The following is a 71,167-nucleotide window of genomic DNA, read 5'->3' as shown; positions in this document are numbered from 1 at the left end:
TAGTCAAAAATGCAAAACTTTGCTTTTCCATATTTAATGCATTCTAGTTTTGTTTTTCCAATTTTCGTATTCGGAATATTATTTTGTTGAACCCCTTCATTCATACTCCCTGTCGGCATGTGTCTACACTATTCCCATTTATATTCCCATTCTCATTCTGCACATTATTGGAGTGTTTATTGGTGTTGAAGTGCCCCATTTGGCTCTTAAGCAATATGAATATAGACGGCACTATAAATTGCGTTAGTTGGACAAGTTATGATACCCTTTCGGCACACTTTGCTAGAGTATTAAATACAGCAGCTTGATAGCCTTAAAGTGCAGTTGGGAAGTCACTCAGAGATATATATAACATGTGCTTCACTTTACTTCAATTCCCTCTCTCTCTCTCTCTCTCTCTCTCTCTCTCTCCCTCCGTCGTTCTCTCTCACTCTCTCTCAGTCTTATGGAGTATGAGGAAAATCTTTGTCAATGAGCTTTTAGATCGTTAGCAGTTGGAGTGTGTGTGTGTGTGTGTGGGAACGCTTAAAGTCAAGTTTTATTATAATTACAACTATAACATTTATTAACGCTTGATAGTGGGAAGCAGCTGTTGCTGTCGTTGTTGTTTTTCTTGTTTTTGTTGTTGACATTTTGCCAGGTGACGCCAAAAGTCAACAAAGGCGAAAAGCGCAACGGAGACAGCAAATAAGTAAGTAAGTAAGAGAGAGAGAGAATAGAGACATTCGCATAATATATTGTTGCATATTAGCAGGCAACAACAACAACAACAACAACAGCTGCCACGCCCACAAATCCAACGCTTATAGCCCTGTTATGTTGCATGTTATGAAGCCATTAGGGCCAACAAAGTTTTTTCTTTAAGAGCGCCCTAATTTCAGGCATATAAGCAAGATAGCAACAGAGAAAGAGACAGAGAGCGAGAGCGAGAGAGAGGATGAGTGAGAGATAAATTTGAATTGCAGCTTCTTTTTGGTACTTAGTTGTCGTCTGGCATAACATAAAATAAGATTAAATAAGATAATGTCTTCGCTGTGACGTAATGTTGCAGCATCGAATTATGGAACCAGTTCATGACTCTCAACAGCTGCCGAATCGGAAAAATTTAAAGGTATTTCATATTAAATTCACTCTTTAATCATTTGAAGTTGAACGCTTTTAATTTCCCTTAAAGTTTATAGAAAACATACACTTCTTTACATATACTGCGAAAATTTGAAAACTACAACTCTTCTGTCAGTATTCGGATATTTTATTTATGTTTTTACCATTGTTTTTAGAATTATAAATAATTTAACTCTTATATTTAAAATAACTCAGTCTGAATTTCACGATTGATCGAATCGAATGTTTAAAGCTTATGGTCGGAATAAATCAACGATAAAATGGTTATAAATATTTTAGATTTGCTTTTTGATATTTCAATACGCACACGAAACTTTGAAAGAGTACATCCAAAACTATTGGATGCATTTTCCTATTGCCATGTATGGGTATATGAAGATTAAGGTATACGTAAAAGTATGTTAAATTAATTACTAACACATTATAGTTTTATGTTAAATACTTCGAATATTTATTTGGATAGATTTAATGTTGCAGATATTATAAATTTTAAATTTTGTTTAGCTTTTGCAAAACTATGTATATTTACTGCTATCTGTTGTGCGGAATACTACATTGATCAAAGTCTGAGCCTTAGCTTATACAATAATTTTCAATTGGTTTGCTCAGCACGACGAATACTTACAGAATACACAAGTAACCCTCATAAAGTGTTTCAAATAATACTGATGTGACCTCTCTTTAAGTTAATTTGAATTTAAAGAATCTTGGCTTAAAGCTAACTATAATAGAAGTGGAAAAAGAGACAGGGAAATCGCTAGTTTTTGACACTTTCGTTGGGTTTTCCGCAATTTTCCTGTGTAAATTGAATTTGTCGAATTGCAGCTTTTGGTAATTTTGTTTTATTTTGGTTTCAATTTTTAGCTGTTTTACTGTTGGCCAACGGTCATTTAAACAGATTAAGCCAAATTGAAAGCGAGCAAAGCTACAGAGCTGTTACAAATTTGATTCGACCCTCTGCTTTTGGCCACATTCGCACACTTCAACTCCCCTTCATCCCTCCATTCCTTCCTTTATTCCTGCCTCTTCCCTTTATGTTTGTGGGACGGCATAATTTTGTCATTTTTACAGCAATTGATCTCGGATTGAATGACATCGCGATGGCAGAAAGAGGATGAGGAAAGAAGAGAAATTTGTCATGTTTTTTGTTTTTCTTGTTGTTTCTGTTTTTGTTGTTGTTTCTGTTTTAGTTGCACTTTCCGCTTAAACTGTCCATAAAAGCGAAATGAAAAATGCAAATTGAATGAGCCAAAAGTTGATGGAGAACTGAGGCAAACTGCTTCAACATTGTTCATTGGAAGTTGAATGCCAAATTTAATGTTGCCATGGAATCAACACAGGAAAGAAGAAGACTCTAAAGCGACGCTTATTTGCAGAACTACATGGAACAATCCCCATAATAAATATAAAACTTTATTTTCATGTTTATTTTTAGCCAGCAGTCTACCAACTTTTCACACACACACACACACACACACTATCACACGCAATCATCCCTCTATATCTTCCCCTCCCCTAATTTTATCATAAATTACAGCACAATGAAATCATTGAAATTCCCGTTGTCTGTGCATAATTGTTAGCCATTTAGCAGTTGCAGAAAAACCTCATGAGGGATTTGCTGACTTTGCCGAGTGCCTTAAAATAAGGACTGAACTTTGCCTTTGCATAATATAACAACGATAGATCGAGGCAATTGCCTATCACTAGCTGATTAAACCTCATTAAAAGCTTTAAGCTTTCAAGCATACTAATTAAATTTAGCATCTGCAGGTGTACACTTTAAGAAAGTTACTGCTCAACTTTATTCTGTAATGCATTTATAAACAGAGTTGTACAATTTTTCAGTTGATTTCAAGTGTTTAAATGTTAGTTGCAATTTATAATAAAATTTTAAATTGACTAAAAGAAATTAAATTCACTTTTTAACGGTATAGCCGCAAAAAAACTTTATTTACTTTATAATATTAATAAATTTATTATTTTCTTAAAATTTTAAGCAAAATTAAATTAACGGGGTTATTGTGACTCTAAAAACATTTTCGATAAATTGAAGTTTGAGGAACAGTAAAATTTTCTTGGATTGCTTTCGAAAACAATTGTCTTAAAAAATACGTGATATTCATTTAATGTTAAAGTTTTTGTATTTGTATTTACATTTATTTACTTATTCAGCTATTTATTTTGTGTTGCGTTTTTTGTTACTAAACTTTGATTTGTGTGTCACTTTCAGCAAGTGTCATTATCTTTTAGTTTTATTAATATTCAGCAATGCTTCATTTGTAAAGATTGCTTTAATTTAGCTTTAAAAAATTATGTATACCTTGTAAGCTGTCTCATTTTAAGCAGACTTTCAAAAACCCACTAATTTTTTCCAATTGATATAATTCTTCGATTTTTGTGACACTTTTCGACTGTTGTAATTCAACTTCTGGCCTATTTAAATTGTACTTTTGTTGTTTACGCTTTTCTGTTGCCAATTGGAGGGCCACTTATTTTAATGCTCGTCAGTCAAATATCTTATTATTAACCCAAATTTATTGAGGGTGACCACGCCCACCGCCCTCCCTGGCTGTCTGGTCTAAGCGGTTGCAGTCATTAAGTGAACCATTTATGCGGCTGCTCGAATTCATTGTGTATGCAGGGCTTAAACTGGGCCAAAACAATTACAGCATAATAAATCAATTTTGAGTTCTATGAATTTGCAAAGCAATCCTTGTACCCCTCCTCTCTCTCTCTCTCTGCCTTTCTACCTCCCTCTAGCTTCGATTGTCCCTCCTGCTCTTAACAAGCTGCCTTCAATCACTCGGCAGCATTTGATAGAGTTACTGTGTGTGTGTGTGTGTGTGTGAGTGGGTGAATAGCAATTTTCAGCTTAAATATGCAAATTACTGACAGTTGGTAGCCTCAATTTGATTCGCAGCCGCAGTAACGACAGAAATAAAACACAAATAGAAATATGTCCTAAAAAAAGGAAAAGAAATTGAAATTGGCACAGCAAAATATGAGTGTACATTTTAAATATTTAATTGCGAAACATTCGCCATTAAAACAATTTGCCGACCACTTACAAATTGCACACATTGAGAATTGTATTTGTAGTGCTTGAAATAAATTGGGTTAAAACAGCACAAGCAATTGGGCAGGACACAGTGACAGCTTAGCTGATTGATTTAAGGATTATTTAATCAAATATCGAAGCGATGGCAGAAACTTTCAATTTCCAGTAAAGCAATTTGCAAGTTTAATTTAATAATTTACATTTAATAAGTTGAGTTGCAATTTAATTTAGTTTGGAAAATCTTTTCAATATAAATAAAACTTAGCTAAAATAAATTAATTTAAGTTATTAATTTAAGTGTTTTTAGTTTAATATAGAATAGTATAGAATAGCAAATTTAAATTTATATGAGCTTTTAAGTAATCCAACCACAATTTGCAGCTGGTTAATTTATACATTATGGAGCTATTATAAAAGCAAGTAAGAAAACTGAAGCTTTGGATTGCACTCACAAACATAAATGTACTAAATGTACTGCATATGAACATAAGAAAAACATACACACTAGAAATAAGAGAGAAAGAAAGCGAGAGGAAAACATAGTGAGAAAGAGTAGCAAAAAAAGAGTGCAAGAAAAAGAATGAGATGAAAGCAGAACGTCAATTAACTTTATTTAAATTTAATTTGCATATTCGAATAACACATCTCACAAGGCATTTAATTTTGATGTTGAAACAGCTTTTTATATCACTTTCTTTGGGCGTATCATCATTACGGCTTTCTTGAGTGAGTAATCGTAACCATGAAAATTGCTCCAATTGATGCCTTTGCCAACTGTGTTGTCCTTATATCTGCCGGTCAACTTGCTGTAAGAATTCAAGTTAATAATCAAATCTTTAATAAAAAATTGAAATTTATTCATACCATGCGTGACAACCTTTAGGATACCACCAGGCACCATTGTATTTTTCGGCGCAGTGTGTCGATGGATGGGGATCATTATCCCGGTCAAATGTTGAAAATTTCGAACCTTTATGTTCTGAAAAGGAATCACCAGCAGTTCCATTGGCTATGCCCAGAGTGTGTAAGACATATTGTTGATCCTCGTCACCGATTTCAAATTCATCGTATGTCTCAAATCTCTCATCTCCTTCAAAGTCCTCAAGAAGTATTAGTAATTCCTGTCTCCGCTCTGCCGTGATTGCATGGATTTTGTCCAGTCCCAAGAAGAACTCTCCACTCAGCTCTCCAAATCCATTTTTGTATTCAGTCCAGCTACGATGAAATTCGACACTGCCGTCCATCCGCCTCAAGATGATGGTCCATCCCCCTCCCCGAGTTCCCGCGTCACAGGCAACTTTAAATGGTTGACTACTAAAGTTGGGAAGAACTATGTTATATATCCCACTTGTCTTGGCCTCGGTACAATTGTGTGGGTTAAACCCCTTTTCTTGATTATTCGATTTAATAATAAGTTCTTCTATCAACTTTCCCTGTCGTTCCACCTCTGCTCTGAGTAGTTGATTAGTCGATTCCAGATCCACTCTGAGTGATTGTATTTCCGACTCGTTATCATCTGCTTCTTTCTTCAGTCGATCCTGCCCCTTTTTAAGAACTTCAATGTCTGTCAACTTAACAAGTCCATCAATTAACTTTTCTTGGCGATCCTTAGCAAGTTCATCTATCAACTTTCCCTGTCGTTCCACCTCCGCTTTAAGAAGATGATTAATCGTTTCCTTATCAGCGTCACATTTCCTCTGTCCTTCCAACTCCAATCCGAGAGATTTTATAGCCAACTCCTTATCAACTCCATCTTTCATAAGTTTTTCCACCTCCGTTCTAAGAAATATATGAATATATATATGAAATATTCTGTATTTATATATAGACGTGTGCGAAATAATAAGAAAAGCTTTAATTAAACATTTTATTTGATTGCAAAAATTGCTTTGCGACATACACAAAATTTCGAAATGAACCTGACAATGTTTGGCGTTACTTATTATAATCAGATGAGCCAAATGTGGAACAGTTCGATTCACGTAATGATCAACATTAGCTGAGAAGCCGTCATAAGCAGATACTTGGATGCTAAGATCATTAAACACGGTGGTCTGAGACCGATGCTATATATTTAGGATCGTGGATAGAAACTATAGACACCAGATGTGTCAAAAACACATAAATTGATAAGACTTATGTAGGAACTGGTCATCCATTATTTTCTGTCTTTGCTCATATTTTATGGCACAGTTGAATATCGACTTGGCCCATGAATTGAACTAGATAATTAAAGCTTAACATGTGTACAATAGAAATAATATTATATGGGTATAAGTATTACAATCGAGTTATTCTAACACTTTTTTTGACCAGCTTTCACATATGATGTTCTTAATATTTCTCACAGATTTTATATAGACCAGCTTGAGATAATTTTAGTTATATAAATCTCACCTTAATGTGGATAACTGGGAACTCATTGAAAGAATTAAAGAAGACTCGTTATATTCCGAAACGTGAATTGCGTACGAGAATGTATATAATACATTTATTATACAAAATAGATAAAATGTTTTAATCAACATATTGTGACCGATCTTTACTGAACTCCCGAGTAGACTAACTGAGTCGAAATCTGAAAGAGGTGAAAAAGTGAATTCTTTAAAGACTATCGTATATATTTACTCACACTCGTATATATATTCATTAAAACTTGGCACTAGTCCACATTTCTCTCGACATTCAATTCCATAATACATAACATATATAAAATATACATGACGTCGATAATACTTCCCAAGAAATAGATGTTGATACTGATCAAGAACATATATATAAAGATATACTCATGGAATTTATAAAATATACAAAAATATTAAAAACAAAATTTTTGCTCACTTAAAATATTAAAGCATTGTTTAAAAGTTATGAATTAGTTTATTTAACCAACAGTTCGTATACTTGACGTAATATTTTAAAATTTATTTTATTTATTTTTATGATTGCAAATTAAAAGGAAAATCCATAAAATGTGTTTACATGTTGACGATAAAATATTTTAGATCTACCTATTAGTTTAGGCCAAAAAATTATAAATAACAAATGATATATTTTAGTTATCATTAAATATAATTGAAAATTCAGATGTTTAATGTATATTTTATTAAATGCATACAATTAAACGTTTTTAAAACCAAAATCTTTAACTTATCATCAATTTAATTCATTTTAATTGTACTTGTATTCAACTGACAATTTTAAAGTGATGATAATGTTTGAAACTAATATTCAAAATAGAGTTTAGTCTGCTTAAGAGCAGCAAGAATAATTTATTCATATATTTTAAGGAACGACATCAATAGCACATATATGTATATACATATAATTAAGTGACATATCTTTCCAGCTGTCCTATGTTGAATGGGGAAGGGGGAGAGGCAGAGGGGTAAGTATTCAAAATGTCATACAATGCAATTTTCAAATAACACGAACGGCAAATAACAATTCAATTCATTTATTTGCACAGCAATTTGGCAGTCAGGCAACTGAATTGAACTAAATGTGCAAGTCTCAATTTGTTGTTGTTGTTGCTGTTGTTATTGTTGTTTTTTGCATAATCCGAAACTAACAGACGCGAAATGGATTTGTCGTTTGACATTTGATGGATGTGACGCTTCCAGCGACAAGAAAAACAGACAGAGGGACAGAGAGAAAGAGAGAGAGAGAGAGAATGAGAGAGAAGAAGAGAGAAAGAGGGAATAAACTCTTAGCGAAAAGTTTTACACAAACAAACAAACTACACACACACTCACACTTAGATAGATGATTTTATTGTGTAATAAAAACGTCACATAACAGCAACTGAAAATAAACTAAGCAACCCCATTGCCACGCCCACTTGTAGGGCCGTTTGAATAAAATATATGAATGCAAATTATAATAATGTTGGCACTACAATTAATTAATTATGTGGGTTTCATTTGAAACCAACGTAGTATTTATTAATGGTATTCCAGGTTCATACATAAATACAATTATTTCTGTCATACTCTCACTGAAATTATGTATTACATGAAAGACATGACATTTGTTACTCATAAAGAGAAGAATTTATCTAATATGCTCAGTTCTAAATTTTATAAAAAACAACTATTTTTAGTCATGAGTTAGAAACAGTTTTGAATAAAATTTAATGTGGCAATTTTTAAATAGAAAACAATACTACTACTTACAAATATCTATTGACCTGATCTGAACCTATGCAACAAATATAGGTTCATTTAATAATTTTTAAGCACCCTAGACTATTTAACTTCAAGTATTTGATATTTGATTATTGTATTTAAGTTTTTATTTTATATAATTGTTTTTTAATATAGTTTCTGTTAATTTAAAAATTTTAATTTATATCATTAATTTAGATATTGATAATTTACTTGACATTAAATATATTTATAATAAATAAGTTAATAAATTTATGTAGTCTTATAATATGTTAATTATTTATTTATGTATTTATCTTAAGTTCATTTATTATATATTTTAGAGTATTTTATTTTCAGCATACTCTTTAACTCTTTTATTATTTCAATTTTCATTAACTTTAACTGAAATTGACGCTAACAAAATAAAAAATGATAAACTTTGGACAATTGCAAAGTTGAAATGAGTAATTATCATAAACCGCATTGAAAATAAAAATGTTTTCCAATGTAGATTTTGATTTGATTTGAAATATTTATCAGATAAATTTACAACAGTTTATTTATTTATTTTCTTTATTTTTTTGTTCGGTTTCGGATTTGGTTTTTTGCTCGACAGCTGCCTCGACGAATTTGCGTGCATTTAAATGAAAATGGAAAATGCGAAATGAATGCGCATTTGTCTGATGCTGATTCTGATGCTGATTGTGATGCAAGTGCATCTGCATTTGTGTGTGGCACCTTTGTCTCTGTCTCTGTCTCTCTGTCTCTGTCTGTGGCACGTGCAGCACCTTTTTGTCGAGTTCCTTCTTCACTGAACTAAACTGAATCCACGTTCACGTCACGTCCTCGTGTCAACGGCATTCGCATTCGCATTCGCTTCACTCAGCCCCAAAACGTCGCTCGTCGCTTGAAGTTGGTTCATTTGATCAGATCGCGTATACGCCACGTTGTGCATTTCTATGTTGCTTGAATCTGAAATGCAATCGCCATGATATTATACAAGTTTATGTCCTGCACTTTCTAAGTACACTTATAATCAACTGGCAGTGCGTGCCACATTTGCCACATTCTCTACATTCTCCAGAGTTGCCACATGTTGAGCACAAAGTTGTAAAACTCTACAGCACATTTTGATGTCACTTTTGATGGAGTTTTCGGCTGCAGCTGTAACAAACAAATGCATTTATCTATCATTAAAAATGATTGAATTGTTAATAAAGCTTAAATGGGTTTCTTTAAAGTATATTAATTAAATTTGACTTTTTCTTAAAGTCAAGAATTCAATACAGTCAGCTCTTAAATAGGTTAAAAATTTAAACATTTACTTGTATTAATTAGCAATTGGAATAGGAATAGGAGTAGAAATGGGAGTAGAAATAGGAGTAAAAAAAGTATGAAAAGAGGTATAAATACACTGACAACTAGAGTTGGTCAATGCAGTAACGAGTGAAATTTATTGTGGTTTATGCCGCACATTAGCGCATTGTCACCGCACTCGGCACACTTTCAATAAATTACCTCGGGGCACACACACGGACACACACGGAGTCCACACTCAGCCGGAGTCGGATTGTGAGTCGGAGCTGGAGTCGACTAAGCGCATTAGTCGCGCCTTTGTTGCGACATTTTGGCCAGGACTTTGTAGCAGGAGCTGGAGGCACAGAAGGCGTGGCAGGCAGGAACAAGGCGACAAAAATCCGCCATAAATAAAGGATAACAATTTGTTAGCCGGCAACAAGTGGGAAACTAAATCAACAAAATTTGCGAGTAGATTTCGGGCCATGTGAAAGTGTGTGTGTGTGTGTGTGTATGTGTGCGTGTGAGAGAGTATGGCAACATATGTAAGTCGGAGGTGAGTGTGGCAGCAGGTGAAACTGGCGCTGATAAACAGTTATCTGTGTTTACTTTAGCATGTGAGTCCTTGAGTTATGAATGCCATATTTTTCTGTTCCCCTAAAATCCCCTAAAGAGTTGGAAGTTGTAGGCGTGGCAGCGTCTGCCTTCCAGCAAATTTTCTTCTTGAGTGTTGTTCACTTAATTTTCTAGCCATCAGACGCACATTTAAACCCTACAAGGATTATAGAACAACAAAGATGAGCAATTTGATTTTGGGTCTCCGTTGACAATTTTTTCATCCTTCTTGGGTTTTAAGTACATTTCACTTTTCTAAACAACCACAATTACCGCACGAACAAGGGCAAAGAAAGAGTCAAAGTATCTGAAGAGGTAACTGAAATAAAGCCCTCAACCCAAAAGTGTCCCTTTTTTTGCTTTTGTTGGTAATAACATTAATGCAATTTTACGCACGCTTTGGCTATTCTAATTCTAATTATTTGTATTTATTTATTTAAAATTTATTCTAAATGCAAATTTAGTAAAAAAGTTTTTCATTCTTATTTTATAAAATACAATTAACTTTTTTTTGTATAAATTTATTTTAATATTTATTTTTAAATTTATTTTAAAGAGTATACAAAGAGCGGTGTATTTTTCCTACTTAATTGTTGTTTTTAATGCTGCTGTATCTACCCTTAATAGCGTTAAGGAAAAATCAAACGTTGTTTTTTTTTCCAGCAAAATCTATTGTATTAGTTCTTGAGATACCCTGTATTCAACGAATGCCTAAAAATCTTGGAATAGGGTAGATATTTAAAGTAAGAAAAGTATTTATGAAGACAAATATTTTTTTATAAGGCCCAATGAAAATATAATGTGATACATTTTAGTCATGGAAAATATTGGGAAGTTCTGTTAAACTAAAAGGGTATGTTATAGTCAATCATATACTGATGGATCTTAGCTTCTTGTACTTCCTCTTTATCGTGGCAACTTCATATTCTTCTTTGTCTCGCTGTTCTGCAACCGATACTTGGAATACTCTTCAGAAAGTTCTCTTAGCTTTTACATGACATTTGTTACGAATTGTAAATACAGCTTGCATGCTTTAAATAGAGTTGTCAAGAAGAAGAAAGTTATTTTAACAGTGAAACATTTATGTAAATAAGTAGTAAGCAAGGGTATTTAAGTGTCTATACTTACACTACTAAAAAAGACCATTAATAGCAGATTGTTTTTGTTTTTAATGAGCGGCCATCTTAATGGGTTGGCACCAAAACACAAAGAACCATCAAAAAAGTAGTCAACAACAACAACAACAATAAAAACAATTCATTGGCTTTTCATCAAATTTGTCTGCGGGCGGTGGGCGCAAAATTGTGTGAGTAACTGTAAGAATTCCTTTGAGTTTTGTTCTGTTATTGCACAATCGAATGACGTTGCGACCGACACATGAACAACACAACAACAACAGGAATAACAGAGGCAACAACAACAACAATCACACAAAAGTTTCAACAATTCGCTTCATTAAGTAATTAACACGCGCATTATAATTTAATTAACATTATTGACTGCACACAGAGAAACAGACACTCAACCATGCACACACACACACACACACGCACACATATGCATAAACACACACATATATAGATACGGTTCTAATATTTCAATAAGTAAAACAACACTTTAACTTGATTGAAAGCCTTTTCTTCTTATTGAAAAATTTTGGCTAGGTCAAAGATCTGACGAACTTCGAAACTTCATAACTTTGTCAAAACTTAACCGATTTTCAAGCGGAATGTCATTTAAAGCATGGTTTGGCCTTTCAATTCATTCTGCGTTTAAAGTTAATAAAATAATAAAAAAATAATAATTTCGGTCTGGCTTCGATTTTTTTGCTAAGGGTCCCCCCTTTAAAATTTTGAAATTTGGAAATTTTAATTCTCAAATTTTCACTTTTAATCAACTCCTTATATCATAATTAGTACCAACATAATTAGAACACAACACTTTCAATTTAATTTTGAGACGTTTCATTTTTCTGTAAAATATCATACAAAATTCAACAAAAATTTTGACTTGTAAAGTTGCTAAGTCGAAGGTTTGACCAACTTCAAACGATATGACATACAGATTATGGTCTAGCCTCAAAATATATTTCACATTCAAGTTGTGCTGAAATAATTTAATTAATTTCTTCGCCCTGGATCTAGGCATCGATTTTAGCACACACCTGCCAGACTTCACTTCATGTTCGCGTTCGTCTCTTGAATGGATGTCAATGCCTTCAACATTTTTCTATCTTTCTTTCTCCCTTATCGAACTCAACTGAAGATTATCGATTGTTTCCACTGGATTAGTTATTGCATAAAAGCGAATTTAAATGAATTCAAAGTGTACATCGAATATTCCTTTTAAAAGTAGATTTAGTATAGTCTGTGAAAATGTATCTGTCAATTGCGATTCTTCTCTCTGCCTGGGATATCGGACTGGCTGCAGATGAATTAGTTGCAGCTGACGCAGAGTTACCTGAAGGCGTTAAAGAACCTCTTTCATTAGCCACTTTGGGATTTACACTGGATACCAATGAGACCATATTTGAGGATTCTATAAATTTAAGGTCAGATCCTGAAGACTGCGACGATTGCTACTATCCGGATGAATCAAGTGAAACAACAACTACACCCACAATATCTACAACAAGTCCACATTGTTGCAAACCCGTTAAGATTAAATTCGAGTTGCACCACGGCTTTTATCCATATGGATACTACGATCGGGCATGGCAACATATTTTCAAGGCAAGGGACAATGCAACATATTCGGCTGCAGCTGCAAAGGGGGATGCATTCCTGGAGATCCACTCAAAAATTTTATCAAAAAGTTCACAAAGGAACGAATTAAAAGTGTTACTACTTTTAAATTTCTCTAAGCTCAACGCTCAAAAAAATGCTATCGATAAATTATTGTTAAATATTTAATGGATTGCAGTTTCGAATTAAGATTTACCTTAAATTAGAAATCACATTGCTCTAAATTCAATTTGTGATCTGCCCTTAATGAGTTTTCACAGATTTATTTGGGATATTTTTAAAGCCTTTACGTTTTCAAAAAAGATTTTTGATAAATTTCACACAAAGATATTAAATTTGGGTTCGAATATAACAATACACACAGTCAAATTTATCATAAATGTGGTTTTAAGTTCATAAAGAGTGAAACCCAAATAACAAACAATTCTATTATTATGAAAACTATTACATACATATACTATAATTAGTTGATCCAAATATGTGGAACACTCCTCAAATTTAATAGTTTTAATTGAAAAATACATGTCAAAAATTAAAGTGTATACAAAATAAATATATATAAACATCGATTTAAGAATTAGAATATCAAATATACGTATATTTGAAAATAAATTGAGTTCATGTAATTGATTTGTTACATATTATTATGTGATAAGTGTAGATAATTATAGGAATTATATATTCGACACGCGGCAGAGAAATTGTTATAAATAGTTCGTGCAGCTGAAAGAACCAAAGTTCGTTGTGAAATAACAGTTCTGGAAAAGACGATAGAAGAATGCGCTACTTGGGCTTAGTATATTTTCTGCTGCTCTCGATGGAAGCATGGAGTTTGGGGAATACTGCATGTTGTACGTTTACTTACGTGAGATTCGGTGTTCCCCCTAAAGAGGTGGCGTGCAAAAACTACTTGGATAGTACCCGTTTCTTCTGGACAGATTCCTGCTACAATTTCTTCTGTGGCAACTTAACAACACCAACTCCCTGCTGCGGAGTGGGAAATTGCAACATATTCTGCTGCAACTGCGATGGAGGCTGTATTCCAGGCAATGTGCAAGAGAATCTATTGGATAGATTTGGCTCCAATATAACTATGATAGCAGGAGGCCCGGAACCTGGCCAGGTGAATATGAATGATCTTTTAAATTAAATTATATCCGTTACGAATCTTTTTAATTTTATAGAACAAAACAACCACAATTGCACCAAACAGCACCACAATTTCTCCTGTGGCCTAAGTGCATTAATATTTTATATGAATGTATGTAAACGTGGTTTGATGATAGTTTGATACCCTGTATCAAATGCTTTGTTATGCCCACATAAAATCAAATACATGGCTTAACTAATTATTTACTTGTTATTCAAAAAGCTTAACAATAAACTGAATAGCTTAGTGCATTTTTTATGATATTGCTGTCAACCGTACAGTCTAAAAAAAAATTTAACGATAAGGTAAATTGGATTTTCTTGTCAAAAATTTAGTAGCTACCCGGTTATTAATTATAGGGTAGATCATCCACACTGTAAGGTCTTAACATTCGCATACTCTGTTTATTTTAGAGCTGGTAAGCGGTGTAATAATTACTGCATTCTTCAAGGCGCATAAATTGCTTAAAATCTTTAAATTGAATTAATAACCGTTGGCTACATCTGAAATTAATTAGATTAAGCAGAATAATAGATCAAAATAATATAGAACCTTTTTATAAACCATACAACCTCCTTACCAGCCTTTCCGACTGTTGTTTTAATTTTTTTTTATTTGCTACAGTTCTTTTTAAGAATTTGACATGCTTGTTTGGTAAAAAGTTTGTCGTGTTCAAAGTTTTAGTACTTTGCCTGCAAAGAACACAGTGCTCTGCTTATTGATAATAAAGTAATTAAATGGATGATCGGCATGAAAAGGTGTGGGCTCTACCAAAGAAATGAACTCCGACTCAGGAACTGGTATCATTCCGGTTGCTGCGGCAGCCTGAGTGCCCAATTCATTCACCTCAATGAAGGCCTTGTGAATGATCTTCGACACTTTCAATTTGCCATCTTCCGGACTTTTGAGCATCCTACTAAAGTCAGCTTGACTTGAGAACAAGTGAGTCATGCCCAGCTGATTAAAAGCCTCTGTCAGCTCCACCTGAAACTCGGACTTGAACTTGGGCAACTTGACATCCACTTGAACCTCGTGCAGTTGCTCCGTGATCTTGTCGAGCGGTGTGTTTCGCAGCTTCTCCTCCAACTGGGACAGTCCAGTCCGGCTCTTGGGCAGCACTATCAACATGGAGAAGTCCGACTTCGCGTAGGGTAATTCCAGTGCGGAGGCATCTAGACTGGGCAGATCAGCATAACGGAGAACTTCCTGTAAGTGCATCATAGGGACATCGATGGCATCCAGTTCGTTCAAGTGGAAGCGCTCATTGCGGGTTGATCGCTCCTCAAATGGATGCACCCAGTTGCCCTTGAAGTGCATCGCATTGATCAACACGAGACGAGAGTCGGCATCCAGATCACTGGCCGGAATAAGATACTTGATTAGGTTGTCAGTGCGTTGCTCCACCCAGGAATTGATAAGACCCGCTGCCTCCACATTCCTGGCAAAGTCCACATTCTCCGCAGGCGATAGAAACTGTTTGGTGAGCAGCGAACTGAATTCTTCCCGCAGTTCAAATCCCTTCATTATGTAGATTTTGTTGGCAATGTGTAGAATGGAACTGTTCTCATACGCAGCGAGTACATCGTTGAAGCTCTTGGCAATCTGAGTGGCATCATTGGAGACGAGTTCCAGGCCACGATCCAACTCGTCAGCAGTTTCCCCCGAGGCGCCCATTCGGGCCATTGCCGCGCAGCTCTGGATGGAGAAGGGGGAGAAGACAATGTTCTGATTGGGCCTCAGCGAGTTTAGTGTGTGGTACATTCTAAGCGAGAAGTTGGCCAAACGACGTGAAAACTCGGCCACATTGTTGCTGTCTATGCTGGTCACACTGTTGAGTGTGGTCCTGGATTGGAATGGGGCGAGTTGAAGAGTTGGCTGTAGAAGCAGAAGCAGAAGCAGAAGCGGAAAAGAGAGCCTCACACAGACGTCCAATTGCAAAAGTCGCCGCATTCTCTATACGAAGATCGAAAAATTTTACTCAGATCTCGAAAATTTTGAAATAAAAATTAGAAAAACCAAATTTGGAACCATTTAATTTGAAAAAAATAAGATATTTGAGAAAACCAAAATAAGGACTTCTGTTATTAAGAAAATAATTTTAATTCGTATGATGTTCCGACTAATATGGTTTAAATCAGTGTTGTGTAGTGTAAATTACTTACTTATACCAGTTATTGACACAGAAAAGCGATTCAGACTGATAACTAAGAGTATATAACATATATTTAATACTAAAATCACTAATGGATTCGTTGCATAATTTATATAAGATATATTTCTATAAAAATTGGGATTATTAATTAGACAGGCTGTAAGCTCAACAATTACATAAAAAGTCACGTTTTCCGAATTTTAATAATATAAAATGTTACTAAACTGATTCGTTGCATGCATTAATGTAATGCGATATGATTATATAATTAATGCGATTATTTATTAGACATGGTGTCAAGGCTTTGATATAAATAGTACGCGGTATATAAATAAATGCTCTATTCAAGTGTAGAGTTTTCTGATAGAAAAATGCGCTACTTAGGTCTGGTTTTCTTTCTGCTCGTCGCGATGCAACCCTGGAGAACGGGGGACACCGAGTGCTGTACCGGGACTTACACAAGATTCGGGATTAAGCCCAAGGATGACTGCAACAATTATGCAGAAAGTAACCACCTTTGGTTCACAGACAGCTGCTGGAAATGGTTTTGCGGCAACTTGACAGCACCCTCGCCCTGTTGTGGAGTGGGAAGTTGCAACATATTCTGTTGCAACTGCGATGATGGCTGTATTCGAGGCAGTGTTGTGGGACAATTAATGGAAAGATTTGGCTCCAATATAACTATGATAACACCTGAGCCAAAAAAGGTACAATTTAAGGTAGATTTACTCAAATTCAAATGATTTTTAAAACTCTAAATTGCAGCCAATCATATTCAAATATGATACCAACAAAACGGAAACTGTTAACAACGAAACCGTAGTAACGGAATCGAAAGGAACCACTGAATTAAAACCCGTAGATGAGGAGGGAAATCCGCTTTTGGCTTAATATATATAAAGACTTCCAACTTTTTATATTAACTACAGTGATTTATATTGGAACCGGTACTGGAACCATTAACCGAAACTAACCGCTTAATTTTAAGTACCGGTACCAAAACTGTAGCCGAAATAAATTATTTTTCAAAACGGAATACTACACGTTTGATTTTTTACAGTGTCGGTAAATTTTTGTATGTAGTTTTTCTGTATACACAAAAATAACTACAATTTTGAATTGTAAAGTTGATACAAACTAAACTGAATTTCATTTTGATCATGGTTTAATTTATTATTAAATTCGAAGACAAGAATTTTTTTTCTAGATCTTGGAATTTTGAAAGGTTAAAATTTAAAATGTCAAATTCTGTCAAGTCTTTCGATTAAATTCTTATATTAGTATTATAAAGTATCATTTTTTTTTTTAATCTTATTGATATATTTTTTTCAATTTGTCTTGGTTTTTTTTTTTGCATTTTTTGAAACATTTTTGTTTAGTCTTGTCAACTTAAAATATCTTAATCCCTGAATTTATCTTTTGTATTTTTTTTGCTTACGTCAAATGCAATTATTTTTGTTAGACAGCTTGCAGAATTAGTTACTGGTCCCCTTATCTAAAGAACAATATATTCTTATATTTATTATTAACTTGTTTCACAATTAAGTTACGCGTTTAATTTGCAAGACGAATGGAAATTTAGTCGCAGTTGAGCGTTGCGATTTAGCCAGTTCTATTTTTGTTTAGCTAGTCGTTAGTTGGTTTCTCGGTATTTCTTTTGGATGCATCATGAACATCTCTACGGCAATATTGATATTTTTAGCCCAACTGCAGTTGATTTTTTTGCAAGTGATACAGGCAAATTCGTGCTGTTCATCGACTGTGCTGCACTTTCATCTTAAACCTACAAACAAGAAGAGTTGCTCGGACTATCCACAGGGTGCACGCGTTCATTTCAGCAAAACCTTTTGCTTTACCAAACTCTGTGGCAGCTTCAAGAAGCCAACACCCTGTTGCGGAGTTCATAGTTGCAACATATTCTGTTGCAACTGCAATTGCTGGGATAGAAATTATCGGGTCTTGGTCGATTTTCGAACGCGGTATTGGGATGAAATATACAACGTTTATCAGCGAGGACATACGCGTTCAGTAAGTATATTAATCTGACTTAAATTTAAATTATTTCTTAACAAACTTTGTTGAATTTCTAGCCCGAAGATGCAAATTTGAACTACGCAGAACTATCGAATATAACAGATATCAATTAAAGAACATCTGTATCAAATAATAACTGGAAGTAATTCAAACTAATTACAACAGTTTGAATCAAATTAAATGTACTTTACGTTGTATTGTATTCTTTAAAATAAATATGAATATTATATGAAAATAGCCAAATATAATTATTTAAAATATTTTACTATAATCCTGTTTACAAATATTATATTTAGTGTGACAAATTAATTACGTAATTGTAGTACTCACACAGCCAGCCAGTCATACAGAAATTATTTTTAATACTATATAATATAATATATATAATATGGTTAATTAAAATATACTATAATAATTCTGTTTACAATGTAGCATCTAAATATATTATATTTAGTGTGACCAATGGATAACTCGATTGTGCTACTCATACACTGATAAAAAAACTAAATTTTAAATATAGTATTATATTAATAGGAATAACTTAAGTACCTAAGACAATTAAATTAAAAAATAGCGAAGGCAGGTTCATAAGTTTATATTTTTATTTTACAATTACAATTACAATTTTTTCTGGCTTTTTTAAATATTCCATTATTATTTTTCCCCTTGCAAAAGTGGGTTAATAGCCCGCCCTCATTTTCTAACTGAAGCAGCGTCTCTAACCACAAGCACTGTGATTTTTTAGATTAATATTCTTATTATTATTAATTTGGTCTTAAAACGTTCATATTTTTATCAGTGAATATTAAACTGGCCACACTGAGTTCAAATTGTTTATGTCATATTATGTACGATTGTAAATTGAGAAGCTTATCAAAAAGAAACCGAAAAGGACTTATTCACAGGATTTCTTTTAGAGATTTGATTCAAGGCTAAATTTTGGATGTCAGCTTTATGTGCTTGTTCTTTTTCACATTCCGGGAGTGTAATGTCAATCACGAATCCAGACATTTTTACTCGTTTGCATACAAATTACAGATGCAAGTCACATTTGATTGAAAACAATTTGAAATGATATCGCAATCGTTGTTTCTACTCTCAGTCTTGTCTGGCAAGCAGTCCACGTGGCATGCCCCATGTGGAAGTGGCACTGGAAGTGGCTCTATTTTATTTTGCAGGTGCGCACTTCACTCACCTGCACAATGGAGGCAAATCATGTGCACACTTTATTGCTTTTACGTGCAAATTGTTTGCGTTTCGCCTATAAACGATATAAGCCAAAATTTCTTTAGTCCAATAGCTCAGCAAGTCTCTTCTCTATCCCTCTTCCACTCTCTCCCCTTTCTCTGCCTTTCTCTCTCTCGCGTTTCATTTCATTTTCAGCTAAAAGCGAACGCATTTCTGTTCCCATTACTGCCTCTGTTTCTATTTCCGTTTCCGATTCCGTTGAATTGCAATTGGAATGCAACCCAACTCAACTCATGTATGTACTATGGCCCATTTGCTAAAGTTACGTGGCAGAAATTCATTTTGTTCCGTTTGTCAAATATTTTGTTGTGGTTGGATGAAGAATCAATTTTACTAATTTATATATATTTTAAAAAAATTTCTGTAATGTATGGAGCTTTTCAAAGTTGGAGTAAATTTTGAAAAAATACTAAAAGAATTTTTCCCCTTTCTTATTTTCTAAAAACTTAATAATATAATGTTTTATTTTCTTGTATATATTTTCCTTAAAGTGTTTTAATATATATTATAAATTTCTGACCAATATCTTTAGCGGTTTCAAAGTTACACATTTTTTGCCACATTATTTTCCTAATCGATCCATTGTGTCATGTTCAAGTCCTGTGCGATTTCTCCGTACCTCTCTCTCCCGTCACTTCTCTCTAGCGTTGACTACAGCTAATCAATGCTTTTGACAGTCGAACCAACACCTGAACGAGCTTCCCTAGGATATCTCTCTATCTCTCTCTATCTTTCTCTCTCTCTCTCTCTCTTTATCTCTCCCCTTGTCCACTTCCCTCTCTTTCTCTTCCTGTATTAATCGTGCACTGTACACTTGGCCAATATGCAAATAATTACCAATATGAGCCGTCAAATGACCACACACAATAACACACACATACACACACCAACTCACTTTTTCTCTCTCTCTCCCACATTCGTAGGGTTTGTTTGTCGTTAGCAGTGTTTGCCAACATATTGGCAGACAGGTTAGCTGCTATTATTGCTGCTGCTTCTTTTGCTTTTAGCCCAGTAACCAAAATTGGCAGAGAATTATGAGTTTATAATATAAGTATGCAAATTTGTGTTGTTTCATTATGTATCTTAATGAAACTCGCTGTTTATGAACTTGTTTTAAATCGGTTCACTTTACCATTTATCTGTAATGGGAAAAATCTGTCAAAAATTTCATGCAGCATACATCTGCTTGAGCACAGGATATCCCACTATCGAGTGTGCTCGACTGAGCCGCTAGTTGTAATTTATTTATATTTTTATTTTTTATTTATATTTAATAATTGTAATTGAATCCAATGACTGCGAATTTAAAGTTACTGGGAATCTAGCAGTCGATCACCTCGACTGAGGATTGCTTACTTGTTGTTGTAGTTGCTGTAAGCGCTCTAAATGTTGTAGTTGTCATTATTATTGTTGTTGTGGTTATTGTTGTTGTTGTTGCTGGCGTGTGCGTTCTCGTGGATTGTGAGCTTGTAAATAAGCCTTAATTATGACAATTGGCAACTGGCAATTGCAGCTATAAAGCCACCACACAATAAACATGCAAATGCATTGGCCATTGCATATGGGCGTAAATGTGGGCGTGGCATGCGCCAGTCGGATGCACGATAAACCAATTTGTTAGTATGCAACTCTGAGTCAGATTCATAGTGAGCTTAAAGAACCATATGAATTAGCTATATAGCATCAGATTCCTATAAGAGGCCAAGAACTTGGCCAGCATTTGTTGCTTTTGGTCTAAAAGTCAATCAACTTTACAAAATTGTACAGTTCTGATTGAGTTCTAAAATATTTTAATGCCAATTTTGATTAATCAGTTTGTCAGATTGAACTTAAAAGTCATAGCTCAAAGTACTTATTTACATCTTTATTTATATCAAATGGTTTAGTCTCTGAGATAACCACACTGAAATAAAAAAATTGTATAATTTGAGGACCATTCATCTTAAATATGATAATTTTAGGTGAAAACTATTTCCACACTTTGACCTATAAATAAGAATTATTCTTTTAAAAATGTTAAGCGGTCTAATCTAATTTTCCGATTTGTGTTCTTAAATAAATTTTAAGTCTTTTAATCATATACATATTTTTATATGAAAATATACAACTTTTTTCAGTGTACTGTGATATCTTACTGTAATAAATCATGCTTAATGCATAGTTAGTTTAACTAGATAATCGCACGATATAAATGCATGTGAGTTACATATTCAATTACGTAACATATGTTAAACATTTACATGGGAGAACAGCAACAGCAACAACAACAACAACATCGACAGAACGACGATAGCTGGAAACAGGAGCTCAGCACGTTGTTCTGGGAAAGGCGTTGTCATAATTAGAACATGCGATGTAGTTGCACCACAGTGCATACAGTAAAGGCTCATCAAATCCACTTAAACTCCTAATGGCTACAGATTGTTCCTCTCTCTTCCCACCCTTCTCTTCCCCTCTCTCTCTCTCTCTCTCTCTCTCTCTCTCTATCTTCACTATCAATTGGTTTTATTTGCCATCAACTAGCAGCAAAACACGCATACGACGCGTTGCACCGTTGCATGCCTGATATGTGTGAGTGCATGTGTGTCTGGGGCAGTATGTGTGTGAGTGTGTGTGGCGTTTAAGTGCCGCTTGGTTTAGCCAAAGGTGCAACGATGATAGCCTCAGAGTCCTGCTGCTCGTTTGCTCACGCTGCACAGTGACACGAGTTCACGAGAATCACGTAGCGAAAACAATAAATCTAAAATGAAATCATTTAACGGAAGTAAAACGTTTAAAACAGTTTGATAAGGATTCGTTTCTTTATTTTATTAAAAGATGTTGCAGGTAGGAAGTGACAAATAAATTCAAAATATTTAATATTATTAAATTTTTTTTTAATTTTATATTAATAATTTACTAAACCACTAGTAAATATATTAATTTGAAGCTTTATTTATTATTTATTTAGAAATGTAAATTAATTGAAAACCAGCTGAAAATTTATGGGTTATTGTTTCGTGTTTGGTTGGCTTACATTTCTGGAACACCCGTGATAAAAATATCATGTACAGGTCCCCATAGAAATCTCTAGAGAATTTGACTCGCCTCTTATAAAAAGTGGCCTGCATTAAAAAAACTTAGCACAACTTGAAAATCTTATATATTTCTCTATTTGTTGCTTAAATTTTAAAGATATCACTTTAAACTTAATACAATATAATACAATAAAAATTTACAGATCAAGACTTTACAGATATCTTTACTTACTCCAAAGATATAAAATTTGCAAGCTGTTTTGGCAGAACGTGTCACTGTGCGCTATTTGCCTGTGGCCTTCGAGGGGAGGGGAGCAGGAAGAAGGCGGAGTGAGAGGTGCTATTGGACTTGTTTCTACTCATTCCCAACAGCTTCTGTGTGAAGTTCATGTTGGTTGTTTGGCGTTGTTTCATGTGATTTTTGCACTGATTTGCGTTTAATTGAATTTTGCGCTTGACACGGATGCTCGGATGCTGTTTGTCCTGTGGAACTGGTAACCGAGACTCTGCGACTCAGCAGTCGGACTGTGAGTCTGAAAGTGAAGCCATCAATTTGCTAAACTCATTTAATTGCGGCAGAACATGTTGAGCCTACTTAAAATGATTACATAGCACCACTAAACGGACAGACAACATCGAAGCACATAAATCAAGACGCCTCTGGGTTCCTTGGAGACTGGTCAATGAACCACTGAGCACAGTGGGTGGGAAAAATAGAGAAAAAGCAGAGGAAATGGTAAAGGCAAACGCATAAAGAGGAAACACAAGTCTGGGTATCTGGTCTGGTCTATAAACATTAATGATGTGGCCCACAAGCCTCGATACGCGGCAGAGCTACGTGCCTCAATGCCACAGTTCTACTAGGAGTTGAAGTCACAGTCACACAGAGAGAGAGAGACAGAAATAGGGGCAGAGAGAGGGATGGAACTAGGCCTAGGCTTGCAACCCGGTTGAAAACAGTGGAAGAAATGTGCGAAGCGGAAACAACTTAATGACGCGCGGCGCTAATGGTTCACTTAAGCACCCACATAAGTTTACCGCTCTCTACCAAAAACAGAACGACAAAAAAAAAACAGTAAGGCATGCTAAACATACATAAAAGAAAACTGAAAGAAACTTGCGATACAATACGGAATTTAAATACCCTAAATACCCGATAAATTAATCAATTATATATTGCAAAATTTGTAGTTTGTTCGATAACTTAAAAATATGACAACTGATCCGATTAAGAAACACAGCTACAATTTATGGAAATAACATTTATCTTCTCAGTTGAGTTTTAAATTTTGAGTTTTCCCACATCACTTTTTTTTAATAAAGTGCCAAGGGAAAGTTTGGAAAAAATGGACAATAATTAAAAAAAAATTCAAGGAAATCGGTTAAGACTTGACAAAGTTATAACCGTTTATAATTTTTTAAAAATCTCTTCCTCGAAATTCGAGTTATGCAGCAGGGTTCCAGTACTACAAACAAACGCAAAACCAAACGAAATCCCATTCTTTTTCGGTTGCTTTACATTTCTGGAACACTCCTCATTGATTTTTCGAAATACTTGTACATTACTATTTTAAAATTATTTAACATTTGAAGATTTCTGTGACCCATTATCTCTTGATTTTTTTCAAAGCTATGTCGGAACGGGTCTCAAATATATGCCCGGGTAGCTCAGTCGGTAGAGCATTGGACTTTTAATCCAAGGGTCCAGGGTTCAAGTCCCTGCTCGGGCGAAACTTCTTTTTATGTCTTTATAAATTGCATTTATTTTTTGAACGGATTGTAAATAATTTTAATAAATATTATAATGTTTTTCGAATATTCATCACTGATGAAATATATATTTACAATTCAGACATTGGCTTTACTTCTCCACTGTGAAGATAGAATATCAATATTAATATAGAACCGAATATTTATCAATATAAAAATGATTTTAGGTAGTTACACAGCATGTTACATAGCATACCAATCCCTGAAGAGTATTTAAAAAAATAAACTTAGTAATTTTGCAGACCCCTCTCCTAACTCTAAAATTTTTTCTGCTCAGTTTCTTTTTTTCCCCCTTCCTTGACACATTTTAGAGGCGTCGCTTTTAGAAGTCACTGTGTTGTCGTTTTGCCCGCCAAAATCGGACTCCCTCTTTACTCTTTAGTATTCACTTCCCCTGCAGCTTCTATGTACTCCAGTGCTTGGCCTGGTCCTGTTCTTTCCGCTTCTCTTCCCTTCTTCTCTACTATTTTCTCCCCCATTTCCATTGCTCTGCTTCACTGACGTCGCACAGTAATAATTTTTCGCTAATGGTGTCCTAAATTGTCAAGAAATATGGAACCATTTGAATGTGGCGTCCCCTTCCGCCCCCGCCTCTGTCGCAATCCTCCTCCCCACTCATGTGGGTGTGTTAGTCAAGTATGTGTGTGTGTAGGTGTGTGTGCTATAAGTATATGAAATGCTGTTGCTGAGTGCGCGGCTTTTAGTTCGTTTGTGTTTTTGACTTGCGGTTAGCCATTCGGCCAGAAATGTCTTTGTTTTCTATTTCGACTTTCTTTTATACAGAGGCAAGGATAGAAGAGGGGGCGTGTCAGCAGCGTGGGCGTGAAGTTGACACTGTTTTTGACAACTCAAAGTGCACTGTGAAGTCGACGGCACATGAAAATATTTAAAGTCAGTTTAAAGGTGATTTTCAAGCTGAGAATGAACTATATTTACTTGCAATTATTTTATTGTGATTTAATTTTAAGTATTTAAATAAATTATAGTCCAGTGAAATTTAAAATTGATTTATTTATGTTTTCAAGCTTATAAATAAAGACTTTGGTCACAATGTTTTATTTCTATTAACCAGTAATTCAAACTGATAACTTGGCTAGACTTTATTGTACTATTTAAATTTATTTATTAATAGCTGTTTGATTAATTTTTTGTTTTCAAACAAATAGCAGTATTTCGCTAATTATTTTTAAAGTTTTTATTTTATATTAAAGTATTTAAGTTTTTCTTAATAAATTAAAGGTGACACTTGTTGCATGCTACAAATGCCACACTTTAAGTGAAACGGTCTTACGTTTTGGTTACGTAACGCTTACGTATTTTGCATTCAACTAGTGAGAAAGGAATTATTGTTGTCATTGTCTTTGTCTTTGTCTCAGAGCAATGCCGTAGTAAATACCCTCAAAGATGACACCGCATTCATCTCCAGAGCTAAAGATGGAACAACAAAAAAAAGTGTGGTGTGAGGGGGTGTGCGGGGGTGTGTGTTGAAGCGTTTATGCCAACGCAGACGTAAAAAATCTGCTACTTATAAATTATGTTTATTTATTTATTATATTTTTGAAACAGCTGTGTTCAACTACGCAGCATTTTGTCGTCCAAAACTTGTCGCTTTCTCCTCTCTCCTCTCTCGTCACTCTTCTCCCTTCTCTCTACTCTCGGCTGTCTCCTGTCTCCTGTCTGTCCTGGCTGTCAGCGACTGTCCTGACTGTCTTGGCATAACAATGCTTTCGCTTTTCCCTTCTTCGTCTTCATCTTTTTTAGCTACTTTTTTCATAAATCTGTAAAGAAAGAAAGATGAAAAAATACGTTGTACAAATGTTGTTGACAGCGGACAATGGACAACAGACAACAGACAGCAGACAGCGGACAGGGGATAAAAGATATAAGAGAGGAGACAGAAAGCACGGGACAAAGGACATTTTTGCGAGCACAGGACACTCCTTAATCTGGCCATTTAGTTAGTGTCTGTGTGCGTAAAGAATCCAAGACGAGGGTAGCCTCAATTTGGCCAAGCTGGCGAAATTGCGGTAGCTTTTGAATGGACCCTCGAGGCGTTTATTGGGCATTTGTTGCTAATAATGCCATCGATGTGACACACTTATTACTCAGTCTACCCCAACTACGAGTACTCGTTCCTACAATCTACATAATGCCCAGAGGAAGACCACAACTGATTCCAACTGACTGTAGATAAATGCTGCATAGCTCAATTGAACTGCATTAGTTAATTAGCTAAATAACTGCTGACTAAATACAGCTCCAAGTCTCGGCTTTCCTTTATAAAAATTTACTTCATATTACCTCACAGAATTAAAGGAATTGAAAATATGTAATTAATTCAATTCATGCAAGTTAAAGCATTAACTCAAATTGAAAAAAAAAAAATAATCTCAGTAAGCTTGCATAATAACTCATGGGTATATTGAATAAAATTTATAGTTAAATAGGATATTCTGAAGTAGAAATTGTTACTTTTCTTCAATAAAATGAAAGTCCTTGATAAGCTGATTGTTTCCCCGACGAACGTTAAGTTCCAAGCTCCTTTTCCACACAACCAAAAGCGTCAGCTGAGTCTGCTCAATGTTAGCGATAAGGACCTGGTCTATTTAATTGAGCTGGACAATGAGGAGCTCTTCCAGGTGATTCCTTCAAGAGGCAGCCTGGATGCTTACGACACCATTGAGTTGACACTCCTGATGAAACCAGCTCCTGAAAATCTGTCTTCTTGTGTGATGAAAGTAAAATACATGCTGAAACCTGAGGACGCATCAGAAGACGATCAATCCGACAGATCGGATAAAACTGTGGAGGATCCTGCAGGGAATTCAGCTGCAGATTGGAGCGAGTCTCACAGGACGCAAGTGAATATATCCCTAGAGAACTGTGTGGAGACGGAGGAGGAAATGCGACAGATGTTCGCCTTGGATAACAGTGCCGACAACGTTGCGAGAATTCTGGAGAAGAATTACCAACCCGTCTGCACCAACTGCTGCTTAAAGCGAACAAATCCACGCGATTTGGCCAAAACTCCTTCTTGGCAGCGACTTTTCTTCTGGCCAATTTTCTTTGCTCTATTCTCACTAGCAGGTAAATTATGCTGTTAAGTTTTGGTGTATTTATTTTTACTTTTATTTCCATTGCAGTTTATTTTGGTTGTGAGTTTTTTGGTATAAAAATGTTCGACTTGAATTCAGAGAGAATCTACTAAAGGGGAACGAGAATGCAAATCAATTACGGAATTATGCAAACAGAAAACAATGCCAGAGGCGAAAACATAATAAACTTCGCCCTCTCTCTTTCTCTCTCTCTCTTTCATGTTTGCTGCCTTTAATTCCCTCTCTCTCTCTTGCTGTTGTGCTGATAAATCAATCATACGCGCCGTTGGCTGCGGCTTTAAATCAACTTACCGGTTGTCTGCCTGATTAACTCAACTGCAATTTGGCACACACACACAACACACACTTATATCTTGAGTACACACTTATGCTGAGATTTATTTATAGGGCAATTATTGCCACAATTAATTTCTAATTGCATTCTAGACGCGTTTCAACCATTTTCTATGTCAGCGCATCGATGATATTTGTTATTGTTGTTGTTGCTGTCGGGGTTGCAACTTTAATTAATTGGGGGCTGTCATTGTCTTGGCCCCATTGCTTTATGATGCCAATTAACATTTCGTGTGGCAATTCAATTCAACTTCTGACCATTTGCTATCAAAATTGCAATGCAAATTTTACAAGCCTGGCAAATTGAACCCTTGGGCAAGCCTTAACGATTTACTTCTTGACCCTAGGGTGACGGTACAATTCATATTTATTTTATACAGTTTGCACAAACTTGAGACAGCATCAGCGAAAACTTGGCTCAAATGCACTTAACCCTCAAATGACCAGCTTTTTTTTTTAGGGGGGTAAATTAAAATAATTTATAATTATTTATAATTTAAGAACTTTGTACATAAAACTAGATTTTCTCTAGCTTATTGCTTCATCATTTTGTTGAGATTTTAATTTCCTATCAAATTGTATTTTATTTTTATGTCTACGATGGATTTTCATTATATTTACTTTGTGTAAGAAATCTCAGATTTTTTTTCTGATGGGGTCTTTTCGCACTTGAGGGTTAAATTTGTCAAATGTTTTTTTTTGGCCAGTCATTTTCCATTTGTTCTGTCGTTTTTGCATTCAGTGTCTAAAATGTCCACAAGGAATGCAGACTGAAGGATAATAGAAGTTAGTGTAGGACCTTCTGATTGTGATTCCGACTAGACTTTGTCTCTTCCTCTTTTGCAGCTGCATTTATGTTACCAACTGCAAATGCCATAATGAGCAGGTCCTTCAGAAAATGCCCAAATTGTTGACTGACCAGCTTTTATTCCTTACCTGAATTTAAAAGGGGTATTCAGGCAGGAATGCCAAATCATTGACCAAAATTCAATTTTGTGGCCTCAATTTATGGCGAAGAGAGAAGACTAAAGAATTGTTTTTGGGGCAGAGTCTGTCATGTCCATTTGGTGTTGTTGTTCCGCTTTATCACAATCGGAATTTATGTGACATAAGGAAGTTCGAAATAGGACCTTCCACAGGACTCTTTTTCCTCTCTCCCTTTGCTATGGCAATGTCACTTGATTGTATTGAGAAATGAATGAAATTAGAATGTCTGATGGCATTTTGAATTGGATTTCGGCGTTTCATTTTTGTCTGCCTTTCTCTTTCTCTCTCTCTCTTTCTGTATTTATTTATATGGCTTTTTGTCTATTCTTGCTTGTTGCCTTGTTTGCTGGCCAATTTCAGGCAACACCGCAAGAAAGGCCACGAAATGGCGCACTTGCCCCTTGTCCTGTCACATGCCCATTTTCTATATTCCATTTTCCATGCCCCTCCTTCCCCTTTTCGCCACTCCTGCTCTTGACTGTCCCATTGCCTTTGATTGCTGTTGCATGTCAAAATGAAAATATTTGGTTGTTACTACACTTAAAACATTAATATTACAATAACTTATAATAATAATAAGTCTATAAACATTTATTTTAAAACAAAAATTGAGTTAAAATCTTAAAATATTTAAAATTAAAAAAGTATAGTATGCACAACTTTTCCACCAATTGTTACAATAGAGTTTTAATTATTTAATTAAATCTAAACACTACATAAATATTTTTTTTAATACAGCAAGCTTTTTAGAATTAAAATCAACACCTAAAAAAATATAATTATCTTTAAGAATAATATTAAAAAAATTAAATATTTAACATTGTTTTCTCTATAGTTTTTTTCCAGTGCAGCTCAGTCAAAAGCTGTGAGTTTTTGAAGCATTACACTGCAATGCCATAAAACATTATTGACATTTTGTGTGACACAACACGGTCAGCAGGACCAGGAGCAGGGCAGGAGGAGAAACAGGTACAGGAAGAGGAGGAAGGGGAAGAGAAAAAAAAGATACTGAATTTGTCTTTATGGCAATTTTGTTGCCGCTTCTTCTGCATGTGGTTAAATATTTTCATGTCTGTGTTGTCACGCCGTTTGTTTTAAGCAGTCTATAAGCACTCTCATCCCCTACCCCTTCCCCTAATCCTCCCCCTTGCCAATCATTAAATTGTGGAGACAAAATTTGTTGTTTAAGGCGTTTTTCCTGCCTGCTTTTGGCCATCATTTTTTTTTTTTGTGGTGGTGGCACGAAACACGCATAAAAGCTGGCAACAGCCGCAAATACGAGTCAAGTTTCCACACTCTGCTTCGAATTGTTGTTGGCCAAAAGTTGAACGAGCTTATCCCGCAGAATAAAAGTGAAGAGCATGATGAAAAACATACAAAAACACGTGGCTATAAGTTTGAGTTGCAGTTGAGGCGGCAACAAACGTTGTAAGAATTAAAAACATACAGACAAACAGACAGCCAAGATATGATCTTGGCCAAAAGCAGATGTCTGTTTATCTGTCTGTCTGCCTGGCTGTCTGCCTGTGATAGGCGGTCGCTTCAGGTGGCCAAAAAAAGAAGAAGTTATAAGGTGCCAAAGGCCGTAAAAGTTGCAATCAAAATCAAACTGATTTGTCTCCGGGGAGCATTGCCAACTTTTATGTTTACGAGCCAGAAACCATAGAAAATTCAAAATGCATGAACTGATGTGCCGACAACTTATAGATACCCTAGAAATGCAATTGTAATTTACCATTGTTTTACATTTATTTAAAGTGCAAGTTTGCAGCAAAGTTTTGATTAAGAATTATTTTTTATTACTTAAAGTGTAAAAATAAAAATTGCACTGACTTGTAGATACCCAATTAATATAATATATTTTTTCGAAAATATGTTTTTTAGATAATTCTAAAGCTGAAATATTGTAGACATTATTTGAGCATTAAAATAATTCAATTACTTTAATTTTGTAATAAAAACATATATTATTATTATTCTTTTATTTTTCTTATTAGTCAAAGTTATATAATTTTGTGTTCAATGCTTATGAATTTTTAAACACGTTTAAGATTCATTCATAATATTAATGTTGACTTTACAGGGTATGTAGAGGTAAGTACTTTTGGACTGATAAAATAGGCTACAAGTCACAGTTTCTAGGTACGAAATGGTATACGGAAGGCATTTGAAGAGCTGCAGACAGGAAAGAGGCTAAGACTGCTGGCCTGGCTTTAATTAGACAGTCGTGAACTCGGCTAAGTTATATGCCAACAGAAGGCAGACGACGATGCCCCGAAGCTCCGACTTTGGCTTTACTCCGATTCTGGCCAAAGGCCTCGAGTCGAGTCGAGTCCTGAAATTTATGCGTTAAAATTGCATAATTTGCAGACAAACACATACACATACACACACACACACACCCACACACAGAGGAAGACTGTAAAAGTTTGCACATAAATTTATGAGTCAAGGTAAGAGGGCAAACTTTTGACTGCCACTGTCCCCATTTGCTGTCCGCCATTGAATTAAACACTTTGTGTGTTGCTCTACTTAATGCCGCCTCCAAAGTGTCTCTTGATGCCAACAATCTGCGGCATACACAGAGAGAAAAAGAAAAGAAAATAGCTAAACTTAAATATAGTTCAAACGAACTCGAGCTAAGAATTTTCGATAATTTTTTTTTATATATTTTACTTGATATAAGTACGAATTACTACAAATTTGATTATTTATTTATTTTTATTTATTATATTAAGCTCATTAGTTCTTTTACCTTATGCGTTAAGAGACTTGAAGTAAGTTTGAATTGTACTTAAACCAAGTTCTTTTTAAATACTTAAATATTTAAATTTCTTATTAAAGGTATCGTTTTTAAAATAATATCAAAATACTTGACTTTAGTAGGTCGAAATGTGTAGTACATGATTTTTTCTGCAGTCATTCACACAGATACAAATGTACTACGACACACACACACATTTATTTTAGAGACTTGCAAAATTCGTTTTTAATTTCCTGTTTCTGTTTCTATTTCGGTTTCTGTTACGTATTCAGCTTCCCCGATCGCTGTCTGCTCCTTTATCGACTGTCGCTATGTTTTTCCCCCCAATTGCAAATATAGCCAAATTTTATAGTAGTTATTTCAATTGGTTGCATTGTGGTTGTTGTTGCTTTGGAATTTTTAGTGAATTTTTTGTTTGCCACGCGGCTACCTCTCTAATAGTTTTCACTGCAACTTTATTTAGTGCTCCTCTCGCCGAACTGTCTATGACATACCCATTCCCCATCCCGACCCCATTTCCGTCCCATATTCCTGCTATTTTCTCTCCCCATTTCCATGTCCCATTCATTTCCATTCACTTTTCCGTGTTGCTCTATTTTTCCTATTTTTTTTTTATTTGCACCATTTTTGAACATTTTGCAATGAATTTCGCTTCGTCTGTCTGTCCATTTGTCCGTCTGTCGTTTTTGTCTGGCAGCGTTTTTATGAAGATAAAAAGCTCAACGATTCGGCAACGGCAACGGCATTGGCATTGGTCTAGGCCATGGCTATCTCCGACTGCCGCCTGTGGCTAATGGGGCTGATGCACCTCTCTCAACCCCCTACCCTCTCTCAACCCCTACTCATATAAAAAAAGGGGTGCGACTGAAGTTTGCTTTGCGGGAATTGCAATAATTGTTTATTGACAACAATGGATTTAAATTGTTATCGGCTGCAGCTGTGAAACAATTATGAATGCTGAGCGAGCGAATGAAACGAATCAAGCGAGCGAATCGAATGAATAAAGTGTGATTGAATTTCTCAAATTATGAACTTTACAACTTTGCAATATTTCAGAGAATACACTTACAAGCTACATAGTAAGTGGAGGTAGGTCAGTTGATTATAACTATCTATGCTACTTAATAGACCGGAAAATAAATTTTCCAAAAACCAATTTAATTTGCGAGATATTATTTTGTGCACAAAACAATGTACTATCTGACCGAATACAAATATGTTTCCTACAGGGAAAAAAAACAAATAACAATCAAGTTGATCGTTTCAGTCTATATACATATGTTATATCCGATGGATTTATAACAGTTGTGTCCTCTTATCCCAATGTTGCTGAGTCAGTTTTTCAATATATGAATACAATTGATGTAGCATACTTTTAATGTTTGTGGACTTTTTTTTTTAGAAATATAATGAAATTTTTTTACAAATGATAATTGTCCTGCTACCTTGAGTCAAGTCAAGACTTGGCTCAGGAGGTATTGAGGGTGGTATTGTTTCTGGATGGATCTCGCTTGGTTTGTATTTCTGGAACACTTCTGTAATATTATTAATAATTTGGCCAATATACTTTTAGAATTGCGCTATTATTTTAATTATTCGATTCTTGTTGCATACTTTCGGGATGAATTATCATAATCATTATTTTGTTCATAATAATTTGTAGTTTCTTTTAACCTGTCAATAGTTAAGTTGAGTAACTAGATGTTAAGGGTGAATTTATCATGATGACATTATGCAAGCGTTGCCAGCTGATTTGTCTGGCCTTTGGCTCGTTTGTGGGCCAGCTGAAAATTGGCAGTCGACTTGCAAGTTGGCTGAAACAAAATTGAAGGCGTTTGCCAAGTGCAAAACAAATGGCAAAGTTCCCTTAAGGGGCTGCAACAATAACAACAACAACAAGACAAAGTAGACGAAGAAAAAGAAAGAAGACGGCCAAAAAGGCAACCATGCTGAGCAAATCAAAGTGAGGCAGAGGCGGACGAGATTCTGGCGCATATTTTTGGCAGGAGCGTGAAATTAATTATGCGCGGCAGAAGAAAGGCTTACCGCAGGACAAAGACACTCAAGGACGCACCCAAGGGGTAAGGTGGGCGGTGGCAGGAAGTGCGAGGTGGGAGGTGTGAGTGACAGGCAGGAGCTGCCGAAATGGGAGCATTAAATAAGCGAGCGTTCCAGGATTATGTTAAATTTAGCGGTGACACAGACACTTGGCAAAGCTTCTCACACTTTACCCTAAAAAAAAATAAAAGGGGCGTGGCCGGGTTACAGTCAGCCTGGTCCTGGTCCTAGTCCTGGTCCTGCACTGTCCGTCCGCTGGGCTGTCCGTCATTAATTGTGCAAAGTCAGTGCGACTGACTGTCTTCCAATCTCCCGTGTCTCCGTCAGCTTCTCTCAAAAGTCAGTGCCAAGTGGCAGATGCGGAGACTGTGCCAAATACCACTATGGAGTAACAGAAGAGAGGAGAAATGGGAGGGGGAAACAACAAAATACCCGTAGTAAAATCGCCAAGACAGCAAAAGGAGCTGACGTTGTTGTTAGTTCGACTTGCGTTTCCCTTTTGGAATGCCATAAATTTAATGCTATTTTTACAGTCATTTTTATTGCAAAACGTTTGTCTAATTTTAAACCAAATGCCTCTCTCTTTCTCTTTCTGTCTCTCTTCTTCCCACTCTCTCTCTCTTCATTCGACCATTGCCAACTGCTAACTGACAAGAACGAACACCACAATTAAATATAATTTTCGCTTAATTCAAATACTGAAAAGTGCGTCGCTTGTCACAGACAACAACCAACAAGAAGATAAATCATTTACAATTTTCATTTTCTATTTATCAAGCTCAACATTTGTGGATATACTCAAAGAAACTTTTGGCAGCTGAAAGACGCAGAAGGAGAACTGAGAAGGGGTCTAAATAATGGAGAGTGAAGACTGCAGACTGAGAGCAGAAGACAGAAGAGAGGGAAATGTGGTAGCTTCTGTTGTTGTAAGCGATTTAAACGTTGCACAGTGGCGTATTTCAGGAATGTACGTGGCAAAGAAATTTGAGAGTGGTTCGATTAAGAATTGGTTCTAGTAATTTATGCAGAAAATTTTTTATTTTTAGAAAAATTTTTGTGGCGTGTGGAGAATTTCAAAGTTGGGGTAATTTTCGAAAATTTTCTGAACGAGAGAAAATATGCGTTTTAAGTGCAACTATTGATCAGAATATCTTTACATCGAGGTGAGGTTTGGTTTGGTGAGGTTTTGTTCTTTAAGCTGACTTATATTTAAAAGTAAGTTTTTAAAAACATTTAAAAAAAAAATTTGTTTTCCTTGTGGACCTATAATTTTGGTGACTTTTTCAACTTTTGGTTGATTTTCAAAACCGAGTCCAATCGAGGCCACCAAATTTGACTTTCGTTTATGATTCTGTGAATATTCAAGAAGAGTTAAAATAATAAAATTGCTACTTTTGTGCCCGATTGGAGATTTTTGGCTGTTAGTAACACAACCCACGGCATTTTTCCATGTTACACCATACAGCTAGCCTATGCTCAGGAGCAAATAATTTAAAACGTTGAAAGGCTTTACTATGTCAGGTTTGGCTGAAGTTGATTGGAAAAGCTCTAGCTATTGAACTGGGTGAGATATCGGTCTTAAATTTGAATTATATATTTAGAACACTTCAGAGAAAATTCCAACTATAAAAAAAGTAATTTTATTTAACTTTTATTTTTAAAACACTTCAGAAAAAATTCCAACTACAAAAAAAAGTAATTTTATTTAACTTTTATTTTTTTAACAACTTTATAATTTTCTAAAAATTAAAACAAAAAATATAAAATAAAAGTTTTATTAAAATAATTTTTTAAATTTTTTATCGCATTTTAAATATTGAAAAATATGAACGTTAATTTACGCCCTTTCCCATGCCACGCCTTCTTTTGTTTCTTGGTCCAAATTTTTTTTGAAGTTTTAAGAATATAAATTTAAAATTTTGTCCTATATCTCAGCGGGTTCAAGAGTTATAGATTTTTGCCACTTACATTCCTGAAATGCGCCATAGTGCGTTGCTGCAAATTGTGAGGCCAAAACTTGATAAAATAGCGAGGAAAATGGAGAATACTTCATAATTTTGATAATAAACAAATTACGGACCTTACTTCGATTATTTTTATGTTTTGCTTTAATTTGAAGGTGTACCTAACTTAACACTAGTTTAGACCCCTCTATGGCTCTAAAAATTAAATTTCTTCTGGCGGCATTTTCTTTTGTGGTTGGCCAAATATTTGCATTAAATTTGGCCAAGTGGCAACGTTTATTTCTCTTGTTGGGGGCTGTTTTTTTTTTTTTTTTTTGGTTTTAATTTTTTCATTTCTCATCCCTCTGGCAACTCTCATTCTCTATTTCCTCTTCATTTTGCTGCTCCTTGTTCTTTGTTTTTTTCTCCATTTTACTTTCCTTTATTTTTTTTTCCAGTTGTACAACAATTTCTTTGTTTGTTCTGCGCTTTCGCGGCGAGTTAATTTTGCATTTCCGCTCATTTAACTGCATTTTTTTTTCGTTGTTGTTGTTTTTGTTGTTGTTGTTGTTGTGGTTGACTCCAAGTGGCGTGAAGTTGTTTTTGCTGCTTTTGGCCAGGAAGTTCATTTGGAGCAGCAGCAAAATATTCCAAGCTCATAAGATTCCACTCAACCGACTTTATATACATTAAGCCATGTTTTACTGTATTTATTATTGTATTTTAACTCACAGTTATCTCTTATGCTATATATAAAGATAAGTGTATAGGCAGACCATCGGTATTGGGATTTCATGTATTTCATTTCGTCCTTTTTATTATTAGTTTACTGTCAATTTAAGTGAACTTTTGCTTTGCAGTAATTTCAGCATTTAATGTCTAAAAGTAGAACTAAATAATTTCGAGCTTTTTGCGTGCATCCTTGGGCTTTTGCTCTATATAATAATTATATGCCCATTTGGAGTCGCGACTCGTAAATTTCACACCTCAACCATCAAAAGTTGTGCAAAACTTTTGCCATTTGCACACAGGATGCACATGGATGCAAGCTGCACTCACGCACACACACACACATATATATAGTAATACACACAGCACACACACAGTTAAGCTTTGCTGGCAACATAAAAATTATATGTCAAGCGCAAAATCTCAGTAAGACATCGCTTAAAACATGCGAATGTTTCTCTATCTGTGTGTGTGTGTGAGTGTGTGAAAGTGTGTGTGTGTGTGTGTTGTGTTGGCATTTGTAAATGTTGCCAGGTGAGTGGCAACTTCCGTTTTCCGTTCATTCGCTGGCTGCACGCGTTGCACCTTTGCCTCATTTAGCGCTTGACACACTGACAAAAAAAAAATAGTTGGAAAGGCTAGAGTCGAGATCCCGACCATAGGATACCCTTTACTTATTTCAATATATATAAAAGAACTTAAAGAAAAGTATAAAAAATACATAAAAACAAAAACACACATTAATACGAAAATATATTAAAATCAAATAAATATCTTATTTAAGTGCACTCATTTGAAGCGGTTTCTTTTATTATATCTCTATGACGAAATGGGAAATACCTATCAAATTATCTTTACTAAGCCAGGTTTAAGGCTGAAATACTACTACACTCTCTAAATTTGTATAGTTTCAATTGGGAAATCTAAGTTCTCGGTACATTTCTTAGTATCTTTCTTACAAAACTAAAAATGTTCGTCTGATAAATGCGTTGAGGAGCATTATTTTTTTTTATCAGTGCAGTTAACTCTCAGTAAGCCTTAGCATGACATTGCACTCAACTGTGGTGCCACGCCCCTTTCGGAGGCAACTTTCCCTGCCCCATTTTACCCTGTGGCTGCCCCAAAAGCAAAAAACAGCTGTTGACTTTTATTGTGGCTTGACATTAATTTGTTAAGTGCGCCACGGTTGCCTTTTGCCTCATGCCTCTTGCCGCCTTGCCACATGCCTCATCTCTCAAACTGCGCCCAGTCAACCGTGTAATCTTTAAGGTAAGACCAGCTCTCTCTCTCTCTCTTTCTCACTGTCTCTCACTCACTCACTTTCTCTGCCTTGTCGTCGCCTTAATTGCATTTCAGTGTGTACACACCCAGTCCAAAAAAAAGGATAAAGTAAATTTCCGAGTCCGATTTGAAGTCAGTGTGAGAGTTGCAGCTGATGTTGCACGTTCTATGTTGCGTGCATATTGTTGTTGCTGTAGCTGTTGTAGTTGTTGTTGTTGTTGTCGCACTCACTTTTAATTATGCCCAATGCGCTGTAAAAATGCTCAAAAATGCAAATTATGCGCTGCAAAATGCAACGCAAGCAAAATTATGAATCATAATTTATGCTACACACTGTCGCGCATATACAAGCTGCAGCCATCTCACTCGCACACTCGACTGCTGTCTTACTCTCGCAGTGTTGCCTTGCATGCGTGTCTATCGCATTATGTTGTTCAACATTACGCATACGCACTGGTGTCATCGATGCCGCTGTCGATTGTTGATATAAGCCATATGATATGCACAAGCACACACACACATACAAACAGCACATCCATTCACACTTACGCTCACTCACACTCACACACACACACAATATTTGTTTAATTAGCCCGTATTAATGTCGACGCAAGCAAATAAGATGGCTACTCATAATGAGAGAGAAAGCTGCAAACCAAATGCATTGTTATACGCAATTGTTGCAATAACTCCCACCATTTGCTCCCTCTCCCATTTCATCCCATATTGCCTTCTGTTTTCCACCTATGTATTACCCACTGACCCACTGATTGTGCGATTTTCATTTCATTTGTTTATTCAGGACACTCGCCTGGCTTTGTTTTAAATACGCTAGAGATTTCATTGATACACACTTTTTTGTTCAATGATTTGATTTCAATTATTGTATTTACCGAATTATGGAAGCCAGTGTTTTCTATCCTAATAGACACATTTAAACTTCCATAACTTTGTCAAAACTGGACCGATTTTTAAGCGAAATCCCACTTTGATCATGGATTGGCCTCTTAATTCATTCTGCATTTAAATTTAGTTTATTTTGAAAAAAAAATTATTTTTCTCTAGATCATGGTTTTGATGCTAAGGGTCCCCCCTTTGATATTTTGAAAATTCAAAATTTTAAATCTTTAGTTTTCACTTTTAATCAACTCCTTACATCGTAAATAGTATAAAACAACACTTTAAATTTGTCTCTAATACTTTTTAAATTTCTGTTAAAAATCATGTGAAATCTGCCAAAAATGTTGACTTGTAAAGTTGATAGATCCAAAGTCGGACCAACTTTAAATTTCCATAACTTTGTTAAAAGTGAACCGATTTTCAAGCGGAATCCTTCATTAATCATGGTTTGGCCTCTTAATTCATTCTGTACTCAAATTTAATTAATTTGGTAAAAAAAATATTTTACCCCAAAATCTTGGTTGCGATTTTCAATGCTATCATCCCTATTTTGAAATTTTTTAAATTAAAAATATTAAATATCAAAAACCCCTTACATCTTAAATTACATATTGTACAATACAGAAAACCAAACTTTAACTTTGATTCTGAGCCTTGGACAAATATTTTTACTGATATTGTTGTTATTCTATATGGCTACCAGATTTCAAATCTAATTTTGTGAGAAAACTGTCATAAGCACCTAGATATAACTATTTGCTCTCCAGTTTTTTGAAAACATTTTATAAACGAAACACACTCTGAAGCATTCTCAAATAATATAATAATTAAATATTAGAAATCAATTCGATCTATGTAAAGATGGCTTGCAAAAGGAAGACGAGGCTGTGGGTGCCTCAGGACAGTTCGGACATGAGGACAACCACACAGATAATGCTGGAGCAGGGATCTCGACCACAGCGCACAATATGCACCACCGAGCACAAGTTGGTCAACTTTCAGTCCTTTAATATGGATGAGTATGAGCTTTTAACTTATATCGATTTGAGCAAGTAAAACACTGAATGTTGTAGTCCGCGTTATGGCCCAATCGATACTGAGGAGGAGCTGGTACAACCGCTGAGATCTGGCTATATGCGTGAATTCACCCAGCCATATCCATCGCGTTGTAAGCCACTCGAACCGAAAGGGGGAACTCCCGACTTTATGTTCAATCGCTTGCCAAAGAATGACTTTGATCCGAATACAGGAACTGATTACAAGTTTCTCGACGACCACATGCATATTATTCCCGAAGTTCGCAAGAAAGTCAACTTTTTTCGTCAATTGCGGTAAGTTGAACGATAGTACTAACGATAGTTAATTAATACTCCTATTCATAACACAGCAATCAATCATTTCTGCTTTATTGAATGCAGCGAAATTTCAAAATTGTAATGGCTGAAAAGAAAAAGAAAAGAAATTGCTATTGTTGAGTTTCGTGAGCATAATTTAAGCATTTTTAATCGATAGTTTGACGATAGTTCTTAAGAGCTTTAACGTTGCATTTTCAAAACTAATTACTTGACAATTTGTTGTTTAATTTAGCTCAATCATCATTCACGTCACGCTATGAAGCAAGAAACCTTTCCCTTATAGAAGTTAGCTAGAAAAATGTGTCAGTTGCACTTTTGTGTTCTCTTTTTAATGGAAATCAATTAATTTTGCATAGATAAGCTCGTTTGCCAGCCAGGGGACAATCAGTCCAGTTCTCTATGGCTATTTAATATGTAATGTGTGTGTTTGAACATGTCTCTTATTGGGTTAAAGCTGCAGCAAATTCTAGGAAAACGCTAACAAATTGCAATTAATAATGCAATGCATGCTATCCTCAGGCATGCATCGTTGAATTCTTTTGCAAATCGTATTCTTACACAGAAAAAAACAGTTCGGCATTGCGGGATAAAATTAATACAATTCGGTGTCAAAAGAACGATAATCACGTAATTTATCTATTTCATTTATTAAATGTCAACAATCGATTTAATGAAATTTGAAATATTAGAAAAAAGGCTTAAAATTAAATCTTATAAGGCTGTTTGTCCTGACTGACTGACTGATATTCGTGGAACACAAAGGGTAAGGCCGAGGAGGATAAAATTTTGGAACAACATAGCAGAGACAACTTCATGATGCAATAAGACGGCTTTTTGCAATATAATAATAAAAGTATGAATATTTATAGCTAAAACTGAAAAGATGAAACAAAAACAAATAAAATATTGAATAATTTACAATCCTGGAAATATTCAAAAATTTATAAGTAGTCCAAGGAAAAAAACCCAATTCAAAATACTTGATTTAAGCACTATTTTCCTGAGTAATACTAATTTCTTTGGCTTTCTGTAAGAATAATACATGGAAATATTTTAAACTTTAATTTTAAAACGATTTCTTTTTTTTTCTGTGTACTCGTACTCGTACCTCTTATCTAGTAGTTCTCAGCACTGAGTTCTCGTCTCAACTTTCTCGTATTGCTGGCAATTTGCATAAATGCTACCAATAACCGAAGTGGGCCAGTTTTGGGTGGTGGGTGGTGTTGTCAAGCTAATGGCAAAGTATGACAGCTCTGATTTATTATGCGAGGTAATTAGTTTGGCCTGTTTAGCAGTCGAAGGAAGTCGAAGTGAAATGTCGAGTAACTGCATCGAATTTCTTTGCTTGCTTCGATGACAAGAGCATAAAAAACAACAGAAACAACAGAAACAACAGCAACAGCAACAGCTACAACTATCAACATGATGATAAGCAGGAGTAGAAGGCCGAGGACGAAGGACGATAAAGTGGTCGAAAACAAAACACTCTTAGCCGCCAGTTGACAAGCGCATGAAAGTCAAAATGAATGTTCCAAAGTGACAGAGACGAAGAACAACAACAACAATAACAACAACAAAAACAATGATGCTGCTGCTGCAACGGAAGTCGCCATTGTGGTTGACAAACAGGACACCGACATTGGACATGTTGTGGCAAGGAGCAACGAGATGGGAAACAGGAAGAAACCGACGGCAGTCCATCAATTAGAAGAGGCCAACTGGCCAAGTTTTCAATCTCGCAATGAAAACTGACAACGAACAGCTTCAGTTAAGATGAAAGCGACACCTAGTGTCGCAATTTGAGACCAAAAGATATCACATTGTCAAGTGTTGACTTAACTGGGCTTAAAAACAAAAGGAGCAATAGCTGAAATTGGAAAATAAAACCCAAAAATGAATGGTATAGCTTGAAAAGATGAAAGTTCTGTTATATCAAATTCATAGGATGAAAAGTTGACTCCAATTTGACGAGATTTTACAGAGGGTAAATTAAATTTTTATCACAACATTAAGAACTCTTTGGAAGAACATGAAAATCTAAATCTATTTCTTAAATTTTCTTTTATTTCATGAGCATGGATCACTAGTGTCCAAAACGTGTATTTTCCTATCACATATGATAGGAAAGAATAGGAAAGAAAAGAAAGAATAGGTCTAATTGTAAAAGTGATCGTGGAAAGAAGTGTTTTTTTTTCTTCACAATTTACAAATTTACAAATTAGAGTGCTTTTTCATTTGAGAATCCTTTTATTCTAGTTAATAATTCAGAAAATGTTAATTTCTTATTATAATTAATACAAATGTAAGAAACTATAGTTGACTAATAGTTGACATAGTTAACTAAAATAAATAAATAGAAAAACATATAAATAAATATGCAAGCTTTAGTAACTAAAAATGAAACTGAAACTCACTTTGACCTGAAGTATTTTTCAAGTGTTCACTGAGTTTCAGGTCAGACCACATTGGCCAGTGATAAGTTTGAACAGCCTGAGTAGATTAGGCCAGTGAGTTGGCCATATTCCTATCAGCCCAGTCTTGGCTTGGGCATTCATCAGAGTCGGAGTATTTATCCAGAGTGAACAGTTGCAGTTGCAGTTTGACGATGCAACTGATAACCACTTGCCACATGCCACTTGCAACATTCAACAAGCTTTCACCAATGCATAAAACTCACCACACACCAACAAAAGCCGGCAAAGTCGCTCTCTCAGTTGCCTCTCTCTCCCTCTCTGTCGGCACGAAGTGCAGTGAAATTCAACACAGTCACACGAGTGATAACTTCGTGTCTGTGTGTGATAAGCGAGAGGCGACTTCGTAACACGAGTTTTCGTTAAATGGGCTCGTGTTTTGGCCAACAGCGTGTCTCAAATCAGTCAACTCGGAAACGTAGCCAAGTTCGTTTAGCGGCGATTGCGTTGCGGCACTTTTAGCCTGGCCAACAAGAATTGGCAGCAAGCAAAGCCAAGTATTAAATATCAAATACCAACTGCCAATAGTTAAACTGGCCAACAAAGTTAGTGTCTTGTGTCCGTGTTAACGTCGTTTTGCGAGTGAGAAACCAATAATAAAAACAACATCAAAATTCAAAGGTGTGTGTGTGTGTGTGAGTGAGTTTTTGCATGTGTAATTAATTCTAGGCATTTAAATTGAACGCCATCCACATCAACATCAACCGAGGCCTTAAATCAATTTGATAAATTTACATTTTTTGCGTTGAGAATACAACAACAACAGCAACAAAGAATACCACACAACAAAAAAGGGCAACCACAAAAAAGAAGGCAGCAGAACTTGGCTGCAAAAAAGCCAATTTAATTTACAAATTACAAATTGATGGGGTAGGCATTCTCCCCACCCCAAATAACCTCTTCTCATCCTTAAAAACAGGGAAGCTGCGAAATAAATTTACAATGCGCTTGTTTCTCGACTTTCTCTCGGAAGAATGATGAAAAACATACAAATTGGGTCTATAAAGCAGATCATCGATTCAAAACATTTCCCACCAAATGGAATGGTGATTCCCCCCAAATTGGATTAGCTGAAATGAGCCAGAAATTTGCCTAAATCAAATTAATTCAATTATTGGCTAAATCAACATCGATTATTTCACATTTGTTGGGTTTAAAAGTTAATCTGAGGTGAAATAAAATATTTAATATATGCAGAAATATTTATTTCAATATTTGTTTAAGATATTCAGGTATTTGTAAGCAGTGAATTCTGTGGGGAATTCGTTTAAGTCAATAAATACGCGATGTAATGAAAAATGTTATTTTAAGGTCGAATAAAATAACTTATGTTTGCAAAAATAATAAAGATATTTGTAAGCAGGGAATTTGGTGGGGAACTCATTAAAGTCAAGAAATATGCGAAGTAAAAAAAAGTTTGTGCGAGTTCAAACTTAATACCACAAGTATGCAGAAATATTCACATAAATATCTGTTTATTTAAAATATTCAGGTATTGAAAAGTCGGGAATTCTGGGGGGAACTCATTTAAGTCAAGAAATAATAATTGATTTTACAAAAACTTTACAATGCATCTGCCAGGCACAAGTATTTTTATTTTTCTCCCAGAATAATAAAAGTCAAGCTCCTTAAGGTTTTCTAAATTTACAATTAACCAGTAAGCTTAGTTCAACTGTTGAAATTCCCTAGAAAATTTTAAAAACCATTAAATAAATATGCTTGTTTAGATTCTTGTCCATTCAGACTTCACTTGAACCCAGCTTTTATTATTAAATGTGGCATCCACTTAGAGCTGACCTTACAGAAAGTTCAAAAGAAAGCAGAGAAATGTTAACAGCACATAAATCAAAGCTCGAAATGACAAACGTTAAAAGATTTTTCATAATTTAAAACATTTCTCGTACATTTTTTTTTTGCATTTTTACAATGTTTTATATTTTATTTTTTGCTATTTGCTGTCGCCTTTTTAATGTGGTGCTAAGAAATCTCGCATTTGCACTTTGAAGGACGTAACCAAAACAGGCTGAGAACAATAACAATGATGATGAGTAGGAGAAGAGTAATAATAATAAAATGAAGGAAACGTAAAGAAACAAAAATAAAAGAATAAGTTGAAGAAAAATGACTGAGACGTGCCTCGTATGCAAATATTTGCAAAACGTAGACTAATAAGTACAAAAACAGAGTGAAAACTAGGTGGTTGAGAGGTCTAGAGGGCAAGAGAATGTAGGGGGGAAGAGAAAGGTGAGTGTAGGACAAAGCCATTTTCAGAGAAAGCGAATGGCCTCAGCCAAAGGGAAATCCTTCAAGCGTCTGAGCTTGCCCTCATCTGAGACAGGAAGCACAGGAAGCAGCGTCGCCTCCCCTTTTCTACCCCCTCGCACCCCTTATCTTCAGCCCTCTTTCCCAACCAGAAGAAGAGTGTAAGGAGAAGGTGAGCGTAGACCTCGAGGCACAATTGAGAATAGGAGATAAAAATGCAGAGAGGCGAGCCGAAATAAGTTGTACCCACTTACATTTCCCCTGCCAGAATCAGGCACATTTTCATGCTCAAGTGCGAATTTTCAGCCAAGCGAGTTGCGGCTTAATCTTCATGGCATCAACAAATACTTTTCATAAATTAAACAATCATTTTTCTTGAATTTATTGCAACAACAATAACAATGTCTGGGGCAATCTTTCAAAATTTCAATTGCTCTCAGTTGAGTATGCGTGTGTGTGTGTTCAAACAAATTTCATTGCATAATTCATTATACATTGGGAGGCTGTCAGAATAAGAGAGAGAGAGAGAGAGAGGTGGAAAATAAGCTCCTGCTTCTTCAGCCAGTTTGGCATGGTCATAAATCTTTTGACACAACCGTATCGAGAGAGGGGAACAGGAAAGCGAAAAATTTTATCGTTATTTCGTATTTTTAACCCATCTGTTGTTGTTGTTGTATTTTTGCTTTTCAGTTAAACATATAAACAATAAACTTGACAAAGCCCATAAACAATTTACACCACAAAAAGAGAGTGAGAGAGCGAGAGAGAAAGAGAGAGAGAGAGAGAGAGACATATGGAGAATGGGGTTAATCCCAGTGAGTGCTATAACGAATAATTGAGTGAATTCAAATGTGAATACAAATGCATTCACATTTGCTGACAAGTGACAAAAACAATAAAATTAAAAATAATAAAAATAAACCAAAAACAACAGAACCAGCGATCAATGGAGCAACAACATCCACAACAATAACTACAAGCAGGAGCTATAATCATAAACAATATAGAGAGTGATACAGCAGAGTAATAGCAATCGAAACGATTGGCAGCACTTTTACGAGTTGCCAACTACTTTTTACAACGAATTTTCATTATTGCACAAGGTAAGCTTTTCATTCCATCTCAACTTCCACTTTGTCGTTACTTTCACCATTCACGGCAGATTTCAGTGCACTTTTCACTGCAGTATCCCCCCCCCCCCTGCAGTTTATTGCGTTTAAAATTCGGACCTTCAACCATTTTTCCAAGGGCCAATTCAATTGGCGAAAAGTTCCAAGTACGAGAAATGGAAAAGTTTAACATTAGTTGCCCAGTTGAGCAGTGTAAAAACAATGCACAACAAAGCTGCGAAACAACGAAAAATGCTAACTGAATTTGTTAACTCGAACTCGGTTTATACACGATTTCGTTTACTGGAATGTCGTTACAAGAGCTTCTTATGTCTTTCGAATGAAAACAATTGATAAAAACTATTTTACAAGAAATGCGGGGAAAACTTTATTCCTAATTCCATTTTCTTTTTAACTTATAGCATACTTTGAGAGAAAATTTATATTAAATCTGAAGATTTATAAAGCAGTTAAGTGCTGCTGCAATATGTATGCTATAAATATTTTTGAAAAATTTCAGAAATTTAAAAATCATTTTCCAAATAAAATATAATTATGTGTTTGTTCGCATCATTAATATTAAAGATAAAAAAAGTCCTATTTATTTCTAATGTTTAGTTCAGAGTTTCAGTAACTTTTTTTATAGATATTTTGACGTAAAATGCCTTAAAAATAAATGTTAAATTTGATATCTCTTTGATGAAATTGAACTGCATTTTAAAAAAGTTTCTAATTAAATTTGGCTTTTTCTTGTTTTGATTTTTAGCACAAAAATTGAGACAGCTATTAAACATTATTTTAAAAATTCTTTGCGTAAAACCCGTTGAGAAATATGTGCACATTTTCTATTTATACTTATTTTATATATTTCTCCATCTTTACATACCATATAATTGAGTTATTCCTCTAAATATGAGCTTCATCACATGTTTCTAACTTTTTTCTTTTAAAAGTTACCTTAAGCTTATGTTCATTATGATTAAGAGCTGCATTAAATGTTTTCTCCATCCGCAATCCATCTAAACGGCATTTCCACATAATTAAGAGAACTTTGCCCCCTATATAGAAAGTAACTGGGGAAACACTTGAGTGGGGGCAACCAAGGAACTTTGGTTACTTTTGTTGGCAGACCTCTCGAATTGCAAGCACATGTCCAATCTCTTAACTTGTGGATCATGATGATGGGAGGCACTTTCGGAAAACGCTGGCAGACGGCTCTCCCCCTTTCCTCTCCCTCGTTCTGCCGCTCTTCCTCTGCCGGTTCCGACTGTCCCGAAAAAAAGTTGTTCAAGTTACTATTCAAACGCTTTTCAGCAGCTGCCGCACCAAAATCCCTTTTTAATTTTTCATGGCTGCCTTCGTTTTCCCCTCCCTGCACTTTATGCACTCAAAGTCAGCGCAAACAAAAAGCCAGCAATGGAAGGAGAGAGAGAGAGAGAAAGGGTGAGAGCGGGAGAGAGAGAGGTGCATATGCATATGTACGATATGTAGCTGAGGGTCTGTGGACCATATTTAACCCATTGCAAACACATTTGCATGCACTCAACTGAACTCCGCTTGGGGTAGGTGTCGGGGGGTGGGGGTAGTGCTGGGAATCGGACGTCTAGCGCTTCGTTTGGGTTCCGCTTGTGGTCTTCCGTCTGCCATCTTGTTTGGCGTCCAGCTGCCATTTTGCATTCTCAAATTCAAATTCTCATATGTTAAGCGTGAAAAATGACTTGAGATGGGTGACCCCCCTACCTCCCCTCTCTCTTCACCCCCTCACCATCTCTCCTTCTCCCTCTCACTCTCTTTTTCTTCTGCTGCCCTTAGACTGCCCAGTGGACCGTCAAAATATTTGCATAGTAAATGGTTTTATTATTAACTGTGTAAACTTTTATTTTAGAGGCCCTTAACTTCGCTCGTACCTCCCCTATCTCCCGCCCTTCGCTACAATTTCTTCCTTCTCGCTGCGCTGTGAAAATGTGGCCGCAATTTTCATAAAATGTTTTAACAAACTTGTTAAAATATTTGCCAAGTCGCTCAGACTAAGCAACCCGTCAATGGGCAGTTGGTCAACGCGGCGTATGCACAATAAAATCAAGTGGTAGTCGCAGACTTCACGACTTCGAAATACCCTCTACAAATAAAGAGTAGAATTACTTTCAGATAAAAATAATGGATACTTTCAGGTGTTTTTAAATTTTACACTAGTGTAATTTTGATGATTCTTAGACACCCTTTTAAAGTAAAGAGAAATTTTTGTTTTATGTATATACAGTGTATATTATATATTATATTATATATCATGAAACTTAAAAAAGATTAATAAAAAGTAATGAAAACCAATATAGAAGCAAAAGACTCACTCAAAAAAGTTAAAAGAAATTGTCGATAGATAATAATAGAGCTTCAATGACTGATTATTAACAAGATATACTCTCTGATATTTGAAATGCAAGCCAATTTAATTTGGGGTCAAAAGAAAATGATATTGTCCAACCTTAAAGTAAAAATTCTATAATTTTAATAAAATATCCTGATTAATCTGAATACTAAATAAACTAAAATAAATAATTTCCGTAAAAAATATAGAATTTTTCTTAGTAGTCCGATTTATTTATTTTTTGTTTTTTGAAAAGACACATTTAATGTTTAATATAAAGCCCAAATTTTGTTGATTATATCAACCTTTTTTTTATCAATGTAACTACTATAGTTTAAATTCTCTGTACTTCCCGTCTTCTACTCCCACTCCCACTCTTGCCCTTAATACCCCTTTAGCTGTAACTGTTTCACTGGGTATAATCAATTAAATCTTTCGCACGCTTTTAATTAAAATTTCCCTTGAGTTACATAATGAAGTTAACTCCATATATTTTTTGTTAATTTTTTTTTGAAATGGACTATGACGATGTGGGCCAAGTTTTCGCCACGCCCACGCCGCCTCCTGTCGCCACTCACGTAAATAAAGCGCAAAATTTAAAGCTTGAATCTCATTAAAATGGTTTTATTGCCACATTGGGAGCGCAGCTTCTGCTACTCAGTTTTTGGTTGCTCTCGGTGGTAACTCGGTGGTGCGGTGGTTCGGTGGTCGGGTTGTTGAGGGGGGTTGACTGGTTTTTTGGGGCGTGTGCAGCTTTCATTTCGTTACACATTTATTTTCTCGCTCATAGTTTCAATTTCGAGCGCTGGCAGCGCTGCGGGTGTCAATTTCATTGCGCGGCGCTTTGAAGTCACACAAGCAGTCGAGCACAGGGAGCAGGGGAGGTAGGAGGAGGGTGGATATGAGAAAAGTGTGGTCTGGACAGACAATCGCATTGACACAATTGAAATCGATGGCAGCCAAAGAATAAAATACGAGAAGAGTTTCCAAAAAAAAACTATGGGGCGTGTTTTGAAGCCAAACCCCTAAGCTTCCAATTCCCTCCCTCGTTCCCCAGCCCCTTTCTTCACTCTTTGTGCAATATGCAAACCCAAAAACCGTTCAACTCAATTTGCGGCTCTTTTTTTGCTATTTTTGGGTTATTTTTTTCTCAGCTCTTTTCGGCTGCCAGTTGCTATTTTTATAACTCGCGCTTCGAGCGAACCAATAATTTTCATTTTAAGTTGCCACTTTTGGTGGCTGCCACACACAGCAACTGCGGCATCTCCACATCTCCACAGGAGTCACCAGCTGCTCTTTTCTCCGTTGGGGATCGTCGAACAAGAAGTTGCTCTCCATTTTGGGAAACCGTTTATGCGGAAAATTACACTAAAATAGACACAAAATGCTATTTGTGGCTGGCAGTGGCAACAAATATCCGGCAAATGCCACAAGCAGTCAACAAATTGAATGTGGCTTTGCTTTTGCCCCCACTCTCTTCACTTCACCACTTCTCCACTTTCTCAATACATTCTTGTGACTTCATCAATTTTACCTAAACATCAAATATTACAAGCCTTTAATAAGCGAACTGGCTGAATGTGTTGCAGAAAGTGATTAAATTGTATTGATTTTAACATTTATTGAGAAATTAAAGCTCTTGGGAGTTTTATTCGAGCTTAGCAAATTCATACTGTTATTTTTGTAGTAGAGTTTATATTCAATTTTAATTTTTAATTAATTGGTAATAAATTTAAATTGTTTTAAAAGATTCTTGATTAAAGAAAATTTTAAATAAATTATTATTAATTTTTATTTTATCATGTTTTTGTAAAAACAACATTGTTAATTTTTAATAATCATAAAAAATTATTTAATTTGATGTATAAAATAAAAGATTTTAAATACTTGTCAGCTAAGTCATATCTTTATTTATTTTTATTATTTTTTTTTACGTTAATTAACCTTCGAATGTTACTCTACAAATGCATTTAGCTAATTGGCATTCACATTATCAAGTGTAGTTAGCTTACACTTTCCCATTTTGTCTCTCTCTCCTCTCTTCTTTCTTCTCTCCCCAAGTTTTTTTAATCACTCTTCACACTTTTACTATTTTTAAACTCCACATATGGCTCGTTGGCATTTGGAAAGCCCATTAAAACATCATTCAGGCAGTGACAGGCTCCATTTTGCATGTCCATTGCCCCGCCCTCCGCCATTTTGCCTCCCTTTCAGCCTTTTAGTTCCACTCTTCCCTTTTCATTGCCATTTCCCTAGGTGACAGTCAATTTTACTGTGACTGACGTCAGCGTCGAAAAAAGCTAAATAAAAACTGCATTAAAAATTGGTAAAAATAAAAAACAAAAAAAATTAAAGGCCAAGTAAATTTGGTAGTTGGCACATTAAAAATATAGCGGAAAATAGAGAGGGAGAGGCAGCGAGAGGGGTAGAGAAAGATAGGGGGTACAGGAAAAACTTTGTTGCATTTAATTGTTTTGAGAGCAAAAAGTGCAGTCAGTCAGGATAAATTTGACTTTTTTGCAGTTGTTGCTGGCGCAGTTGTTGTTGTTGTGTTTGCACTTGTCTGCAGCAGCAGCTACATCAGAAACAACAGTGGAAACACAACTAAAACAACAACAGTAGACAGCAAGAAGAAGAAGAAGAGAAGCAGATGCAGAATCAGATTCAGATTCAGAAAGTGCAGAAGAGCGACTGCAACAATCAAGAGTAAATATAAATAAAAAGACAGGCAAAAGTTGTGCTGGATGAAGAGAGAGGACAAAGAGACAGGCCACTTATGCATGTCCTGTTGGCACCACACACACATACACACACGCACACACACAAAGGGCTCGGCGGCATCAGGCAGGATGACAAGACATGTCGAGCTAAAGACGAGAACAGAATGAGACGACATGAGATGAGAGAGGAGAGAAAAGAGTGGGGAAATGAGAAAAAAACAAGTAAAAACACTACAGGTAAGATGTGCGACTGTTGATTGCCCAGTACAAACAGAAAAGGATATTAAAAAATAATAAATATTTTTAAAGATATTGAAAAAATAACCAATGGGACAATGAATCTATGCTCTTGAACATACAGTTCACTTTCGCCTCACAAAATTAATTGTAAAAACTTTTCAATTGACTGAATAAATTAAATTTTCTCACCAGTTATTAGCTAAGGGATTCTAGCTTCTAGTAAATGGAATTTTCATTTTCTTATTTTGGGTATATTTGTCAACGCAATTCACAATTTTCATTACATTTATTTTGTAAATTTTTGCATTATTTGCAGACAAATAAAAAACAAATAATATAAATAAATATTTTAAGAATATTAAACATATTAAATTATAGACAAAGCCAGAAAAGAAATTTAAAAAATTATGTTGAGCAATGGAACACTTTTAACCAAGGCTGCAAGCCTCCAAAATTTTGTTAATTTTCATACAAAAAATAATTGTATTGTTATACATTTTTAACCACATTTTGAACTAATTTCATTTTTTTTTTAAGAAATAAAATTTTGATGATAATTTTAATTTATTTGAAAATTTAAATTTATTTTAATCCATAGTCATAAATAACTGCGTAATATTAGGACACCATAAAATTTATGTAATTATTTTTTTTTCGAACCGAATGGGGAAAAGCTTCATGAATTATAAAAAAAATCTAATAATAATAAAACAAAAAAAATTGAGTTGCTCTAACTTTAATAGTCTTTGAGATCTGGGTGCCATGTCGGATCATGACGGAAACTTATCAATTCTGAGATCCTTTGGGTACTGGGCTCAAAAGGAGACAAAGCATCGTTTGTGAGTGCACATAATCTGAGGCTCATCATCTGCAGCTGAAAGCGGGAGAAGAGGCAGGGCAGAAGGATGAAAAAGATACGGAGATGGAAAAGTATGAAGTAAGCACAACAAATCCTTGCCAAGACACATATGCATATCCTTGCACGTACATATGCCTGCATGTCTGTGTCCTGGCCTGGCTTATACTCGTACTTGCTACCAACTACTGTACTCTCCACTCTCTTCTCTCTTCTGTCTTCTCTGACTGTGGCTCAGTGCAAAAAACAATGCAATTCTTCTGCACTTTTTACTTGCTCGCTCGTTTGTAAGCAAAAGTCCTTTAGCACAAATTTTTGTATGCCCCTCAACATGAAAAGCACAACAATTTCTGTCTCTTTCTCTCTTCCTAGATCTCTCTCTTTCTCTGTGTATTTTAGGTAAATATAGAATACGTGCAAGTCTCAAGCTCAAACTCATATGCAAATACAAGAGTAGACAAAATGCGTTTCCGCATTAATGCGTTTTGTTTTGGCCAACTTAGGACTTAGGACATCCAAATGGATATTAGTTGTCATACACACACACACTAACACACACACACGCATCAGACACTTTATCCTTTCAGTTAGTTATGCATAATGTGACTACTTTCTTTGTCCCCCTTTGAACTCTCTCCCATCTCTTTCTCTTCCTGGTTTCATACCAGGCCATAAATGAAAAATAAACTGAAAAGCAGAAGAATTATCGGAAATATAATGAATACTTGTTGTCGGACTCAAATAACACTGAAACCCACTGTATGGTTGGCAGTTAAGTCTTCAATATATTCAACAATCAATTCAATGGGAAATCCAATGACACAAGCTGAAAATAGGCCTATAATAGTTTTTTTTTTTTTATTTGTTATGTTAGTAATGTTTTCAGCACAGAGAAGCTATAAGCTTGGTAGGAGTAATATATTTATTGAATTTTGTGTTTTTTAGCACATAAGATTTAACCTCATTTTCAGCACTTTTTGAGATACTGTCATTATCCTTCAAGAACTTTAATTAATTTCATGACAACTGGTAAACAAATTTTGGAAAGAAATAAGTTTTTTTTGTTTGTTGTGAATAATATGAATAAAATTAACCCATAAACACCTCAAATTTACTTGTTCGATGAATCCTCAGGTTCTCTTAATTATTTGTATCTATTACAAAACCTAAAAAGCACATTTAAACTTTATTAAAGTCATTCATTCCAGATAATTAAACTGCAAGATTAAAAACTTTTATTCAAAGTTATCTTTATTTTATGCTTAAAGCTTTAAGTGTGCTTGGCCCATCAATAAAATATGTAGCAGCTAATTAAATTTCAAACGTTTTAAAGATTCCTCAGTGATTTAATCGGATTATCTAATCGCAGCTTATTGCTGGGCGTAACTTTTGAAAAAGTTTTGACACCTTATAAGGCAGATTTGGCAAACCGTAAATATGTAAACAGTTTGAACATTTACCCATTTCTCTAGGTACACAGTTCAATTAGCGCGTGGCAAGGATTTATTGCCTTAGCTTCCTTTGGGATGAAGGAGCTTTTCCCTTAGTCAGTCAGTCAGTCTGTTAGACAGTCTGCCTCATTCTTACTCTGTCTGCATCATAATCAACTATAATCTTCTTTCTCTCTCTTTGTCTATGTTGTTCCACTAGAGAGTTATCTAAATTAAGTCAGACAAACAAACAAACACACACATAGACACACACACACACACAGCTGGTGCGTGCCTCTAGCTAAATGGAACAGCGGGGGTGGGTTAGAAAAGGGGTGGAAAGGGAGCGGATAAGTGGGTGGAAAAGAGGAAACTTTGCTTCGCTTTCGGTTTTTGGAGCAAACCAAGTTTATGTAGCGTTCGTCACTTTGCATATCCAAACGCATCTTAACTAACGCATGCATGTATCTACAGTTACTCTAGAAAGTGCTTTGACAAGATTTGAAATTTATAGAAACTTGCAAAATATATATAGGTTTTCATACATATTTTATGGATTTTTATTTCTACTTTTCTTTTATTGCGCTTGTCTAAAACTAAAGAAATAGGGAATAATAATTTTCATCGAATTAAAGTATTTTTAAACATAAAATAGCCCATATATGAAATTTTATTTTGTCAAAACACTTTGTTGCCTAACTGTGTTTATGTGTGAGGTGTGTGTATGTGTGTGTGTGTGTGCGTGTGCGTCGTTCACATTCATTTGACTTCGGCATTGCCGACTGCCTTCCAATTAAGTACGTAGCAAGTATAAAATGCTGTCAAGGACAAATGTGCATTTTAATTAAATTTTTAGTCATTTCTCTGTGTCTATCGCTTTCTCTCGCTTGCTATCTCTGTCTGTGTGCTCCCATTTCTTCTGTGTCCATTTCTCAAGCCACTTTTCAGTTTAACAGGCGCTTTCGTTGCGACTGCCACAGAATATCAAGTATACGCACTGCAACTGCAGCTTCAGTTGCCCCAACCCCCGTTTGGCCGTCATAAATCACTTGAGTTGCCTCAAAATGTGCATTCCCTGCAGGGGGCAGAAAGGGGCGTGGCCGCAATGTGTAACTGTGCACCAAATAAAATGGCAAACGTGCAAACGCTGGCCCAAAAAAAATACAAATAAAACGAGTACGAGAATAAACTTTTCTTATTTTCAGACAAAATTCCAGTTGCTGTTGGTAGGGGGTGGATAGGGGTAAAGCGGGGACAAGCAGCGATAAAGCGTGCCAAGTAAGAGATACATATTAATTGCTGTTATTCTCATACAACAAAAACAACAACAACAACAACTTCAACAACTTCAACTTGTGCGTTTTTGTGTGTTGTGTTAAAATGCTAAACAGCAAAACTTTGTGCTGTTTGTTTGCTTCTTGTTGTTGCCTTTTATGTAGTCAGTAACAAATGGCCAGAGTGGAGCTCTGGAATCTGCAAGAAACATGACAACTCTGGAACCAAACAGCAGAAAACCCAACTTAACCCAAACCAAAGGAAACCAAATGAAACCAAAACCAAAACCAAAACCAAAGAACTAAACTAACAAGCGCAATGGGACTTGCGACTCTCTGAGAATGAGAATGAGACTGAGAATAAGAACTCGACTAAGAATCAGTGGAAAGTACTCGGACTATGTTCAGTGGCGGTGAAAGAGGGGGAAGATCAACTTAGAGGAATTTATTCTTGGCAAATGCAACTCAAGATATTTTGCAAACAAGAAATTTCAATGTATTTACGAGGGGGAGGCAATTGGCATATATTTTTGGAATTTATATTCAACAGATTTTATTTAAGCAACATTTTAAAAATATTTTCCTCTAAGTACTGAACTTTTCATTTCTATTATATTTCAGACAGTCTAACTCTAATTTTTGTAATTATTTATATTTTTAGAATTATATTTAAATTATATATAATTTATTTGGAATATATATTGAATAATTTTATTGGTTTTAAGTAATTTAAAATGACATTTCCTTTACTTTATTATAAATTGTAAACTATTTTCACAAAAAAAAAAAATAAATATTCAATCCCAATATTTCTCATTATTTAATTATTTAAATTAAATTTAAAGCTTATAAAGATAGAATAATGAATAGTTATGAATTAAATGCGTCACACAATTAAATTAAAAATTAATAAAATAAATAATTTTTTTCATATAACAACTGAATTTATTTTAATTCGCGACAAGCTTTAGCAATTAACTTTAATTTGTACTTAATTAATCGTACAACTCATATATTTTTCATTAATATAAGCACTTTATTCAATTTTAAAATAATTGCAATTTAAATAATATTTAAATAAAAACAGTAACTGTGCTTGATTTAACTTTTTTTATATTTCACTCTATTTATAAGCAAAGAAGTAGCTTAACTTAATCCTTACTAATTTTCTTTACAAGCAATCTTGTTATTCTCAAGATCTGCTTCAGCTTTTTCAGAGTCTAGCTCCTTTCAGCAGTTTCCTTTCCGTTTCCCATTAGTTTTGAGTGCCCATCAGAAACACTTTGAGCTCGATGCGCTCACTTGAGAAAATGTATCTGTCTCTCTGTCTTATTCACTAGCGAAATGTCTCTCCAACTTTCTCTCGTTCTCGCTGCCCAGAAAAACAGTCGCAATTCATTAACTCTCAACATCTTATTCAAGTTGGCAAATGTAATTTCAATTGCAACTCCACTCAGCTCCCAACACTCCCTCACCCCCTTTTGACCCCCCTGAAATACGCCGTCCCTGGCAGCTATCTTTCCCCACTTCCCTGTTCCCTATAACTCCCCTGAACTCTTCACCTATCTGAAATGTTGTCTTGTTGAATTATGCCACTTAATCATTTGCGTTTTCTTTGCCGCATCCCAAAAGTTTTTGCATGCCAACGATTTTCACTGTTTGTTGTTTGTTTTAGTTGTTGTCTGCACTCCTGTTGTTCTCCTTCTTTCTCTTCCTCTTGTTGTTGCTGTTGCTAGTTGCAGCAGCCATCTTTTTGGTTGTTTTTGGCCATTGCCAAGTTTGCAGCGTTAAAGACCGCAAAGCGCATGAGACATTGTTGTTTTTGTTGTTGTCGCTGTCAAATGTAAGCAAGTGTCGCCCCAGTTAACAACCATTTCCCTCTCTCTCTATCCATCTGTTGCTATCTCTGTCTTGCTGTCTGTCTGTGGGTCAACATTTCACAGCTAACCACAATGAGCCACTTGAGAAAACTTTAGGCCAACAACGAATTTAACTAAGAACTTTTGGCGTTTGACGCTTTGGCTGCGACACTCGCAACACCCACCACCCACCACCCAAAGTACCACCCACTCCACACATAGTCAATAGAAACAGGTCCTACCGCAACAAACTCGAGTTGTGCGTGTGTGTTTGTGTTATTTGTTGGGCATGCGGGTCGTATGATTAATATTAAAGTTGCCACAGAGTGAAAATTAAGCTGGGCCCAACGACAGGCAGCATAAGTTTGTCGAGCAGCTGAAAGAGGCGGAGGGGAAAGAGTGGCGAAAACTAAAGCAAACACACGCAAAATGTTGCCCCTTAGGGTGGCTGCAGCTAGAGGGGGAGGGGGTGGAAGGGAGCAAGGTTGAAGGACGTTTGTTGGCAACGTTTAAATCAGATAAACATTCGTGTTGTTTTTGTTGTTGTTTTGGTGCGGGTATTTCCTTCGTGAAAGGCATGGGGGAGGGGGGAGGGGGCGTGGCGTTTGGTGGTGCGATAAAGCTGTAGGCGGCAACTTAATTTCTTTTTCTCTGCTTTCCATATTCTTTTTTCGCTGTGTTCTCGAAGTCAGTGGGAACTAAAGCTCAAATAAACAAGACATTTGTTGTTGTTGTTTTTTTGTTCTCTAAATATAAACGAAATTCTTGTAAAAATCCCTGACAGTCACTTCTTGTTTCATGTTTCACGTTTCACGTTTACCGAGCCGACAATGCGGCGTATGAGTGATTTGTTTCACATAATATATCTGTGTATGTGTGCGTGCTTGCGTGTTACTCTCTCTCAGTGTGTGTGTGTGTGTGTGTCGAGGGTGTATTATGTATTTGTTTATTCATAAGCGCATTTCGTTGTTCAACAAATTTCTGGCCATAAAAGTTGCCTTAATGCGCAAAGCAAATAAATACGATGATGAGAACAAAAGCAAAATCTGTTTAAATATTGCAACTTGATTGCGGCTCCTCCCTTCCTCCTCCGTCTGTCTTTTTCTTTTTGTATACCATTCTCTCACCTTTTTTTCCACTTACATTTTATATTCATTCAAGTGCACAGAGTCAAACAAAAGTGCAGAACTTGACGTGACTTTGTCTACAATTTGAATGCATTCATTCGATTCATTGCACATTCAAAGCAGCAGCAGAGCATACCAATTTTTGGATTTAGTGTACTTCATTAATACAACTAGCCAAAATGTAATATTTAACAATTAGCAACAAGAATATTTATGTTATTAAGAAAACAAAATTTTCTATGAAAATTGTGTTTTTCTGTATTTAAGAAATAAAAAAAATAATAATTCTACTAGGAATTCTATGCAAATCTCCAGCTTACCAAAAGCCTTTATAATTATCGCTGTTTCTGGGAACCTTCTGGTCTCAACATATTTATTGAGAAATTTAACAACGTAAACAATTCATGAAATTTTATTAAGTATATTTGTAAATTAAATAAAAATAAAAGAAAATGGAACATTTTAAAGTAACAGCATAAAATAGCCAATTACAAATGTTTTTTTTAAGTCAACTAAGCCCAATTATTGTTAATGTAGATAGCTTAATAACTTTTGTCACAGAATAAATATAAAAATGTTGCAAGTTGATTGTTAAATTGATACCTAGTACGACACACAACTAAATCGATTAAGTTTCAATACACTTTCAATCTCAATTGCTCTTCAAGTTGATTCAAAATGGTTTCAAGTTGAAAAGCATCATAAAAAAAACCATTGCCTACTTATTGAAGCATTCATCAGGGGACAGTTTACAGCATTCTGCGCAAATTCTCGAATGAGAGGGCAGCACAGTACACACAACTAGCTCCATTTACATTTCCTCTTTCGATGGTTCCCCCCCCTCTCTCCCTCTCTCTCTCAACTTTCCCAATTTTCCTGCTTTTCCGTCACGCTGTCATAACGCAGGCGATTCAACAATTTCCACTCATTGCGTTCAGTCAATTGCCAACCATATTTCAATTTTATTTTATTATCGCAATACAGAGAGAGAGAGAGAGAGAGAGAGAAGAGATGTATCTAAAGAATACAGATACAAGATATCGTCGCATCCTTTGACTTTATATTGTATTAAAGGCTGCCCCGGCAATCGTCGACAATCGGTTCGAACGGACGGACAGACAGACAGACGGACAGATGGACACAGTAAGAGGAAGAGTTCATTGTGTTGCCTCTGCTGGCTTTTAAGCCAAAAAAAAGTTATTGATAGCTATGGTCGTTTTCCCCCACGTCTCCAACTCCTGAATACACTTGTGCAAACATTTTGATTTGACCATAGCTGTCTCCCTCTCTCTTTCTCTCTCTCTTACCATCTCTGTCTCTCTCTTTGATTGTCTCTGCATGCAATACAAAAATTTTGCATAATTTATTAGGAATATTTAATAAAAAATACCACAAGGCAAACACACAGAGAGGCTTCAGCGGGATTTGCGGTTGAATGTGAAGAGAGAAATCAAGAGGAGAGAAGTGGGAAGTGTGAAGAGGGGAGAGTGAGAGGGAGAGGGGAGATTGGCCCGCTTGGCCGCTCGCATTCCAAATGGCAGCCGCTTGGCAAACTTTACGCTTCGTTAGCTTGGTTCGCTGTGTTCCCAGTTTCAGTTTCCTCTCTCTCCCCTCTCCTCACCGCTCCCTTCTTCCATCACTCCCTCTCGCTTCTCTTTTGTGCCTTTCGTGTGCAGCAAAATGCGTTGAGCTACATTTATGCATTGTTTTATTTTTGTTTTTTTTTTACCCTCCCCACTCACTTTGCTTGCATTTGCAATGTAGATTCATTTTTGTGAATTTATGGTGGAAAACTCACACGACACTAGTGAGTGCAGTTGAATGGGAAATGGGGAGGGGGAAATAAAGTGAAGACAATAAAATGCTCAGTCCTGATTTCTATACTCTTCTGTCAAGCAATGAAATACTAAAATCTGGCCTATGTTTCGATTATCTTAGTTTTTAATTTAATACATGTTTTAGAGTATTATCATTTAGTTTTGAGTCATATTCGAACTTGAAAAGGATTTAAAATAAAGCTTCAAGTTTAAAATACATCAAAGGACTTGTAGATCTTATTTTTAAGATCGATTTACATTAATACATAAAGAGTTTAAGCTTAAGTGGAAGCTTTAGGAACTTTATTTATTTTTTTCTTATGTTTTAAGCGTTATAAACAAATGCAGACATATAGCGAAAGATAATTGTCGTACCTAGAGTATAACATAGGAAAATCTTTGGTCATAGTATATCCTTGTAGTGTATACATAGGAGACGGTATTAAAGTTTCCCACATTGTTTAATTTTGATTTCTTATTGTGCTCGTTGAAGTTGAAGCTTCCACAAAAGGTGTAACTGCGTATGTGTGTGTGTCTGTGGTTGTGTGTGTGAGCCTTTTAACATAAATCATTGGCAGTGAATCAACCATACTCTCACCCACTTCACACACACACATACATTTATACACATACACGAGGTCCTTTGGCATTGATTTGATTTGAAATAGTTGAAGCATAAACTGACAGCTGAAATATCGCTTTACATGCGACGATGGCAAACGAGCGACAACAACAACAACGGCAACGACAACGTTGCGTCTGATTAGTCAGTGAGTCAGAATTGCGACATGCTGCATGCCACATTCTGATTGCCACTTCTGCCCCCCTTTAACCCTGTTCCACTCGTTTAGCCCCTCATGACTGACATAATTCCGCTTTACACGCACTGTGAACTTGACATTTTTGCGTGTTTCGTTTTCATTGCGAGAATCATTCGCAATTCGAATTCGAATTTTGCATTTCGAATTTGCCACGCAATTCAATTTTTGAATGACATCCGCTTGGAAACGTTTATAATGTTACGGTTGACAATTCTTGTCGCCGAAAAAAAAAATTACATAATATGAAACTTATTAAAATTATGCAATTCTAATCTATAATGCAAATTAATATGAATTCTAACTTTTAAAAATTACTCACACATTTATTCAGAGAAACTGTTTTATAAACAGAGAGAGGGTGAGAGAAAGAGAGAGATAGATTACCCGCAGAAATTTTAATTTTATGCGTTATCTTATGGCATATTTTGTAATTTAAAATGTTGTACTTTATCTTGTGTTGCTTTTTCTTTCTCTGTCTCTCTCTCTTTCGCTTTCTGTTGTATACACACCCACGCATTCAATCTCATAATGGTTATCCTGCTCCTTTGGGGAGGGGTCAACAATGGGTTAAGTGCCCGCAGGCTCATCGCTCGTGACTCGTGTGCCGCATTCATTAACCCGTCCTGGGGGCTAAGGCTTTACCGAACTCGTTTGCCATTATCCTAGCACGTTTTACCACAACAACAACAACCACCGGTACAACAATAACAACATCAATGTTTAAAGATTTTGCTGCTTTGCGTATTAAAGACATTCTTACCCTCAATTCCATTGCCTAGTTTTGGACTCTACCCATTGATAATGACATTTTAAATGCTGGCAAAAATTACCATAAGAAAATGTTGAATTGCCCACACTTAAAAAAATATAATCTAAGAATTGTTACACAATAATTTACCCCTAAAGAGGAGCCGAAGGCTACTTAGAAATTACTTTTAATTATTTGCAAAGAATTGTTCTAAAATTAACAGAAAACTTACTCAATTTGTTAAAGTTTTCTCTAAATGTTGTATATACATTAATAAATAATACATGCATTTATTTCTGAGTGTACTTTTGTGAGCTACCCAATTCTTCTTCTTAACAACATTTTTTTTTGCTTGTTTATTCTTCTTCTTCTTGTCAGCTGCTTAGTTTTACAAATTCCACAACCCACAATAACAAAAAGTATCCGATTCGAAAAAAATTGCTTGAAATTCTAATCTTTAACTTTACGCTTGAATTCATCACACACACACAGTCATACTATAGATGTGTGGGTTGAGGGTCGTTTGATTTTTCATAGAACACCATAGACCATATAAAATAATAACAAGAAAAAATATAAAAAAATACAGAAACGAAACTGAAACCAATACGCACTTACACACACACAAAAGACACATGTGTGCCAAGTGTGTGTGTGTGTGGGTATGTGTGATGTGTGTGTGTTTAGACACGTGTAAAGCCAAAATATTTTGCAAGTCAATATATCAAAAAAATATTTGGCGCGTTTGCTGAATGCAAAGATGAATGAACAGCGAATGAAATTTGTTTGAAAGAGCCAAGGAGACAGAGCGAGACAGATAGCGAAAGAGAGGGAGAGAGTGTCAGTTAGTGGGCGAAGAACAGAGGATCAAGGGGGTGAAGGGTGAAGGGAGGAAGTACAGTAGCATAAACTCAACGCTTGCAACACAAACAAAAGAAACGCACAAACAAGAAACACAAACAGCTATGAAAACAAAACGAAGACAGCAAAGTTTGAGCTGAACTTGAAAAATACCCTGTAAAAATATTGTAGAATTGTACAACATTTTTAGATTATCTAAGATTGAATTAAGTATATAAGTTCAGATCCAGCTGCATAAAGTTTACTTAATTCTCTAAGTATTTCATTTCAGCAGTTTTAAATCTTAATTATTTTAAAATAATTGAAAGTTTTGTATATAATTTAAAAATGTTATGTAAAATACTTAATATATATGTTTTGTCAAATGCTATAGTTGATATAAAAAAACAAAATAAGACAATAAAAAAAAAAAACCTAACAGCCTTATTACGTGGTATCATTGAAAGAAACTAAAAATAAGGCTAAAGTATTATGAAGTTTCATGTGTGTTTCTCTTCTGTCTTTATCTGTGCTTTTTCTCTATATCTTTCCCTCTTTGTTGTGCTGTCCTTTATGTATGCTGCATTTTGTTTAAAACAAATGAATTTGCCGAAAAGGCAAACTAACAAACATTAATCAAAAGTTGCTGTCCGGTTTGCAGGTTGCCCTTTAACGGCTGTTGCGACTTTCGCTGGCCCATAAAGGGAACAGTGGAAGGGAGAAAGTGAGAAAGGGAAAGAGGAGATTGTTGTTCTTCCAAGTGGTGGTGGTGGTGGTTAGTTGCCCGGTTGGTCAACTGGTGGCGTTTATAAAGGTACCGCATCATGACTGGGCAGATTTGGAGCATTTGCAACAATGGCAGAAGGTCAAAGGTTGAACCTGGCAGCTGTTTTCGTTGGCAGCTCCAACTGAAATTAGGCCAGTTTCAGAAAGGCCCTGAGAATTGCAAGTGTGTGCAGAATTGTAGGAGCGTGACAGTCCGTCATTTGATTTGACCTTTGACCAACTCAGCTTGCTTCAAATTTAGAATTCAGGCAAGCCAAGGCAGCCATTTAAATGATTAAAGAATCCGTAGAGAAACCCAAAAGATCGACATGTAAATATAACTCTATCTGTCTCCCTCCCAGTATCTCTCACTTTTATTCTGTGAACTCTTGTTTTACTGACTGTTTTAGAGTAATATTTGTGTAAGTGCACTATAAATATTTGATCGCCAGCAGGTTTTGCAAATAAAATAGCCACAGAGTGTAATTTAAACTTATAGTCAGCTGCAGGCACAACACAATGTAGCTGGAATACTCTAGCCGAATCGTTGCCAATTAGAGAGAATGCAATGACCCACGTTGGGCTCCAAATTATGAACAGATAACAGAATAACTATTATAACATTTAAATCACTGCATACAGCTTGCTAAAATATTCCGACTATGTGTGTTGTAGAGTAGTTTATCTAACACACTCACGTTGGGCGCCAAACTCGAAAGAGTTGCTAAAGAGCACTTTTAACAAGCAGAATATAATTCATTATAAAGTTATCATATTTTAGAAAATTTACAGCCAGTCAAACAGCCTACGATACCAATTTTACTTACGCACGTTGAGCGCCAAATCGAGAAGAAGGTGAGAATGAGCGATTATAACATGTTAATTAATTGCAGCACGTAGAGATATCAATTAATTTGATAAGGATAACATTTTTTCTGCACTTTTTTTGGAATTTGGAGATTGTTAGGGTATTGGGAGCAGGATTTAAACGCGTGCGTTTAATCAGTTTGTTTGAATTGCATTTCACTCTCTTGTGTGCATTGCCATGCATATTTAAAAGGATACTCACACACACAAGCATACACAGGAAAAAAGGCAGGGTTCAAATTATTTCAACTCGGTGCGGATTTTCGTAAGCCAAGTACAAAACTCTTGATTCAAACACGAATTTTCTCAGCAATATTTTGATATATTTTACCAATATTATTCTGAATACATATATACTCAAAAAATACTTTCTAAAATCAACAATTTTATACTTAGAATTTTAAAATGATTTCTTTTTTCCGTGTACGCTGGCTGGCAGCATTTGATTGTCCTGAATTTGGTTTTTACTCCTGTTGCTGTCAGCCTTTTTATGAGTCGCTGTGAGTGTGTGTGTATAAGTGTTTGTAAGTGTGTGTTTGGCACGTGTAATGCGAAAATTGTCCTTGACTTTGCGTACGTGCAGTGCGTTGCCTTCACCCCTTTACGAGTTTGTTTAATTGCTGACATACACACAGAGAGAAAGAGAGAAAGAGTGAAAGAGAGGGAGGGAGGGGGACAGAAAGAGATGGGTGATAAAGTCCTAATGAATGCAAATGAATAGCAGCTACAGCCAAAGAAAGAACAGCAAGCGCAACTACTAAAAATATTTATTATGCACAAAAAAACAAATATAACACAAAATATTAAATTTTATTACACACATGTGAGTATGCGTAAGTGTATGTGTGTGTTTTGTTTGCTTGCACATTTAATTTAAATATTTAATTAAAATTTCGAGCGCGGATTGATTCAGACAATTAAAAATAGCACGCGCGAGCATAACTGTAAAGGGGGTCGAGGACAGTGTTGTAAAACGGTGATTGAATGGTAAGCGAAGGGAGGGGGATGACTAAAAGGGGTAGAAGGTTGAAAGGGGTAAGGAAATGGGGTGCAAGCTTGTAACATTGCATTGTTTGAATTGTTCGTTTGATTTTTGCAGGTTTTTTGCTTATGAAATATAAATTGAACAAATTTGTTGTGAATCGCAGTTACTATTATTGTTGTTGCTGTTGTTGTCATTATGCTATGTAAATTTGTTGAAGAAATTAAATCAAATACACACTTGTTTGTGTTAGTGCTGTGTGTGGGTGTGTGTGTGAGTTTGTTTGGCTATAATCATAATTAAAAATTGTTAGATTTGTTAGATTAAAGCCAGCACCGCAACAGAAACAACAACCACGTGTGTGTGTGTGTGAGTGTGTGTGTGAGTGTGTGGTGTATGTGTGAGTGTGTGTGTGTGGCATTCAACTCTGTTTACATTTGCTGCGAGCGGCAGCGACGCTTTTGTTTTATTTGCATTGTTCGGCTTCTGTTTCTGCTTTCATAGCTACCATCTGCTCTCTCTTTCTACCAATGTCGCTCCCTCTCACTCTATCACTTTCTCTCTGCTTCTTTGTGGCTTGTTTTTTGTTTGCTCTTAGGCTTTTATCAGCGCAAATTGTTGACTCTTTTTAGTGGCTTTTATTATGCCCCACAACACAGCGAATCTTTCAATTCCCTTAGAATTCCCAGGTGCATACGTTGATCCATTGTTTGCAAACAGCTCTTAAATACTTGGAAAGCTTCCTTAAATTGTCATTTCATGCTCAATAAGACAAAATAGTTGTTAACTAATTATCACTAACATTGAAAATAGTTTAAGCTTGCTTACGACCACTTTTCACCAATGGTGAATTTTTCCCTTCATACAATTCGCTTCGTTTTTTAGACAAAAATTTTATTAATATTTTTCTGCTAGAATCTGGGCACATCCTTTATATACTGTGTGCATTTCATTTACCAACGTCGATGGAATAGGACGTGATCTATTCTCATCGGTGATCATCGGCTAAAACCAACGCTTGAATATATTAGGTGATCTACAGTCACCGATGGATTTAGCAAAATATATTCTTGAAAAAAAAATTGGCCTGAAGGTAACATTAAAATGTAAAAGAAGATCCTGTAGAGCATTTCTCGAGAGACTCGTAAGAATCAATTGGATGAAGCTCTTTTAATAAGTCCCTCTGAATAGGCAGCAACAGTTTTCATCCCTCATCTCCCCCCTTTCGTCATTTAAAATGGACAAACAATGAGTTCTACTTATTTCATGGGCATAAGAAAATGCACTTAACGTTCGCTCGTGCTGCTTAATGGCATATAGACCCCTTCAAGCCCACATTTTTCAATCACACACACATTCTCACACTCACACTCTCACACACACGCATCTATAACACTTTCGACTTAATGTGGCTGAAAGGGAAAAATGCATGGAAATGCATTTCATTTGTGAGCAAAATTTGCTCCTAATGCAACCGAATGAATGCTGATGCTGATGGTGATGCTGATGGTGATGGCAATGGGATTTGAGGATTCAGAATTGCCAATGGGATTGGGAATGAAAATAGAAATGGAAATGAGAAAGCCCAGACGATTGCCTTGGCTTTTTGGCCCTACAAAATATTTAAAGCACTTTAGTGTGGCGCCAAATTGAAGCTGATGTTCAATATACTTGTGTGTGTGTGTGCTTGTGTGGTGTAAGGACCAAGTCCTGATTTAGGGCCAAGCTAGGAGCAGAAACAGCTGCTGCAACTTTCACACGCTTGACCTTTGCCCGACAAAGCGAGGCAAGCGCTAGAAAGAAAGTAGAACACATGTGGATAGCAAACTGTGTCCACATCAGTGTTGCCAACAAAAGAACAGGTGTTTCTGGTAGGAGAAAATGAAAAATAGCCGCTATTGCAATAACTTTGAGAATAGCCACCTTTTTTTTTAACAACAAACACTTTTTTTTATTATCCTGATAACCATTACTACTTTATTTATTTTGAATATATTATTATTTATACTTGTCCAATATTACTTGATTATAGATAATATTAATTTATGTAAACTATAAAAGATTACGGTAATGGGCGTGGCTAAACTTGAAGCAAACTTGATCTGCGAAATCTTGTCAAAATCTATAATAGTCTCTGAGATCTAGGCACTCACACGGACAGACAGACGGACAGACGGACATACATACATGGCTATATCGACGCGGATGTTGATGCTGATCAAGAATATATAATAATTATAATTATATATAACAATTATAGCTAAATACACATATTTTTAGTAGGCAACTCATAAGCAATCGATCTTTAAAAATATCCAGAAGTAGCTAATTTTTAGCAATTTCGTATGTAATTAAAAAAAATGTATATTTTAAGAATCGAATTCTTTAAATTTCTCTAGCAATCGAACTTTAAATTTAGTTAAAGCTAGCTATAAAATCGCTAATATGGCAACACTGGTTTACATCCACACACTGTTCTCGCTCTAAAGGGCGAATGTTTTTAACTTTTGCGAGTTGTCTCTGCAATTTTTGATCTACTGACCTGAATATCCAGTCAGCCTCGAGTTCATATATATATATGGATATATGTGGTATATCCAGGGCTGCCTACATATTTGATGACCAAATGCTTTTCAATAACAAAAGCCAACAACAATGGCAGATAAACTATTAAACTGAGCCAAGAGTGAGAGAGAAGCGAGTAGAAAGGCAACGGATGGGGAAAAAAACAATAGGGTAGGCCATGTAATAAATATATGTACATATATATATATATATATATATATATGTGGATGGATGACCAGGTGTGCGCCAGTTTTGTGACTGAGGTATTAAAAAATTTACTATATATTGGCTTATGCATGCATCAAGCGAACAGCTACAGTAAAGTCTGAATAAAAACAACATATCCATATTGGAATGAATTAAATTTTGCTTTGATTTTCATGCAAGTGCACTGAAAGCAAGCTTCACTGTGGTAGTGTAACACAGTTTTAAATACTCTACGCTCGGCGCTTTGTTATTCTGCATAAACAGAATATATAGGGATGGGATGGGAAAGTGGAAGCCTTGAAATTTATGCCAAACTAATGCCATTAAATATATTGCTCCGTTCCCTCTCAGTCTCTGTACCTTCCCCTTTTCCCTCTTATCCTCTTTTCAGGCTTATCCTCTGTTTCATTCAACGAGCTTTATGCTGGCTTAGTTCTTGTCGTGAAATGTTTTAGCTTTACCCTGTCGATTGTCGCCGTAAAATCCATAAAATAGCCAAATATTATAAATTGCTCTTGTGGCCGATGCAAATAATAAAAATTAAAAAAAAAAACTACAACTTTCTCTACGCTTTTTTATGCAAATTTCAGTGTGAGTGTGTGTGTGTTTAATGCAAATGTTTGCGTATTTATTAAAAATAGCAAGGATTTTGTTTTAATCCATTGCATTTAATTGACTGAAACTAGCATAAAAATAAATTAAAATAAAATTATATCAATGGTAAAATTGGAAAAGTGGAACGAGCTATGTAAAGTCGTAATTCGCTAGTCTTTTCGCTAGGGAAATGACAATCCATCGCTATTGTATTTATTTGCATTCCCTGATCCGCGACATTTTTAATGATGAGTGTCATGCACGCGTATTTACATTTAATATTGCGATTACTCAAATATTATTCGTAATGGCTTTTTTGTCCTATTACAATGAAATACAGGTGAAAACGAGACAATGAGAAAAAATAACTCAATTCTGAATATGTAAAGAAAATAAATGTTAAACATTGTTTTTTTAATCAATTGCTCTCTCAATTCCTGCGCTCAATAATTCAAAAAATATACAAGTAAAATAAGCTTGTGCATATTTATTTTGGATTGGCCCCGAAATGTATGGAACGTTATTTTATGCGCAATTGATTTGAATGTGTAATTTAAAACATCAATAGATATTTGAATGTCGTTTGTATTTCTATGTCTATTTTTTGATTAGCTAGATTGTATGTATTCAAATTCAACAAATACTTAAAAGTACATGAAAACTAGTCGGAATGGCTGTAGTCAAGATCCCGACCACAGGATGCCCGTTACTTATTTCAATATATATAAAAGTACTTTATTGAAATTACTCGTATTTCTTTGAAAACATTAAATCGCCATAACTGCCGTTCTACTAGTTTCATCAAATTTTTTAAGAATTTTTTTAATAACTTATATTTTGATGCATAATCAAAGTAGAGGCCAAATAATGATCAACTTGGTATTCCGAGTGATAATCGGTCAAGTTTTGGCAAGGCTATGACAATTTGAAATTTTTGAGTATAATTCAAGGGGCAACTCAAGGAAAAGTCCGGATAAAAAAGACAGTGATAGGGGAAAAATATGGAATGTTACAAATCGCAAATATTTTGATGCAGAATCAAAGAATACGATAAACAAAGAGCAAAATGATATTCCGCCTGAAAATCGATCAAGTTTTGGCAAAGTTATGAGATTTTGTAGATTTTGAGCATGATTCATGGGCACGTAAAGAAAAAGTCCTGATGAAATAGACAGTGATAGGGGTAAAAATCGAATTTTCTAAATAAATAATATTTTGATGCAAAATAAAAGTAGAGGCCAAATAATGATCAAAATGATATTCCGCATGAAAATCGGTCAAGTTTTGGCAAGGTTATGACAATTTGAAGTTTATGAGTAAGTGTGAAGGGGTAAGTGAACGGAAAGTCCGAATGAAATAGACAGTGATAGGGGAAAAATATGGAATGTCACAAATCGAAAGTATTTTGATGCAGAATCTAAGAATACGATAAACAAAGAGCAAAATGATGTTCCGCCTGAAAATCGATCAAGTTTTGGCAAAGTTATGAGATTTTGTAGATTTTGAGCATGATTCATGGGGCACGTAAAGAAAAAGTCCTGATGAAATAGACAGTGATAGGGGTAAAAATCGAATTTTCTAAATAAATAATATTTTGATGCAAAATAAAAGTAGAGGCCAAATAATGATCAAAATGATATTCCGCATGAAAATCGGTCAAGTTTTGGCAAGGTTATGACAATTTGAAGTTTATGAGTAAGTGTGAAGGGGTAAGTGAACGGAAAGTCCGAATGAAATAGACAGTGATAGGGGAAAAATATGGAATGTTACAAATCGAAAGTATTTTGATGCAGAATCAAAGAATACGATAAACAAAGAGCAAAATGATATTCCGCCTGAAAATCGATCAAGTTTTGGCAAAGTTATGAGATTTTGTAGATTTTGAGCATGATTCATGGGGCACGTAAAGAAAAAGTCCTGATGAAATAGACAGTGATAGGGATAAAAATCTAATTTTCTAAATAAATAATATTTTGATGCAAAATAAAAGTAGAGGCCAAATAATGATCAAAATGATATTCCGCATGAAAATCGGTCAAGTTTTGGCAAGGTTATGACAATTTGAAGTTTATGAGTAAGTGTGAAGGAGTAAGTGAACGGAAAGTTCGAATGAAATAGACAGTGATAGGGGAAAAATATGGAATGTTACAAATCGAAAGTATTTTAATGCAGAATCAAAGAATACGATAAACAAAGAGCAAAATGATATTCCGCCTGAAAATTGATCAAGTTTTGGCAAGGTTATGAGATTTTGAAGATTTTGAGCATGATTCATGGGCCACGTAAAGAAAAAGTCCTGATGAAATAGACAGTGATAGGGGTAAAAATCGAATATTCTAAATAAATAATATTTTGATGCAAAATAAAAGAAGAGGCCAAATAATGATCAAAATGATATTCCGCATGAAAATCGGTCAAGTTTTGGCAAGGTTATGACAATTTGAAGTTTATGAGTAAGTGTGAAGGGGTAAGTGAACGGAAAGTTCGAATGAAATAGACAGTGATAGGGGAAAAATATGGAATGTTACAAATCGAAAATATTTTGATGCAGGATCAAAGAATACGATAAACAAAGAGCAAAATGATATTCCGCCTGAAAATCGATCAAGTTTTGGCAAAGTTATGAGATTTTGAAGATTTTGAGCATGATTCATGGGGCACGTAAAGAAAAAGTCCTGATGAAATAGACAGTGATAGGGGTAAAAATCGAATTTTCTAAATATATAATATTTTGATGCAAAATAAAAGAAGAGGCCAAATAATGATCAAAATGATATTCCGCATGAAAATCGGTCAAGTTTTGGCAAGGTTATGACATTTGAAGTTTATGAGTAAGTGTCAAGGGGCAAGTCCGGATTAAATAGACAGTGATAGGGTCAAAATATGGAATGTAACAATTCGGAAATATTTAAATACAGAATGAAAGTGGAGCCCGAATAATGGTCAAAATGATATTCCGCATAAAAATCGATCAACTTTTGGCAAAGTTATGAGATTTGGAAGTTTTTAAGTATCGGTCTAGGGGCAAGTCAAGGGAAAGTCCGAATGAAATAGACAGTGATAGGGGAAAAACATGGAATGTTACAAATCGAAAATATTTTGATGCAGAATCAAAGAATACGATAAACAAAGAGCAAAATGATATTCCGCCTGAAAACAATCAAGTTTTGGCAAAGTTATGAGATTTTGAAGATTTTGAGCATGATTCATGGGGCACGTAAAGAATAAGTCCTGATGAAATAGACAGTGATAGGGGTAAAAAATCGAATTTTCTAAATAAATAATATTTTGATGCAAAATAAAAGTAGAGGCCAAATAATGATCAAAATGACATTCCGCATGAAAATTGGAAAATGTTACTTTTGAAAATGTTTCATCAGCACAGCGCTAATAAACAAAGAAAGCCTTTCACCTCGCTGATT

At 35.4% G+C, this 71,167-nt stretch overlaps 7 protein-coding genes and 1 non-coding gene across 9 annotated transcripts; 6 read left to right on the top strand and 2 right to left on the bottom strand.

The window, feature by feature from the left end:
• Window positions 1–4,767: 4,767 nt before the first annotated feature.
• LOC117780247 (ficolin-1-like) lies at window positions 4,768–6,668 on the bottom strand. Its single transcript, XM_034616699.1, has 3 exons — window positions 6,584–6,668; window positions 5,051–5,965; window positions 4,768–4,992 (listed from the first exon to the last, which is right to left on the bottom strand). Exons 1-3 carry the CDS (start codon window positions 6,607–6,609, stop codon window positions 4,869–4,871), a joined length of 1,065 nt encoding a protein of 354 aa, XP_034472590.1. The 5' UTR covers window positions 6,610–6,668; the 3' UTR covers window positions 4,768–4,868.
• Window positions 6,669–13,729: 7,061 nt separating this feature from the next.
• Window positions 13,730–14,390, top strand: LOC117780250. Its single transcript, XM_034616701.1, has 2 exons — window positions 13,730–14,112; window positions 14,174–14,390. Exons 1-2 carry the CDS (start codon window positions 13,768–13,770, stop codon window positions 14,225–14,227), a joined length of 399 nt encoding a protein of 132 aa, XP_034472592.1. The 5' UTR covers window positions 13,730–13,767; the 3' UTR covers window positions 14,228–14,390.
• A 355-nt stretch (window positions 14,391–14,745) lies between these two features.
• LOC117780246 (antichymotrypsin-2-like) lies at window positions 14,746–16,318 on the bottom strand. The gene is made up of 2 exons (XM_034616698.1): window positions 16,302–16,318; window positions 14,746–16,092 (listed from the first exon to the last, which is right to left on the bottom strand). The coding sequence occupies exon 2, from the start codon at window positions 16,087–16,089 to the stop codon at window positions 14,812–14,814; it is 1,278 nt and encodes a 425-aa protein (XP_034472589.1). The 5' UTR covers window positions 16,090–16,092; window positions 16,302–16,318; the 3' UTR covers window positions 14,746–14,811.
• A 316-nt stretch (window positions 16,319–16,634) lies between these two features.
• LOC117780282 (protein Diedel-like) lies at window positions 16,635–17,330 on the top strand. The gene is made up of 2 exons (XM_034616738.1): window positions 16,635–16,998; window positions 17,057–17,330. Exons 1-2 carry the CDS (start codon window positions 16,663–16,665, stop codon window positions 17,180–17,182), a joined length of 462 nt encoding a protein of 153 aa, XP_034472629.1. The 5' UTR covers window positions 16,635–16,662; the 3' UTR covers window positions 17,183–17,330.
• Window positions 17,331–17,931: 601 nt separating this feature from the next.
• On the top strand, window positions 17,932–18,501 carry LOC117781092. The gene is made up of 2 exons (XM_034617806.1): window positions 17,932–18,319; window positions 18,382–18,501. The coding sequence occupies exons 1-2, from the start codon at window positions 17,960–17,962 to the stop codon at window positions 18,436–18,438; spliced, it is 417 nt and encodes a 138-aa protein (XP_034473697.1). The 5' UTR covers window positions 17,932–17,959; the 3' UTR covers window positions 18,439–18,501.
• A 5,746-nt stretch (window positions 18,502–24,247) lies between these two features.
• Trnak-uuu lies at window positions 24,248–24,320 on the top strand. Its single transcript has one exon. It is a non-coding gene; the product is annotated as a tRNA-Lys (tRNA).
• A 2,508-nt stretch (window positions 24,321–26,828) lies between these two features.
• On the top strand, window positions 26,829–27,671 carry LOC117781022. 2 transcript variants are annotated; one of them, XM_034617735.1, is made up of 2 exons: window positions 26,829–27,430; window positions 27,485–27,671. In XM_034617735.1, exons 1-2 carry the CDS (start codon window positions 26,847–26,849, stop codon window positions 27,531–27,533), a joined length of 633 nt encoding a protein of 210 aa, XP_034473626.1. In that variant the 5' UTR covers window positions 26,829–26,846; the 3' UTR covers window positions 27,534–27,671. The 2 variants fall into 2 exon arrangements, with proteins under 2 accessions (XP_034473626.1, XP_034473625.1); XM_034617734.1 differs by having other exon boundaries at window positions 26,829–27,447; window positions 27,504–27,671.
• Window positions 27,672–39,297: 11,626 nt separating this feature from the next.
• Window positions 39,298–39,961, top strand: LOC117780786. Its single transcript, XM_034617441.1, has 3 exons — window positions 39,298–39,490; window positions 39,545–39,802; window positions 39,859–39,961. Exons 1-3 carry the CDS (start codon window positions 39,333–39,335, stop codon window positions 39,881–39,883), a joined length of 441 nt encoding a protein of 146 aa, XP_034473332.1. The 5' UTR covers window positions 39,298–39,332; the 3' UTR covers window positions 39,884–39,961.
• The last annotated feature ends 31,206 nt before the right edge of the window (window positions 39,962–71,167 follow it).

The sequence above is a fragment of the Drosophila innubila genome (genome assembly GCF_004354385.1).
Source record: "Drosophila innubila isolate TH190305 chromosome 2L unlocalized genomic scaffold, UK_Dinn_1.0 4_B_2L, whole genome shotgun sequence".
NCBI lineage: Eukaryota > Metazoa > Arthropoda > Insecta > Diptera > Drosophilidae > Drosophila > Drosophila innubila.
Note: the sequence above shows the minus strand (reverse complement) of the source record. Positions and strands in the feature narration are given on the sequence as shown.

What these genes read in the sequence shown, in the direction of transcription:
- LOC117780247 (XM_034616699.1), bottom strand. Translation starts at nt 6,609, where the DNA reads ATGAGTTCCCAGTTATCCACATTAAG. An exon ending in TCCCAGTTATCCACATTAAG is followed by an intron (nt 5,966 to 6,583) that starts GTGAGATTTATA and finishes TATATTTCTTAG; the next exon opens with AACGGAGGTGGAAAAACTTA. An exon ending in CCTAAAGGTTGTCACGCATG is followed by an intron (nt 4,993 to 5,050) that starts GTATGAATAAAT and finishes GAATTCTTACAG; the next exon opens with CAAGTTGACCGGCAGATATA.
- LOC117780250 (XM_034616701.1), top strand. Translation starts at nt 13,768, where the DNA reads ATGCGCTACTTGGGCTTAGTATATTTTCTGCTGCTCTCGATGGAAGCA. An exon ending in GAGGCCCGGAACCTGGCCAG is followed by an intron (nt 14,113 to 14,173) that starts GTGAATATGAAT and finishes TTAATTTTATAG; the next exon opens with AACAAAACAACCACAATTGC.
- LOC117780246 (XM_034616698.1), bottom strand. Translation starts at nt 16,089, where the DNA reads ATGCGGCGACTTTTGCAATTGGACGTCTGTGTGAGGCTCTCTTTTCCG.
- LOC117780282 (XM_034616738.1), top strand. Translation starts at nt 16,663, where the DNA reads ATGCGCTACTTAGGTCTGGTTTTCTTTCTGCTCGTCGCGATGCAACCC. An exon ending in TAACACCTGAGCCAAAAAAG is followed by an intron (nt 16,999 to 17,056) that starts GTACAATTTAAG and finishes TCTAAATTGCAG; the next exon opens with CCAATCATATTCAAATATGA.
- LOC117781092 (XM_034617806.1), top strand. Translation starts at nt 17,960, where the DNA reads ATGAACATCTCTACGGCAATATTGATATTTTTAGCCCAACTGCAGTTG. An exon ending in AGCGAGGACATACGCGTTCA is followed by an intron (nt 18,320 to 18,381) that starts GTAAGTATATTA and finishes TTGAATTTCTAG; the next exon opens with CCCGAAGATGCAAATTTGAA.
- LOC117781022 (XM_034617734.1), top strand. Translation starts at nt 26,847, where the DNA reads ATGAAAGTCCTTGATAAGCTGATTGTTTCCCCGACGAACGTTAAGTTC. An exon ending in TGCTCTATTCTCACTAGCAG is followed by an intron (nt 27,448 to 27,503) that starts GTAAATTATGCT and finishes TTTCCATTGCAG; the next exon opens with TTTATTTTGGTTGTGAGTTT.
- LOC117780786 (XM_034617441.1), top strand. Translation starts at nt 39,333, where the DNA reads ATGGCTTGCAAAAGGAAGACGAGGCTGTGGGTGCCTCAGGACAGTTCG. An exon ending in CAGTCCTTTAATATGGATGA is followed by an intron (nt 39,491 to 39,544) that starts GTATGAGCTTTT and finishes TGAATGTTGTAG; the next exon opens with TCCGCGTTATGGCCCAATCG. An exon ending in AACTTTTTTCGTCAATTGCG is followed by an intron (nt 39,803 to 39,858) that starts GTAAGTTGAACG and finishes TTCATAACACAG; the next exon opens with CAATCAATCATTTCTGCTTT.